The sequence below is a fragment of the Electrona antarctica genome, assembly GCF_951216825.1.
Source record: "Electrona antarctica genome assembly, chromosome: 17".
Classification (NCBI taxonomy): Eukaryota; Metazoa; Chordata; class Actinopteri; order Myctophiformes; family Myctophidae; genus Electrona; species Electrona antarctica.
This window is the reverse complement of record NC_136798.1, coordinates 43001144-43073232: the sequence shown is the minus strand read 5'-3', so window position 1 is coordinate 43073232 and position 72089 is coordinate 43001144. Positions and strand designations below refer to the sequence as shown.

The 72089-nt window shown below is 42.9% G+C and overlaps 3 protein-coding genes across 6 annotated transcripts in view; 1 reads left to right on the top strand and 2 right to left on the bottom strand.

The window, feature by feature from the left end:
- LOC306941506 (uncharacterized protein) overlaps nt 1-8020 on the bottom strand; it is a 14541-nt gene extending 6521 nt beyond the window's left edge. The window contains exon 1 of the mRNA XM_079527019.1: nt 7647-8020. Within this exon, the coding sequence (XP_079383145.1) occupies nt 7647-7932 (286 nt within the window). The 5' untranslated portion in view covers nt 7933-8020. The remainder of the gene's footprint in view (nt 1-7646) is intronic.
- A 10960-nt stretch (nt 8021-18980) lies between these two features.
- LOC306941504 (uncharacterized protein) lies at nt 18981-48854 on the bottom strand. Of its 4 annotated transcripts, none has more exons than XM_079527016.1 (6): nt 48563-48854; nt 42972-43049; nt 23020-23106; nt 22590-22730; nt 21074-21151; nt 18981-20797 (listed from the first exon to the last, which is right to left on the bottom strand). In XM_079527016.1, exons 1-6 carry the CDS (start codon nt 48597-48599, stop codon nt 19485-19487), a joined length of 1734 nt encoding a protein of 577 aa, XP_079383142.1. In that variant the 5' UTR covers nt 48600-48854; the 3' UTR covers nt 18981-19484. The 4 variants fall into 4 exon arrangements, with proteins under 4 accessions (XP_079383142.1, XP_079383140.1, XP_079383141.1 ...); XM_079527014.1 differs by lacking the exons at nt 42972-43049; nt 48563-48854 and adding exons at nt 23472-23549; nt 32604-32851; XM_079527015.1 differs by lacking the exons at nt 42972-43049; nt 48563-48854 and adding an exon at nt 32604-32851.
- Nucleotides 48855-68260: 19406 nt separating this feature from the next.
- LOC306941144 (dolichyl pyrophosphate Glc1Man9GlcNAc2 alpha-1,3-glucosyltransferase-like) lies at nt 68261-69838 on the top strand (the record flags this gene model as incomplete). Its single annotated transcript, XM_079526457.1, has 1 exon — nt 68261-69838. One exon carries the CDS (start codon nt 68261-68263, stop codon nt 69836-69838), a length of 1578 nt encoding a protein of 525 aa, XP_079382583.1.
- Nucleotides 69839-72089: the final 2251 nt, after the last annotated feature.

Here is a 72089-nt window from a genome sequence, read left to right as displayed (position 1 = left end):
GAAGGTGAAAGACGCCAATTGGCGTCTTCATCAGAATTCCGTAAATGATCAATGACGCCAATTGGCGTCTTCACAGTTTTTGATGAATCTAAACATATTAATATGCTCCGAAGCGCTGTTTAAATTCCTGAGCTTATATTCCAACTACATTACCCAGAAAACCCGTGTCACGTGACACACGTGTACGTGTTGCCATTGGAAGCTGGTCCCACCCCCTGTAAACAGTGGGGGCAGAGGGAGTCTTCATAGTTTTCATTGTTTTGCCTGTTTGCCGTCTCGCCCGAGCGATTTTCTAGCAGAAAAAGTTGAAAGCAGTACTATTTATTTGAGCGAGTTTTGTGGTAGTAGTATTGATCCATACGCGTCCCAGTCGCCTTCTCCAGGCGGAGTAGCCCTGGTCCAGTGCTTACAGCGAGACTCGCTGCTCCCTCCCTCCTTTTTTCATTGTCTCCCCATCGTCGTCCGATGAGCTATACCGGGAAACCATTGAAGAAGACGATCAACCCGGAATGTTTTGAGGTAATCTTATTGTAGAAAATGCCCTTCTATAGTGATCAGAAATCATAAGATGATCGCTACAAATAGATGCTTGGATAATTACTACTACTAGTCAGATCATGACGCCAGAATGACTCACCACGATGGCCCCCAGCCATTAGCCAGCACCGAAGGTGCTGGCTAATGGTGTTGGTCGGTGCATTGGTGCTGGCTAAGGGCTGGAGGGGGGGGTTGGTGTCGATCGGTTGGTTGGTGCAGTACAAATGTATCGTAGCAGGCATGCACGCATGGCAGTACAAGTATTTTATATTGTAGCGTGCCTTATAGGCGATCTGATCTTTAGAGTAATGTTCGCTCCTTTTATTTACTGTCTACAAAGACGGAGAACAAACATGCATCGTTTACTGAAGCAACGCGTGGTTATGATGACGTTGCTACAAGGATCGGAGGGGGGACGGGGAGTGAAGCTAACAGTAGCGTATTATATAAGATCTGTATGACGTTTCATTGACGTCTGAGCTTGCATGATAATTGCATTCATTGTATATTGTATACAATCATGATTGTACATTGTTTAGTGTGTCTCCGTGTGATGATGACGATGATGTCAGATAGCTTACGTCCCCCCCCCCCCCAACTGGCTATTGGCCGGGCTGACTACAGCTAAATGTTTATTTTTATATATTTAGAACTGGCATCGGAGGAGGAGGAGGATGATGATGATGATGATGATGATGATGATGAAGACGAAGAGTCAAGACTGCGATGGAGTTCTCCGACACTGAACCGGATGCATTCATTCATTTCAGTTGTTTTTTTTTTTAAATTTAGCCTACACACACACACACCGTCAAGAACAACTGGAATGCAGTGGTTTGGGGACACTGGGGAGTTTGGGGACAACTGTTTTGTATGTAGGCCTATTTATTTTCTGTAATATTTATTATAATTGTATTATGTTAGTAGTCATAAAAAATAAAAGACAAGCTTTTACAATGAGTTAGACCTGTCATGGCTATTTTGTTCACTAGTCTGAGGTTTATGGTTTGACTAAGCGAGTTTCAACTGTGATTTACTCTGTAACGGTAGATGGTAAGAACCCAATTTTTTTGTTATAATACAGTATACATTCAAGTCTATATTTTGATACATATCATGGGCACAAAGTCATATCAAAACAATGTCCTTGGATGAGTTTTTTATCAAAACTGTTTCTTCACAACAGGTTTTTGAGATACATGCATGAATAGACACGGTACTGGTAAGACTATGTAAACATGGTATATATCAAAATGTGCGTTAGAATGTCTAATTTTACCCCAAAAAAGAATTGAGTTTATATGATGTTCCATTTCAGAGCTAGGGGGACTTTTAGCTGGATAGGTCAGATTGATCATGACTGACCATGCTATTTATAGATGGCAAAATATCTACAGTGGTACATGTGATAAACTTTTTATTTTATTTTAATTGAACTAGACAACTCACCCTTTAAAATGAGATATTGCATGGCTATGTACGCCCAGCAGAAAAAAAGTTATTTAGAAAATAAAACTTCAACCGGTCATAACTTTTTTTGTTGTCCTAGAAACACTACCCAGTGTAAATGCAGGCTCTTTTAAATGGCTTCCAACACCACAACTAAACATTTTATCAACTCAGTTCATTTTTTTCCTGGAAGCAGACAAGCCAAGCTTTCTCTGAAGGTCTTTCGTTGTCACACATTCACAGCAGAGAATTTTCAATAAATCATTCAAAAACGCCATTCTGCCATAGAGAAGTCTAAAAACTATATAGAAATCCTTGAAACTCTCAAAGAGTTAATAAAGGCAAAAAACGCCAAAAAAGAAAGTATATACAGTTGGGGTACAGCATTTAGTAAACAGAGCTATGTCACATTGCATCGTAATGTGTTGTTTCAGTCTGTGGAACATTACCTACCTTACCTTGATTGTTTTACCTTGCTGGCCACTGTACAGCACTTTGTAACATTGTTTCGAAAGGTGCTCTATAAATAAAATGTACTTACTAACTTACTACCTGCAGTCTGTAGTTTGACTGTTTGTGTGTGTGTGTGTGTGTGTGTGTGTGTGTGTGTGTGTGTGTGTGTGTGTGTGTGTGTTGCATCCGGTCATTGAGATGGATAGAAGTGTTTCGTTTCGCTCTTGCGCTAAGTCACAGAATGTTTCTTTCTACTCTTGTGGATTATGGACTTCTACTCTAATTCACCCTGGTTCTATCATCACGTGGACATGAGGAAAATGGATTACGAGAACAACACCACCGTAACCAACGAACAACACAGCAAGTTTTATCTCCTCGATAACAACAATGGATCTACCGGTAAACACCGTGGTCACGGCGCGGGTGGAATCCACGCGCTGTTAACCTGCAATCCGGCCAGAAGAAACAAACCCCTTTTTGGCAAAATCGACAGACTTTGTTGTATAATCTTGTTAATGGCAGGAGACATTCAACCTAATCCTGGTCCTATATTCACTAGACTACAGGCGAAGAGACTGATTTGCAGCCAAGAGGACACGGACGCAAGGACAACGGAACGGCTCGGGTTGGGCGCATACATCCTTCCACTGAGCAGAAGGAACGACGCTATAATCTCTAGCCCTCCTCCAAGCCAGACAACCGTGGATACAAGCGACACCGACCACCAGAGGCCACCACAGACCCAGTCAACAGTGCGTCGCCAGTGCAGAACCACTCAGCTAGACCACGGCACGACGGGCCAGGCCTACCACCGCCAGAGCCTCCTGAACCGACCGACGATCGACCCATCCCCCCACACCCTCCCCCCACCCCCCCTCGGCAAGATCCGCCCACCCCTTTGTCTACCTCAGACTACTACAACACAGACGACATCACCTCCATTATTGGCGCCAATGGCCTGCACGTTTTTCATCTGAATGTGAACAGCCTTGGACCTAAACTTACCGAAATCAGGCAACTTTTTCAAAACGGTAAGGCCCACGTCCTGAGTTTCTCTGAAACGAAACTTGATGAATCTACCAAAGATCCAGAAGTTGAAATAGAGAACTATTCAATCATCAGAAACGACAGAAACAGACATGGTGGTGGTGTGTGCATGTATATTCACAAAGACACTGAATTCATTACTCGTACTGACTTGCAGCATGATGAAATAGAAACTGTGTGGGTTGAAATAATTTTCAAAAATGCTAAATCAGTATTAGTTGGTACCATCTACAGACCGCCTGACCAGCATGGGTCCTATGCTATACTGTGTGCTTAGCTGGGAAGGAACATGTAGAGAAACTCCTGATTGGCGATATGAATACAGATATGCAACATAAGGAAGCACCTGTGTTTAAGTCATTCAGTAGGTTCTGTGATCTGCATAGTGTCAGTCAGCTAATTACCCAACCCACAAGAGTGTGTGATTCTTCTCAAACTGTCATTGATCTCATTCTGTCCTCGGACAAATCCAGAATCTCCAAGAAAGGGGTTATTGTATGCGGGCTTAGCGATCATTTTATGATTTTTTTCCCCCCGCATTTCTGTACCCGCAAAAAACAAAAACTTATGTCTGGCTGTCACAAACAGTCATATCTAGAGACCTCAAAACCTACTCTAGAGAGGCCTTTAACCTGGAGAGTCTGGATTGGTCCGATGAGCTCACGAGCACACTAGTCGAAGAAGCATGGCTTGGCTTCAAAACCAAATTTACATCAGTATTAAACAACATGGCTCCTTTGCGAACCATCAGGGTCAAAACCTGCTCGGAGCCATGGATGAATTCGGACATACTGACTGCAATGAAAGCCAGAGACAAAGGCAACTAGGCATCCTAAAAACCCAACATAACAAGCTAAGAAACGGTGTAACTGCCATGACCGAATCAGCTAAAAGAAACGTTATCAATGATAAAGCCGAGGAAAACAAAAACAATCCTCGGGAGCTCTGGAAGCTACTAAACAACCAACTAGGCTGCGGTCAGAAACTAAAAACCAGGTTTACAAACATCAACATCAAATCGGACGACACCCTCATCACTGACAGGCTTGATGTAGCCAACTACTTAAACATCTTCTTTACAAACATTGCAACAACGCTGGCTAACAAACTGCCCTCCCACTCTGGGCGTTTTGGTGTAGAACACATCAATGCCTTCTACAAAAACCTAGCCATGACAATATTCCGTCCAAATTTCTCAGAGACTTAGCCATCTCTATAGCTCCAATCATCACCCACATAGTAAACCTCTCCATCAAACAGGGACAGGTCCCCCAAGATTTCAAACTGGCCAAAGTAACCCCTCTGCAACAGGAAAGGGAGTAAATTAGACCCCGGCAACTACCGCCCTATTTCTATTCTAAGCTCCATCTCGAAAGTGATGGAAAAAATAGTCTATGAACAGGTTGAAAAGTATCTTGCCACAAATAAATTAATGTACGAGTTCCAATCTGGTTTCAGAACATCCCACTCCACTGTGCCTTCTCTATTTGAGCGACCACATCAAACACGAGGTGGATGCTGGCAAATACTGCAGCATGGTCATGCTGGACCTCCAAAAGGCTGTTGACACCGTGAACCACTCCATACTGGTTAACAAGCTAAAAGCACATCAGTGAGCTGGATGCAATCCTACCTGGAGGGGAGAACAGATGGTGGAGGTGAACGGAACACTGTCCCCTCCCCTCCCAGTGAGCTGTGGCGTTCCAAAAGGAAGCATACTAGGGTCTTTACTGTTCCTAATATATGTAAACGACATGACATCAGCTTGTTCCTGTTCGCAGATGACTCAGCACTGCTGGTCTCGGACAGGAACAAACTGCAGGTTGAAAAGGCCCTCAGCTCTGAACTCGGTAGAATCTGCACCTGGCTCACTGATCCAAACTATCTTTACACCTGGGAAAAACTGAATCAATTCTCTTTGGATCTAGTAGTAATCTCAGCAAGGCAGATGGCTTCCTGGTTAGAGTGGGTGACAATATTATCACACGAAAATATGAAATTACCTACCTAGGTTCCATCCTGGAGGCTAATCTTTCCGGTGATAAAATGGCCACCAACGTAATCAAAAAAGTCAACCAAAGAACAAGATTCCTTTACAGGATCTCCTCACTGGTCAACAAAAACACCCTGAAGACCCTAACAGGAGCCCTCGTACAAGGTTTCTTCGACTATGCACCTCTTGGTACCACAGCACCTCAAAGGCCATTAAAACAAGGCTCCAGACTTCCCAAAACCAACTTGTCAGGCTCCTACTTGGCCTCACTCCCCGAACCCACCTCACCCCTGCCCACTTTGACAGGCTGGAATGGCTTAGGGTTGACGACAGAGTACAGCACCTTGCAATGGGTCTGGTCCACAAGATTCGCTGGCTACACCACCAAGATACCCATGTACCTGTCTAAATATTTCCTTAATGTCAACAAAGTCCACACCCACAACACCAGAGGGAGTTCAACAAACCATGTGCAACCCAGATTCGGCACAATCAAGGGATTAAATTAATTTCGCTCCTATGCCACCAAAATGTGGAACGCCCTACCAACAGTCATTAGGACATGTGAATCCCTTGACTCCTTCAAAACTGCTCTCAAAGGGCACCTACAGACGGCTGCAATTCGAAACTGGCCCCTATAAAATTTGAAAACCCCCACCCACCCGTTTCCCTAGCCGCAATTTGCAACTCTAGATTTTTTTATAATGGCATGAATCTAGAGTTGCAATACCCTCCATTGACTCCCCACTCATCATTTTGCGTTTGCGATCTGCTTGTCTTAAACGACGTTAAACTCACCAACATTGCAGCTGTAGTCCAAACTTGAATTATTCTCTTTCAATCTGCAAAGCTTGTTTTTCATAAAAATCCCCCGTAGACATGTTATGAGCTACTTTCTGTCAAGAAGAAGAAATGTTGGAGTTTGGAAGCGCTCGTTTTTATTAAGGGGTCGCGCTGCTGCCTCCTGCATTATGTGCAAATGCGAAACAGATGCATGCAGGGACGTTCAGTGACTTACGACGAGCGCTTCCAAACTCCAGCACTTAGAAAAAGAATCACTTGCACAGAATTTCTTGACAGAAAGTAGCTCATAACATGTCTACGGGGGATTTTTATGAAAAACAAGCTTTGCAGATTGAAAGAGAATAATTCAAGCTTGGACTAGAGCTGCAATGTTGGTGAGTTTAACGTTGTTTAAGACAAGCAGATCGCAAACGCAAAATGATGAGTGGGGAGTCAATGGAGGGTATTGCAACTCTAGATTCATGCCATTATAAAAAAATCTAGAGTTGCAAATTGCGGCTACCGTTTCCCCTCACTGTATGTTTCTTTTCCCTTTTTACCTCCTATGATGATTTCTTTTTGACTATATAGTTGTGTATATTCGTACGTCTCTAAATGTTTTGATGAATTGAAAATGGTGGGCCCTATTGTAAACAAGTGTAATGCTTTATGGTGTCGTCCACTCACTGCTAACAGTTTTTGTATTGAGTTGTACTTGAAATGTACTGTAATTCTGCAAACTGTTAATAAATCAATCAATCTATCTATCTTTATGATGAATTCCCCTTCTGCTCTTTGTTGTTTTGATGAATTGAACAAGGTGGACCCTCTTGTAAACAAGTAATGCTTTATTGGGTCGTCCACTCACAGTTTAACAGTCTTTGTATTGAGTTGTGCTTGAATTGTACTGTAATTCTGCAAACTGTTAATACATATTTCAATCAATCAATGTGTGTGTGTGTGTGTGTGTGTGTGTGTGACATGCGTGTGTGTGTGTGACATGCAAATCCCTTGACTCCTTCAAAACCGCTCTCAAAGGGCACCTACGGATGGCTGCAATTCGAAACTGGCCCCCGTAAAATCTGAATCCCCCCACCCCCCCTCTTTTCCCCTCACTGTATGTTTCTTTTCCCTTTTTACCTCCATTATGATGAATTCCTGTTCTGTTCTTTGTCTATATAGAAGTGTCTATTTGTACGTCTCTAAATGTTTTGATGAATTGAACATGGTGGACCCTGTTGTAAACAAGTGTAATGCTTAATTGGGTCGTCCACTCACAGTTAACAGCCTTTGTATTGAGTTTGTGCTTGAAATGTACTGTAATTCTGCAAACTGTTAATACAATTTTCAATCAATCAATCAAAATGTGTGACAACATTACCTGCAGTGTGTAGTTTGAAGTTATGTAGAGTCTCCATCTCTCTCTGGAAAAGGTTGTACATGAACCATGCAGCTGCAGTGAGGCGCTCCAACACAAACACTCTGACATCATGTTGCACATGACAAACATCAACACTTTGTTGTTTTTCTAAAACATATAAAATCTCCTCTCCCACCGACGTCATGTGTTCATTTATCTTCAGCCGTACAGACTCCATTTGACACGTTTTCTCCTCCTTTATGAGACGGTTTTCACCACGAACTGTGTTCACACCAGTGACCAGCATGTAACAAAACCTAACGTTTATTTGTTGTGGAAAAAACGACACGGTCTACTACTAGGTCTACTTCCGGACGTTTCGGCTTCCGGATCAACATGATTGACGCATGCGCAGTAATGTATCCAGGCACTGTTGCTTGAATACCTTTCGCCCCCTGGTGGAGGGGATGTGTAACTGTCACTGCATGATAGTCAGATGGATACTGTTTTTTGTCTCCACCAGGCCGAAGGCATGGGGAGAGAGTATGTTTTGCACTCCGTCCATGTGTGTGTGTGTCCTTCCTTCCGTCCGTCCGTCCGTCCTTCCGTCCGTCCGTTATCAGCTAATCTCCGGCACCGTTGGCCCGATTTATGCCAAATTGTGCACACACACTCCCTGGATGCCAACGACGAACCTCTGCCCCAAATATTCCTCAACGGCCTGTTATAGCGCCACCATGAGGCCGATTTAGGCAAAACACATTTCTGTAGATAACTCGTACACATTTTATCCATACATCACACAATTCGGTATACACTATCTCCATAGTCATGTGATCAAGACAGATCTGCACAATTTCCCATCTTCCATCCTGATTGGCTAAGATTGGCTTCCAAAGCTCACATGATTGGTCCGTTTCGAACAAAATGCCACAAATCACAAACACAGTGTCCAATTTCCATCAAATTATACACGCACATTTCCACTAGGCCGAGGATGACATGCCACTATTTCTTTCCCAAATCAGCCTCAGGGTGGCGCTATAACAGGCCAATTCCTGTTTTTACCTATAACTGCATCGACAACTTATGTATACGCACTCCCTAGAGGCCATGGAAAAACATTTTCCCTGCATCCCTCCACATCTGCCGGTTATAGCGCCACCATGAGGCCGATTTCTGCAAAACACATTGTTTATGTTAGTCGCACAGATTTCATCCAAATCTCACGCAAATCGGTACACATGATCTCTGTAGTCATGTGATCAAGACGAGCCTGTTGGATTTCTCAGATTCTACACTGATTAGCTAAGATTGCCTTCCAAAGTTTTCAGGAGTAGCCCGTTTTGTACAAAATGCTGCACATGTCCTGCTCATCCAGAATTCTATCCTCAGAGATGCTATGAGTGATCTGGCTCTGCATTTCCTCAACAAAATGAAGAAAATTGTTGCAAGAAACAAAAAAACATGTTTATATTACTCCTAAACATTTTGCCAAACATCACACACACTCCTATCCTCCTGGTGGAGACCTGTGCCCAGAAGGGCACTTTTTCTAGTATATCATCGTTCAATATCATCTAGTATGCATACATTAGCCTATACCTGCATGATGCATCCATCTATCAGTCTTCAGGACAGTTCTTGCCCTGATGAAGACCATATGAGAGGTCGAAACATGTTGGCTTTTATGGAATAAACTTTGTTTTAAATTTCATTTCCTCTTCTCCACATTTCTCGAGTGCTCGGATCTCTCTTTCTTTTGTTATAATTAATTCCTGTTGATCCTAGAAGCACCATGAACTTTCAACGCATTTTTAATCTCCTGTGAGCTCCCGGTTGTCTTCTGTGTTTTTCTCTGAAAACAAAACAGGTGCTGATAGAATAGCTTGTGCTATTTTGGCAAACTTGAATGGTGGGGTTGTATTCAGAGAATGAACCTTCAAAAAAACAGAAGACGACAATATTTTTTTAATTGTGACAAACACAGATCACAAACTTCTGTCAGATATGTCGTTCAATTAAAATGTAAATAATTTAAACAGGGGCTGGACAGTAGGCTATGGACAAAATAACATATTGCAATAATCAATAGTGTGATGAGAATTGCGACCAAGTTTACTATGAAAACCTTCATATCCTGTCAGTCAGTCGGTCGGTTGGTTGGCCGGTCACGCCTCCATATGGTCACACCTCGTGACATGGCACACCACCATATATGGCCGTCTCCATATACGAAGATCACGAAACTGACCTCATCAAACCCTGGATAGCCATACATGGAAAAGACTGGATCATCACCTAGATCTGCATATATGGTTCCGGCCATCAACTCTACATCTGACCTCAAACCTCAAACCCTTAGATCTCCATATATGGAGCTGACCTGTTCTGACATTCCATATGTTGGTCCTTCCCCACCCGTCCTTCCTCTTCAATGTCTCCCTTTTGACTGATATACCTGCCCATTAAAACTCTAGACGGGCCCGCCCTAAAGTTATTAGTGCAGTCGCGCCCGGCAGCCGGCGAAAACTAGAGTTCTCAACAGGCCCGGAAATTAAGGCCCGACCCTCCATGGCCCTCATCAAACCCTGTACACTCAAAAACACTGCCTCCGCTGCCACCCTTAGATCTCCATATATGGAGCTGACCTGTTCTGACATTCCATATGTTTATCTGACCTAATCAAACCCTGTACACTCAAGACACTGCTCCCGCTGCCACCCTTAGATCTCCATATATGGAGCTGACTGACCTGTTCTGACATTCCATATGTTGATCTGACCCCCCATTAAATCACCAGCGCTCGCCCAGCAGTCTGCCGTCGCTTCTCGCCCTCAGGGCGTCTTAATAGTATCACACTCTGGAGTAGTTTGTAGATCTAGCAGATCTACTAGCTCACATGTCATCGTGACACGTTAGCTTGTAGATCTGCTATATCACAATATTACGATACATTGCCCAGCTCGTAAAATATATTGATTTTGTTTCCAGCCCTAAAATAATTTTAAATTGCGGAGAACAAGGCTTAATAGGGTTTAATTTTGACACCACATCTACCATGTTTTCTATCGGTAGATACCGAGTATACCGATCAGATAACAGTGTGTAATTAAAAAAATCACACCCGTGTGAACTGAGTGGTGTAAGGTTTTATATAGCATGATCAGCTGTGGTCTGACGTAATGTCTGACGTAATGAAATCACACCCGGATGTGATTTCACAACTGGCTTTTTTTGTGCAGAAAAAATGAGCATGGTTGCTACGGTCATCCAGTTCACCCGGGTGTGATTTAATTACGTCAGAAATTATTTTGAACATAGCAACCATGCTCATTTTTTCTGCACACAAAAGCCAGTTGTAGGAGTGGTTTACACCACTCAAAAAGAAAGAAAGAAAATCTAGGACAGTGGTTCTCAAAGACAGACAAGTGGGGTACTGGGACCCTGAGGTTTCCTAGGGGGTTCCAAATGGACCCTGAAAGGTGTGTAGTAGACAATCTGCAAGCTCACAATGTGCCAATCTTGTAGTAGATATGCTTGTAGTTTCTGCTAAAAATAATGTTCGCTTCAGAATAGGGATGTTAGGGTTCAAGAGGTTAATGTAAATAAAATAAAAATATCCTATAACACAAATATTTGTGTGATACAGTAGGGTGGTCCTCACATATATGTGAAGGGCTGTCCCCAGATGACAGTGAAGTGACAATGTAAGGACCTTTACGACGTTTTAACACTAAATAAGAAATAAAGAAAAGAAGGACTCGGCTACTGCATAATAAGTAATCAATTACAATTTAGGCATTTAGCATCCAGAGCGTTTTAAAGTATGCCGGAATGGGGAATTTTGGGTGCCTATAAGCTCACCTATTCTCAATATTAAATCAAAAAGACAAAATAAGACTTTGCCTGCTATGTATGTTTATCATATACCTTTTAAATTTGCACTTAAAAACATGCTTGACAGTAACTGTAACCAAATAATGGCCTGTGCTGGCCGGTGCAAAAATAAATAACAGCCTACTGCAAATAACGGCCTGGTTCCTTATAAACGCCCGGGGTCCGAATCGAATTTGCATATTAACAGCTCGGGCTACTATTTGGTAATATACGGTATTTTGTTTTCAGCCCTTAAATAATTCTAATTGCGGAGAAAAAGGCGTAAAAGGCAATAAGGTTTAGGTAGATACAGAGTACCAATCAGATAACAGTGTGTAATTAAAAAAACAAAACAAAAACCTAGCTCACAGCATGTCTCTTTGTGGCGCACTGCGAGCTTGCACATCTGCTCTTATTGAACATTTTTGAAACATCTTGAAATTGTTTTAATAATTTCGATTTTTCAGGTGGAAGTCTCTGCAGCCAAATATAATTTATATCCATTTGGCTGTCCTCCTTTGCACCATAAACTTTGAGAACTAGTGACTTAGAAGGACCAACAGCCCAATTACTGCTGCAACAGTAATTGGGCGAGGAACCGAGCGATGGAAATAAGTATGTTAAATTAAGACAGAGCGCTGCCATGGCGTTTATGTTGAATCATGGTCGTGTAATGTCCTTTTGAGCATCAGTGCTGCCACTACGTTGGAATGGACAAGAAAAGTAGAAACACAATAGTAATGGAGTCGATCAGGTGATAAATAGACTTGTGTCTTCTCTTCCTGGCCTTCTTGGTACTTTATTTAAACAATAGATTTTTTGACCTTAGGGGGATCGAGATATCAGCTCATTTCTAATTGCAAATATGTAGAGGTTAAAATGAACTAAATCATTATTGCTGTGATGTGATATTTGGTTTTTCACTTTATTCACAGGGTCTGCAACAGGGACAGAAGCTCCTTTTAGGAAGTCACGCATGGACAAGTGGACAAGTTGTAACTTGTGTTCCATCCTGACAGCTTCAGTACCATTGCTAGCAGCATCTTGGCAGAACACTTTTTTTTCTGCATCAATCTCTGGGTGTAAAAATAAAGCCTGTAATTACACCTGCCTGGACATTTATTTGAATATGCTCATATGTTATATGTATCATGTTTTCAACCTAGCTTAATGTATTAACTGTGCTGTCAAGAGAGTGTGCTGTGGTTAGTTTACAGCTCTGCAATATCATTCTGCACCACACTGGTTATTATTCGTCTTGGGTTGTGTAATTGTATGTCACGGCAATCACGGCATCTGGCACTGGTACTCGACTATTCAGAACATCACAGACCACAGCTTATGCTAACGAGTTATGTACACATGGCTACTCGACCGACACATTAAGGTGAGCTTTTATTTCTGAGTTTTATTTCTGAGCTTTGTATTGGCCATTTTGGCTACATGAATGAGATTTAGAGCCCAAAAATAATAATAATGAAACACAAGTCAATGTGGTGAAGCAAAACAGTATGTTTTGGGAAGTTCAAATACGCCAGACTATGACACAGCATTCATTTAAATCCTTAAAGGACCACTTCACCACTTTTCAACCTATCTTCATATAATTGGTCCTCACTAATAATCATGATAAATAAAAATGGCACAGTTCTTTTCTACTCAGTCTGTGTCTCATAGGAGGGCTGTGGGCAGTTCAGAAACTAGTCCACCAGTGACATCATCGTTATGCAGATTTATTTTAAACAAGATTTATTTTTACAAAAATGTCTAGATTTGTATTATCGTGAGAGCAATGATTTCCATTTTCACATTGCAACTTTTCAGGACTAGAAAGCCTGCAGTTTCTATTAGCTTGGATTCCCCATCGATAATACACAGACTGAGTAGAACAAAATGGTGCCATTTTATCATGATTATTAGTGAGGACCTATTATATGAAGATGGGTTGAAAATGGTGAAGTGGTCCTTTAACCTTTTTGTAATATCGTAACATTGCAGTTTTTAATGAAAAAACATGTATGGATTGGATTCAGTTTATTCTTATGTAGTCCTTATGACGGTTCCCTAGCTGTGCAACAGGTTCCCCACGGTTGTATTTTACACGTAGCACCCACTCCATGTGGATCCCGCCCCCTTCTTCTCTTGAAAGGCTGTTCATTTGATACGCAATGCAGTGGACCACGCCTCTGCTGCACAAGAAAAACTGTCCTGATATGGAGCGTCTGCCATTGCATTGCGACGTCGCCTGAACCAATCAAATAACCAATAACATAGCAGAGTGCAGATCACAACCAATAAAATTGTTTGGGGCTGCGAAACCTCGCTCAAATAGAGACTCTGCGTCTGTGAGCGAATCAAATATTTGAGTTAAAACGTTCACTCTGAAAGAATATAGGCCTATATTCACAAAGATTTGTGCCACATTTTCACGATTTTCAAAAATAGCTGATCTACAATTGGCTTGTAGTGCGACACTGTGCCATATGAGCTTGTATATCTGCTATGTTTCAACAGCTGACGTTTAAAATAATGGTTAACAGTAGATGTGTTCCCGCCCTGAATGGGTTAAGTGAGCCAAATGTCTCGGCATGGACTCGGTCATAAACTTAGTTTATTGTGGTTTAATATGCCAGCATGCCAAATTGAAAAAAAAATTCTTTATCTTCTTTCTTTGCCAATTATTTACATGAAAATATGAAAGGAAAGAAAAGGCTATAGGCCAAATACATTTTTCGGATGAAGTCTGATTTCATTTTCTATTCTACAGTACTACAGCATGACCTTGCATAGAGAAAAAAGCCCATGCACAAGGTGTGCCTATAGATAGAGCAAAAATAGCAGATCTACAAGCTCATAATGCATGTGTGCTTGTATGTAGATCAGCTATTTTAGCTATGAATACAGTTTGACTTGAGATATTGACTGTGTCTTGGGCAGAAAAGTTTGAAAACCCACTACAGAAATGCGATGATGATTTTATATTGTATTTATTTTGTCACTTGCCACCTAAGTTCTCTGTCATTAGACTGGGAGTTGACTGGGCTATTGGGATAGAGCTGTGTTGTAGTGACAAAAAGTTAATCATTTTAAATGTGTACACACCATATGAATGCTATAATAATGAGGATGAGTATCTCAGTAGAATGGCATTTATTATGTCTTTTATTCAGGACAATCCCTCTACTTGTATCTACGTTATTGGTGACATGAACGCTGATGTGTCTGATGCTAACTCCTTATTTGGTAGGCATTTAATGCAATTTTGTGTAGACAGTGGGCTGATTTTATCCAGCAAGGTACTTTTGCCTGAGAATAGCTACACTTATATTAGCGAGGCTTGGCATAGTACCTCCTGGCTTGACCATTGCCTCTGTACAGTGGATGCCCATGACTCTATAGAGAACATGGAGATTGTCTATGAGCTAGCTACCACAGACCACATACCCGTTCGGGTAATGTTAAATACAGGCAATTTACCCATGCTGCTGCCTGTGGATAACAGCTCAAGTACAGGCAGAATTAATTGGTCTAAACTAACCAAGAAAGATCTAGATAAATATGTGAATCTTTCTGATGCTCTGCTGGGTAAGATTAAGCTACCTAAAGATACTTTATTGTGTCAGGACATGAACTGTAAGAATATGCAACACTGTGAGGAATTATCTTCCCTGTATGAAGCTATTGTGGAGTCTCTCTGTATTTCCAGTAGGCCTCTCTACAAACATGGATGTAAAGTTTATGCTACTAAGCCTGGGTGGAATGATCATGTTCAAGAGCTTCATGCTGAGGCTAGAAGGGCTTTCAGGAGTTGGGCTGAGTCTGGAAAAAATAGACAGGGCCCTCTGTTTGAGGAAAAAAAACGCACTAATGCTAATTTTAAATATGCCCTTCGGTTTATTAAAAGAAATGAAAATATAATGAGGTCAGACTCACTGGCAAAGAAACTGCAAAATAATAATGTGAATGATTTCTGGAAGGAAATAAAAATGATAAATAATTGCAAAACCTCTCTCCCATCGAATATAGATGGTGTGAGTGGTTCGGATGAGATTTCACAGCTATGGAAGAAGCAGTATTCAGAGCTATTCAACTGTGTACAAAGTGAACTGTTTGAAGTTGAAAATGTTGATTTTAATGATGAGATGATTGTTACACCTGCAGAAGTTCTTGAAGCAGTATTGAAGCTGGAGATAATAAGGCCTGCGGTCTGGACAATATAACAGCGGAACATCTCAAACTTGCCAGTAGAACACTGTGCCCTCTGGTGGCCATGTGTTTTAGAGGTTTTCTTACGCATGGGTTTTTACCTGTTTCCATGCTCTCTGTGGTACTTGTGCCTGTCATTAAAGATAAAGTGGGTAAGGTAAACAGTTCAGATAATTATAGGCCAATAGCCCTGGCCAGTGTTCTGTCCAAAGTACTTGAGACAATTCTACTGAGTAGATTAGAGAGGTCAATTTTGTCGGCTGATAATCAATTTGGCTTTAAAAGAAAACATGGCACTGATTTGTGTATTTTTGCTCTCAAAGAGATCTTAGATAAATATGGTAGGCAGAACTCTACAATGTTTGTTTCTTTCATTGATGCTTCCCGGGCATTTGATCGCATCAATCATGAAAAGCTTTTTTCTAAACTGATACAAAGAGGGGTCCCCAGGTTCTTAGTCAGAATCCTGGTGTTCTGGTATGCTCACCAGACCATGAGTGTAAAATGGGGGAAGTCAATGTCTGCTCCCTTTCATGTGATCAATGGTGTCCGTCAAGGGGGAATTTTATCTCCTTTTCTTTTTAATGTTTATATGAATGACTTATCATTGTCTTTAAATACATGTGGTACAGGGTGTAGGGTTGGTGACTCACTAATTAACCACCTGATGTATGCTGATGATTTGGTCATTTTCAGTCCGTATAGTGCTGGTCTCCAACAGCTTCTGGAAGTATGCTCACAGTATGGTCTTGATTTTAATATAAAATACAATGCTAAGAAAAGTAAAATAATGATAATCCGAAGTAGGGAAGACAGACATTCAGCCTTTCCTGACTTCCATCTGGCTGGCACTGCTCTTAGTGTGTGCAGCGAGTACACTTATTTGGGCCATATCATCTCTGATGATCTCTCAGATGACAAGGACATCTATAGACAGCGACGGAAGCTGTATGCCCAAGCAAACATGCTGTGTCGCAAATTTAGCATGTGCTCGGTTCCTGTGAAGATATCGCTCTTTAGATCCTTCTGTACACCGCTGTATACTGCACACCTATGGTGCCGCTATAGACAAAGCAGCATCAGAAGACTCACAGTGGCCTATAATGATTGTATGAGGCTGCTGTTGAGAGTGCCAAGAAGCTCCAGTGCTAGCCAGATGTTTGTTAGTGTCGGAGTACCTACCTGCTCTGCTGTACTACGTAACCTTATGTACAGATTCATGTGTAGGGCATCTGAGTCAATAAACGACATCATTTCTGTAATAACGGACCCTAAACGCAGTTCACTCAGGTTCTCATCGAGACTGTGGAACCACTGGCGCACATGTCTGTATGTCAGAAACTGAACAGTGTGGGATATGTGCATATATGTACCTTTTTTATTTATTTTTATTTTTTGTATTTACTGTTATATTGTATTGTTTGTGATATGGATCCTCCTGGGTCTGAAATAAAGATTGATTGATTGATTGTCGCTGGGGAAATCGTGTGCATTTACTAATGTGTGCTGATGATGAGGGGGGAGGCAGAGCCGCAGAGTGTAGAGTGGGACAGAGTTTCGAGATCAAAGGGTGCCTATGGGCTATAGTTCCAAACATTGCTCCTATGGCTGGAACTATCCCATTGCATAACCAAGGACTTTTGCCCGCATATTTCTGGAGGGTCTATTTTCTGTTTATTGAAGAGCTGGAGACCCCTTTACTGAACAAACGATTACTATCAGAATATAGTGGTTTAACAAAACATTTCGTTTTAACCAAAACATATCACTCACCCTACCACAAGGTATGTAGGCTGTCAAACTTATAATGCACCCTGTAGTAATAGTGTACTTACAAGGTATAATTACTTGCGCAAGCAGAGCGTGCAAGTAATGTTATCAGTCAGGTGCTACGATGCGCGTGTTCGGGGCCAGCACATGTTATGACGTCATATGCTGGCCCCAAGCTGACCGTGCAGGTATGTTTTCCGTCATCCTACATAGCATATGTTCCATGACGTGATGAAGATATGTACCAATGTCCCTTAGAATGCACGTGATGATGATGTCATACGGACATACGGAAGCTGACCGTGCAGGTATGCTTTCCGTGAACCGTGATGAAGATTATGTACCAACGCCAGGGTATAATTGGTTGACGATGGTGACGTAATGATATGTTTCAGTGTCAAGTACATACGCATCGAACCACCCAACTAATCACATTATACCACTATACCACTCAGAAACTACATATACATACATATAGACATATACACATATATGGAAATATGAGCATATGACGTGATGAATATATGTACCAATGCCAGGGTATAATTGGTTATCGATGGTGACATAACGATGACATGTTCCAGTGTCGGGTGGACTAAAGGTAATGCCCTTATGTATACATGTATGTAATCTGACACCACTGCCATAACAGGCATAAGTAATCATTACCATACTTCAAAATACTACTTTTTCTCCTCCAAAACCAAGGTACGTAGCAAATAGCTAAACCTAATAATTCAATATTGCAAACGTTCCTTCACAGAGAGGCTGAGATTTGAACGTTTGTAGCGGTCTACAGTACTTAACAGCACTTGCACTCGACAGAGTGCAGATCTAGTTAACCTTGTTGTAATAGCTTAATTACAAGGTATATAGGCTGGAGTAGGCCTAAGTACACTATTTACACAATTAGAGGTGAACCACACATCGTTTGGTAACATTTCTGTAGTAATATAACACACAAGAGACGTGTAGCAGTTAAACTTTTATTTACAAACAATACTTCTACTTAACTAAAAAAAAATAGAATTTAAACAAGTAAACAAAGTGATGCCAACAAGATAATGGACTTGAAGGGAAACAAACACACACACACACACACACACACACACACACACACACACACACACACACACACAATAATCAACAGAAAAGTTGTTTGTTTTATTCATTCATGTGATTCATATGATGTCGATTAAATTAAAGCAATAAACGACAAGAGGTCTCAGGTTACCGTGGATTTTACCATGGCTGAGAGGCATAGTGAGACCCGACGCATAGCGGAGGGTGTCTACCCTCTCAGCCATGGTAAAATCCACGGAAGGCTGGGACCTCGCGTGGCTTATTGCTTTTCTAAAACGGTTACAAACATATAGCAATATTAACCTCATAAAACTATGAAATTCACAAAAGTAGCTACGCTTTGCGCCACAAGAACGAGCCACACACTTCCTTGTTTTGCTCGGCAAGTAGACTATATGACGGGAGAATAGCGCTTGATGTCTTTACGGGGCTGCCTGGAGCCACACATTCACAGTCATATGAGTGCGGGCGGTGCTTACACGCCCGCACGGCCAGCGTGTGTAAGGCAATCAAGTGCTCCCCTTCCCCAGTACAGCTACAAGGCAGGAGGATCAGCTGGGAATGATACAAAGTGATTGAAGGTGTGGATTATCGGTGAAATTTACAACGGTCACGTGACGGTAACCAGCCAATCAGAATCAAGTATTGGGACTAACCGTTTTAGAATGAACGATAATGCATCTGTCTGTGTGGGATATAGTGTCAACTCAGAATGCTAATTTGAAACAGGCATATGCTTCTTGTTGCTCATTATCTTCACATGTGCATTTTCACCAAAGCATTTGCAACAAACTGCAGCTAAAAGGATTATCTGCTTGTACGAGTCCTCATGTGGTCTTTCAAAATATTATTTAGACAGAAGCTTTTTTTTTGGGGGGGGGGGGGGGGGGGGGGGTTTGTTTGGTCGTTGCAACTAAAGGGCTATTCCCCTGTATGGGTCCTCATGTGTGATTTCAGGTAACAACTTTGACTAAAGCCTTTACCGCAAACTTTGCAGTTAAAGGGCTTTTCCCCTGTATGAGTCCTCATGTGTGTTTTCAGATTCTGATTTAGACTAAAGCCTTTACCACAAATTTTGCAATGAAAGGGCTTTTCCCCTGTATGTGTCCTCATGTGTGATTTCAGGTAACAACTTTGACTAAAGCCTTTACCGCAAACTTTGCAGTTAAAGGGCTTTTCCCCTGTATGAGTCCTCATGTGTGTTTTCAGATTCTGATTTAGACTAAAGCCTTTACCACAAATTTTGCAATGAAAGGGCTTTTCCCCTGTATGTGTCCTCATGTGTGTTTTCAGGTCACCACTTCGACTAAAGCCTTTACCACAAACTTTGCAGTTAAAGGGCTTTTCCCCTGTATGTGTCACCATGTGTGTTTTCAGATTATAATTTAGACTAAAGCCTTTACCACAAATTTTGCAATGAAAGGGCTTTTCCCCTGTATGTGTCCTCATGTGTGTTTTCAGGTCACCACTTCGACTAAAGCCTTTACCACAAACTTTGCAGTTAAAGGGCTTTTCCCCTGTATGTGTCCTCATGTGTGTTTTCAGGTCACCACTTCGACTAAAGCATTTACCGCAAACTTTGCAAGCAAAGGACTTTTCCCCTGTATGAACAACTGTGTGCGTCTTCAGATGTCCCTTTTTATTAAACATTTTGCCACACTCTTTACAACTAAAACGTTTCTTCCCTGTGTGATTCTCAATGGAGTGAGTTTTTTTTGACGATGTCAGGTCCTGGGACAGCTTGTGGCTTGAAGACAATGTTTGTTCTTCCACATTTTGTGTCTTGCGTAAAGTCAGTGCGTTTACAACCGACTGACCTTCCCTGGTCTCTACCCAGTCATCACTGTCTTCAGTGACGTCAGATTCAGAACAGTGTGGAGAGAGGAACTGGTCATCTGTGGTTGGTTGTGGTGTTCCACAGCCGTCTAAATCAGTTTGTGTTTTCATGTGTTCACCACTAGATGGATGTGATGTTCCACAGTCCTCTACATCTGATTGTGTTTCAATGTGTTCAGTTGAGGTGCTGGCTACAGCCTCTGTCTCTCTGTTTTCATCCTCATCTTCACTTTTCACTGCTAGTAATGTCATCATTGACCCACCAGCCTCCTCTGGTCTTTGAAGTAGCTCATCTTGTTCCTCTTTAATGTGTGGAGGTTGTGGTTCCTCCTGGACCAGACTGTAGCTCCTCTCCTCGTTTTCAGGGGAAATCTCCTCTTTACACACATGCAGGAAGTCTAGAGGAAGAAAATATACAATGAGAGAAAACCATTAAATGTTTCAACTTTACATTATTTCATGCAGTGTTCTCTGGTAGTTGGATGAACTTCAGCTGTAAATATATTTTCCACTTGCAAACCATGTTTATTCTCATTCTTAAAAAAAATGTAATTTGTGTGTGTGTGTGTGTGTGTGTGTGTGTGTGTGTGTGTGTGTGTGTGTGTGTGTGTGTGTGTGTGTGTGTGTGTGTGTGTGTGTGTGTGTGTGAAAGAGAGAGAGTGCATGAAACGTACTGATGTCCAGGTGGTTTTCGGGTTCCTGTTTAACCCTCCAAAACCTCTTCACCTTCAGGCTGGACTCTACACACTGGTCTGCAATGAAGGAATAGAATAAAGACTTTCATAATAAGGAATTTGATGTGACATGAATAACAAAAATCTGTTGGCAATGCAAGGGACCATTTGGGAATTCAGAAGAGCTCAGCAAGAGCTGCAAGCTCCTCTTCATGAACTTGAGTTGAGTTGAAACGATCAGTAGGCAGCAAGTGCAACATACAACATGTGGTGGAAAGGTTAACACAGCTGCAGGAAAAACGGACAAAGGAAGAAATCAACACTCTGGGAGAACAAATGGACTACATTAAAGCTGGTATCACAGGTATCTTGACATGCCGTTTACATCATCACACAGACATGCTCAATGATATTCATTCTGCTGTTTCTCTCCCTGCCACGTCTTTGAACCGCCTCCAAACTTAATATTATTATTATCCGACCATCTATTTGACAGGCAGTCTATTAATCTAGCCCTATCAGATCATGGCGGGGAATCAGCTACTGACAACTCACTCAACGTTTCTCCAACAGGCTTTTCATTTACACCAGTTACACATACTACATTTTTCAATGCAGTTTCACAAATACGCACTAAGAAGTCAAAGGCTACAGATGATCTTAACCCATATTTACCACGTCTTAGAGTGCATGTATTATTGCTTCACCGCTTGCCTTTATTTTTCATTTATAGCATGGCTTGGCTACCGAACACAACACACGCACACAAGCCCTTACAAACATGTCATCACTTGTCAAAGTCGTACGATTAGTCACACATGTTACCGCAGTGAAATTTGTTCCCCGCATTTGACCCATCTCTTGGATAGGTGTGCCGCAGCGTGCGCCGCACTCGGGAATCATTAGTTGATTTGACCCCCAATCCAACGCATTGATGCTTAGTGCCAAGCAGGGAGGCATTGGGTCCCATTTATACAGTCTTTGGTATGACCCGGCCGGGGATCAAACCCCCGACCTCCCAGTTTCAGGGCGGACACTCTAACCACAAGGCCACTGTCTGGTGAAAGAACACGTACACAGCTTGTTGTGTGAAATGTCGACGGCTAGTTTCTCCACCGACATTTGGAGAAGTAGCGTGAGTCAAATGTCGCTCATCAGCCTAACTGCACAGTGGGTAGAGAGTGAGTTCAACCTCCAGAGTCAAGCTGTAAGCCAAATAATGTTGTGGGTTGCATTCAAGCTTTAATCGGGCCTAATAATTTGAGCCCGACCCGTTTGACTCGCCCCATTACTAATCGCATCCCCGTTCCCTAACCCTAAATGCAGCACACGTAAGTTGAGTAAGTTAACTTGCTTTCTTGCGTATTCATGCGTTTCACCACTAGTTTGGCTGTGATGTTCCACAGTCCTCTACATCAGCTTGTGTTTCAATGTGTTCAGTTGAGGTGCTGGCTACAGCCTCTGTTTTCATCCTCATCTTCACTTTTCACTGCTAGTAATGTCATCATTGACCCACCAGCCTCCTCTGGTCTTTGAAGTAGCTCATCTTGTTCCTCTTTAATGTGTGGAGGTTGTGGTTCCTCCTGGACCAGACTGGAGCTCCTCTCCTCGTGTTCTGGGGAAACCTCCTCTTTACACACAGGCAGGTGCAGGAAGTCTAGACGAGAAAACCATTAAATGTTTGAACTTTACATTATTTCATGCAGTGTTTAGCTCCGGTAGTTGGATGAACTTCAGCTGCAAAAATAAATTTTCCACTTCCAAACCATAAGTTTATTCTCATTCTTAAAAAAATGTAATTTACTGCAAACATTCTAATTTACCAACACATTTCAGTTTAGATATGCCCGTTAGCCTTACAAGACAAAAGAGAGAGAGAGAGAGAGAGAGAGAGAGAGAGAGAGAGAGAGAGAGAGAGAGAGAGAGAGAGAGAGCATGAAACGTACTGTTTTCATCCTGGACCAGACTGGAGCTCCTCTCCTCCTCGTGTTCAGGGGAAACCTCCTCTTTACACACAGGCAGGGGCAGGAAGTCTAAGGGGGAAAGATACAATGAGGGAAAACACATTAAAAGTTTGAAATTTGAACATAATTTCATGCAGAGTTTAGCTTTGGTAGTTGGGCGAACTTCATTTTCCATTTCCAAACCATAACTTCAATCTCTTTCATAAAATATGATATTTACTGCAACCATTATAATTCCATTCCAGTTTGGATATGCCTATTAGCCGTACAAACAAAGAAAAAGGAATGTGTGCACGCGAGACAGACAGACAGACAGACAGACAGACAGACAGACAGACAGACAGACAGACAGACAGACAGACAGACAGACAGACAGACAGACAGACAGACAGACAGACAGACAGAGAGAGAGAGAGAGAATGAATGAAACGTACTGATGTCCAGGTGGTTTTCAGGTTCCTGTTTAACACTCCAAAACCTCTTCACCTTCAGACTGAACTCTGCACACGGGTCTGCAGTGAAGGAATAGAATAACTAAATTAAACATCTACTGATGCATGAACTCGGAAACATCATCAGTGTTGTAAACCTGGGATCATTGGGCCTCATGCGCCAATAAGTTCCTAACTTTTCCTCTTACATTTCTTCCTAAGTGAATTCCTAAGAGAAGTCCAGTCAGAGTCATGAAACGTTCTTAAGTAGGCAGAATTGTTCGTAAGCATGTTCTTATGATGATGAATCCAAATCATCATAACTTGAAGGGGTGTGCCAGTTAATTCAAATTATCATAGGTAGATGCCCCATATATCCTAATTAGCATCCTAATTACCATAGGGAACCGCCCCACCAATCCCATATAAGGCATTGGGAATTCACTTTCCTACCTGTGTTCACCCAGGTGGGTGTGGTTTTGCATGACTCCATGGCCTTGCCTGCAGTCACACCTGTGTGTGACTGCAGCAGAAATCACAGGACCTCACAGAAATAAAGTTGAGTGAAGTCAAGAATACCTAAACTAAAGTCTAAATATGGTGGAACACCAGACTCCAAACATTAAAAATCAATAATACTGTGGAGGTACTGAAGTGAACAGAAATGTTCAATATTTCAATATTCATGAATGTATTTTATTATTTATCTCACAATAGTCAGGGGGGGATGATGGCGGGTGCATGGGGTGGGGGTTATGTGGTGGGTATGGTGCGTTTGTTTGGGTTGGGTTGTGAACTCTAAACCAGTGGTTCTCAAACATTTTCATGTCAAGGACCCCCAAATTGACATGCATTCTGCAGACCCCTATATGAAAATATTTTCTGCTAGGGAAATGTTTTGAAAATAGCCAATCTACAAGCTCAAAACGGGCAGTAATGGGACGCGTTTGTGAGCTTGGTTGATTGGCTATTTTCAAAGTATAAAATGGGATTAAAGTGGTAAAATGTTCCATATTTTGCTGTGGACTGCCTGGAACTTCCTCAAGGACCCCTTGAGGTCCTCAGACCAAACATCATGCAGATGGCGCTGTTTTTCCTTTATGTTTTCAGATTGCACTTAAGAACGAAAAAGGCACCCTAAGAGTGCTCTACAGTGTGCGTAGATTCTGTTCTTACCTACGAACAAATCACAGCTAAGAAAAGATTGAGGGATCCCAAAACCTTCTTAAAAATGTCCTAAGTGGGTCTAAGAACAAATTTCCTCTTAAGAACTTCTTAAGAACGGTTGGCGCATGAGGCCCACTGAGTGTTGCCATAGTCCTGTGAGAGTACTGGAACATGAGCTCAGTATTGTGTATGTTTTTTTTGCAGAACCACACACAGATGCATCCCGTGCCGTCACCCAGGTTTAAATAAACGTATTATTCAGTGGTGTCATGGTGATTTTTTTACTGGTACCAGGGAATGTTACGCACGCGCACACACGTGCATGCGCGTGCATCGCGGCATGCACACAGAACGGAGCCTGCATATAACCTAAGTCTATGGTTAAATAGTGTATGAGAGTTTTAGACACACAACACAAACACAAAAGTAGACTTAAAATAGTCAGACAAACATCTTTACTGCACACTAGCGAAAATAAAAAGTTTGCTTTGGACGAATCTGTTCTTTGATGGAGGAGGAGGCATTCTTCTTGTGTGCTGAACACCACACATGCAGCAGCAGTAGCCTATTGGAGCCATAGCCTACTGCTGTAAGTATGCATGCTTACCGTATAGGCTACGTGTGCTCAGGTAAACAGTTAAAGCTGTTGTTATGCAAAGTAGTAACCATTTGAATTCGGCACGGTACTTGACACGGCGTGAAAACTGGGGGTGGGGGGCTTTTTTATCAAAATATAATAAAAACACCCGGGCGGTTAGTTCAACTGTCTGGGCACTTGAGCTGCCAAGCCAGCCGGCCGGCGTGCCGCGGGTTCGACTCCCAAGCCTGACGGCCTTTGCCGCATGTCACTCCCCATCTCTCTCCCCATCTCCTGTCTAATTGTACTGTACCCTATTAACCCTTAGAAGGTGAAAGACGCCAATTGGCGTCTTCATCAGAATTCCGTAAATGATCAATGACGCCAATTGGCGTCTTCACAGTTTTTGATGAATCTAAACATATTAATATGCTCCGAAGCGCTGTTTAAATTCCTGAGCTTATATTCCAACTACATTACCCAGAAAACCCGTGTCACGTGACACACGTGTACGTGTTGCCATTGGAAGCTGGTCCCACCCCCTGTAAACAGTGGGGGCAGAGGGAGTCTTCATAGTTTTCATTGTTTTGCCTGTTTGCCGTCTCGCCCGAGCGATTTTCTAGCAGAAAAAGTTGAAAGCAGTACTATTTATTTGAGCGAGTTTTGTGGTAGTAGTATTGATCCATACGCGTCCCAGTCGCCTTCTCCAGGCGGAGTAGCCCTGGTCCAGTGCTTACAGCGAGACTCGCTGCTCCCTCCCTCCTTTTTTCATTGTCTCCCCATCGTCGTCCGATGAGCTATACCGGGAAACCATTGAAGAAGACGATCAACCCGGAATGTTTTGAGGTAATCTTATTGTAGAAAATGCCCTTCTATAGTGATCAGAAATCATAAGATGATCGCTACAAATAGATGCTTGGATAATTACTACTACTAGTCAGATCATGACGCCAGAATGACTCACCACGATGGCCCCCAGCCATTAGCCAGCACCGAAGGTGCTGGCTAATGGTGTTGGTCGGTGCATTGGTGCTGGCTAAGGGCTGGAGGGGGGGGTTGGTGTCGATCGGTTGGTTGGTGCAGTACAAATGTATCGTAGCAGGCATGCACGCATGGCAGTACAAGTATTTTATATTGTAGCGTGCCTTATAGGCGATCTGATCTTTAGAGTAATGTTCGCTCCTTTTATTTACTGTCTACAAAGACGGAGAACAAACATGCATCGTTTACTGAAGCAACGCGTGGTTATGATGACGTTGCTACAAGGATCGGAGGGGGGACGGGGAGTGAAGCTAACAGTAGCGTATTATATAAGATCTGTATGACGTTTCATTGACGTCTGAGCTTGCATGATAATTGCATTCATTGTATATTGTATACAATCATGATTGTACATTGTTTAGTGTGTCTCCGTGTGATGATGACGATGATGTCAGATAGCTTACGTCCCCCCCCCCCCCAACTGGCTATTGGCCGGGCTGACTACAGCTAAATGTTTATTTTTATATATTTAGAACTGGCATCGGAGGAGGAGGAGGATGATGATGATGATGATGATGATGATGAAGACGAAGAGTCAAGACTGCGATGGAGTTCTCCGACACTGAACCGGATGCATTCATTCATTTCAGTTTTTTTTTTTTTTAAATTTAGCCTACACACACACACACCGTCAAGAACAACTGGAATGCAGTGGTTTGGGGACACTGGGGAGTTTGGGGACAACTGTTTTGTATGTAGGCCTATTTATTTTCTGTAATATTTATTATAATTGTATTATGTTAGTAGTCATAAAAAATAAAAGACAAGCTTTTACAATGAGTTAGACCTGTCATGGCTATTTTGTTCACTAGTCTGAGGTTTATGGTTTGACTAAGCGAGTTTCAACTGTGATTTACTCTGTAACGGTAGATGGTAAGAACCCAATTTTTTTGTTATAATACAGTATACATTCAAGTCTATATTTTGATACATATCATGGGCACAAAGTCATATCAAAACAATGTCCTTGGATGAGTTTTTTATCAAAACTGTTTCTTCACAACAGGTTTTTGAGATACATGCATGAATAGACACGGTACTGGTAAGACTATGTAAACATGGTATATATCAAAATGTGCGTTAGAATGTCTAATTTTACCCCAAAAAAGAATTGAGTTTATATGATGTTCCATTTCAGAGCTAGGGGGACTTTTAGCTGGATAGGTCAGATTGATCATGACTGACCATGCTATTTATAGATGGCAAAATATCTACAGTGGTACATGTGATAAACTTTTTATTTTATTTTAATTGAACTAGACAACTCACCCTTTAAAATGAGATATTGCATGGCTATGTACGCCCAGCAGAAAAAAAGTTATTTAGAAAATAAAACTTCAACCGGTCATAACTTTTTTTGTTGTCCTAGAAACACTACCCAGTGTAAATGCAGGCTCTTTTAAATGGCTTCCAACACCACAACTAAACATTTTATCAACTCAGTTCATTTTTTTCCTGGAAGCAGACAAGCCAAGCTTTCTCTGAAGGTCTTTCGTTGTCACACATTCACAGCAGAGAATTTTCAATAAATCATTCAAAAACGCCATTCTGCCATAGAGAAGTCTAAAAACTATATAGAAATCCTTGAAACTCTCAAAGAGTTAATAAAGGCAAAAAACGCCAAAAAAGAAAGTATATACAGTTGGGGTACAGCATTTAGTAAACAGAGCTATGTCACATTGCATCGTAATGTGTTGTTTCAGTCTGTGGAACATTACCTACCTTACCTTGATTGTTTTACCTTGCTGGCCACTGTACAGCACTTTGTAACATTGTTTCGAAAGGTGCTCTATAAATAAAATGTACTTACTAACTTACTACCTGCAGTCTGTAGTTTGACTGTTTGTGTGTGTGTGTGTGTGTGTGTGTGTGTGTGTGTGTGTGTGTGTGTGTGTGTGTGTGTGTGTGTGTGTGTGTGTGTGTGTGTGTGTGTGTTGCATCCGGTCATTGAGATGGATAGAAGTGTTTCGTTTCGCTCTTGCGCTAAGTCACAGAATGTTTCTTTCTACTCTTGTGGATTATGGACTTCTACTCTAATTCACCCTGGTTCTATCATCACGTGGACATGAGGAAAATGGATTACGAGAACAACACCACCGTAACCAACGAACAACACAGCAAGTGTTATCTCCTCGATAACAACAATGGATCTACCGGTAAACACTGTGGTCACGGCGCGGGTGGAATCCACGCGCTGTTAACCTGCAATCCGGCCAGAAGAAACAAACCCCTTTTTGGCAAAATCGACAGACGAGCGCTTTGTTGTATAATCTTGTTAATGGCAGGAGACATTCAACCTAATCCTGGTCCTATATTCACTAGACTACAGGCGAAGAGACTGATTTGCAGCCAAGAGGACACGGACGCAAGGACAACGGAACGGCTCGGGTTGGGCGCATACATCCTTCCACTGAGCAGAAGGAACGACGCTATAATCTCTAGCCCTCCTCCAAGCCAGACAACCGTGGATACAAGCGACACCGACCACCAGAGGCCACCACAGACCCAGTCAACAGTGCGTCGCCAGTGCAGAACCACTCAGCTAGACCGCGGCACGACGGGCCAGGCCTACCACCGCCAGAGCCTCCTGAACCGACCGACGATGGACCCATCCCCCCACACCCACCCCCCACCCCCCCTCGGCAAGATCCGCCCACCCCTTTGTCTACCTCAGACTACTACAACACAGACGACATCACCTCCATTATTGGCGCCAATGGCCTGCACGTTTTTCATCTGAATGTGAACAGCCTTGGACCTAAACTTACCGAAATCAGGCAACTTTTTCAAAACGGTAAGGCCCACGTCCTGAGTTTCTCTGAAACGAAACTTGATGAATCTACCAAAGATCCAGAAGTTGAAATAGAGAACTATTCAATCATCAGAAACGACAGAAACAGACATGGTGGTGGTGTGTGCATGTATATTCACAAAGACACTGAATTCATTACTCGTACTGACTTGCAGCATGATGAAATAGAAACTGTGTGGGTTGAAATAATTTTCAAAAATGCTAAATCAGTATTAGTTGGTACCATCTACAGACCGCCTGACCAGCATGGGTCCTATGCTATACTGTGTGCTTAGCTGGGAAGGAACATGTAGAGAAACTCCTGATTGGCATGCAACATAAGGAAGCACCTGTGTTTAAGTCATTCAGTAGGTTCTGTGATCTGCATAGTGTCAGTCAGCTAATTACCCAACCCACAAGAGTGTGTGATTCTTCTCAAACTGTCATTGATCTCATTCTGTCCTCGGACAAATCCAGAATCTCCAAGAAAGGGGTTATTGTATGCGGGCTTAGCGATCATTTTATGATTTTTTTCCCCCCGCATTTCTGTACCCGCAAAAAACAAAAACTTATGTCTGGCTGTCACAAACAATCATATCTAGAGACCTCAAAACCTACTCTAGAGAGGCCTTTAACCTGGAGAGTCTGGATTGGTCCGATGAGCTCACGAGCACACTAGTCGAAGAAGCATGGCTTGGCTTCAAAACCAAATTTACATCAGTACTAAACAACATGGCTCCTTTGCGAACCATCAGGGTCAAAACCCGCTCGGAGCCATGGATGAATTCGGACATACTGACTGCAATGAAAGCCAGAGAGACAAAAAATGCTCTGAACTTCTTAAATGCAAGTCCAAGCTAGCCAAGCTAGCCAAGCTCTTCGACAGTGATCTCCAAACCCAACTAGGCATCCTAAAAACCCAACATAACAAGCTAAGAAACGGTGTAACTGCCATGACCGAATCAGCTAAAAGAAACGTTATCAATGATAAAGCCGAGGAAAACAAAAACAATCCTCGGGAGCTCTGGAAGCTACTAAACAACCAACTAGGCTGCGGTCAGAAACTAAAAACCAGGTTTACAAACATCAACATCAAATCGGACGACACCCTCATCACTGACAGGCTTGATGTACTTACACATCTTCTTTACAAACATTGCAACAACGCTGGCTAACAAACTGCCCTCCCACTCTGGGCGTTTTGGTGTAGAACACATCAATGCCTTCTACAAAAACCTAGCCATGACAATATTCCGTCCAAATTTCTCAGAGACTTAGCCATCTCTATAGCTCCAATCATCACCCACATAGTAAACCTCTCCATCAAACAGGGACAGGTCCCCCAATATTTCAAACTGGCCAAAGTAACCCCTCTGCAACAGGAAAGGGAGTAAATTAGACCCTGGCAACTACCGCCCTATTTCTATTCTAAGCTCCATCTCGAAAGTGATGGAAAAAATAGTCTATGAACAGGTTGAAAAGTATCTTGCCACAAATAAATTAATGTACGAGTTCCAATCTGGTTTCAGAACATCCCACTCCACTGTGCCTTCTCTATTTGAGCGACCACATCAAACACGAGGTGGATGCTGGCAAATACTGCAGCATGGTCATGCTGGACCTCCAAAAGGCTGTTGACACCGTGAACCACTCCATACTGGTTAACAAGCTAAAAGCACATCAGTGAGCTGGATGCAATCCTACCTGGAGGGGAGAACAGATGGTGGAGGTGAACGGAACACTGTCCCCTCCCCTCCCAGTGAGCTGTGGCGTTCCAAAAGGAAGCATACTAGGGTCTTTACTGTTCCTAATATATGTAAACGACATGACATCAGCTTGTTCCTGTTCGCAGATGACTCAGCACTGCTGGTCTCGGACAGGAACAAACTGCAGGTTGAAAAGGCCCTCAGCTCTGAACTCGGTAGAATCTGCACCTGGCTCACTGATCCAAACTATCTTTACACCTGGGGAAAACTGAATCAATTCTCTTTGGATCTAGTAGTAATCTCAGCAAGGCAGATGGCTTCCTGGTTAGAGTGGGTGACAATATTATCACACGAAAATATGAAATTACCTACCTAGGTTCCATCCTGGAGGCTAATCTTTCCGGTGATAAAATGGCCACCAACGTAATCAAAAAAGTCAACCAAAGAACAAGATTCCTTTACAGGATCTCCTCACTGGTCAACAAAAACACCCTGAAGACCCTAACAGGAGCCCTCGTACAAGGTTTCTTCGACTATGCACCTCTTGGTACCACAGCACCTCAAAGGCCATTAAAACAAGGCTCCAGACTTCCCAAAACCAACTTGTCAGGCTCCTACTTGGCCTCACTCCCCGAACCCACCTCACCCCTGCCCACTTTGACAGGCTGGAATGGCTTAGGGTTGACGACAGAGTACAGCACCTTGCAATGGGTCTGGTCCACAAGATTCCAAGATACCCATGTACCTGTCTAAATATTTCCTTAATGTCAACAAAGTCCACACCCACAACACCAGAGGGAGTTCAACAAACCATGTGCAACCCAGATTCGGCACAATCAAGGGATTAAATTAATTTCGCTCCTATGCCACCAAAATGTGGAACGCCCTACCAACAGTCATTAGGACATGTGAATCCCTTGACTCCTTCAAAACTGCTCTCAAAGGGCACCTACAGACGGCTGCAATTCGAAACTGGCCCCCATAAAATTTGAAAACCCCCACCCACCCGTTTCCCCTCACTGTATGTTTCTTTTCCCTTTTTACCTCCTATGATGATTTATTTTTTTACTATATAGTTGTGTATATTCGTACGTCTCTAAATGTTTTGATGAATTGAAAATGGTGGGCCCTATTGTAAACAAGTGTAATGCTTTATGGTGTCGTCCACTCACTGTTAACAGTTTTTGTATTGAGTTGTACTTGAAATGTACTGTAATTCTGCAAACTGTTAATAAATCAATCAATTTATCTTTATGATGAATTCCCCTTCTGCTCTTTGTTGTTTTGATGAATTGAACAAGGTGGACCCTCTTGTAAACAAGTAATGCTTTATTGGGTCGTCCACTCACAGTTAACAGTCTTTGTATTGAGTTGTGCTTGAATTGTACTGTAATTCTGCAAACTGTTAATACATATTTCAATCAATCAATGTGTGTGTGTGTGTGTGTGTGACATGCGTGTGTGTGTGACCTGCAAATCCCTTGACTCCTTCAAAACCGCTCTCAAAGGGCACCTACGGATGGCTGCAATTCGAAACTGGCCCCCGTAAAATCTGAATCCCCCCACCCCCCCTCTTTTCCCCTCACTGTATATGTTTGTTTTCCCTTTTTACCTCCATTATGATGAATTCCTGTTCTGTTCTTTGTCTATATAGAAGTGTCTATTTGTACGTCTCTAAATGTTTTGATGAATTGAACATGGTGGACCCTGTTGTAAACAAGTGTAATGCTTAATTGGATCGTCCACTCACAGTTAACAGCCTTTGTATTGAGTTTGTGCTTGAAATGTACTGTAATTCTGCAAACTGTTAATACAATTTTCAATCAATCAATCAAAATGTGTGACAACATTACCTGCAGTGTGTAGTTTGATGTTGTGTAGAGTCTCCATCTCTCTCTGGAAAAGGTTGTACATGAACCGTGCAGCTGCAGTGAGGCGCTCCAACACAAACACTCTGACATCATGTTGCACATGACAAACATCAACACTTTGTTGTTTTTCTAAAACATATAAAATCTCCTCTCCCACCGACGTCATGTGTTCATTTATCTTCAGCCGTACAGACTCCATTTGACACGTTTTCTCCTCCTTTATGACCAGAACTGTGTTCACACCAGTGACCAGCATGTAAAAAAACCTAACGTTTATTTGTTGTGGAAAAAACGACACGGTCTACTTCTAGGTCTACTTCCGGAAGTTTCGGCTTCCGGATCAACGTGATTGACGCATGCGCAGTAATGTATCCAGGCACTGTTGCTTGAATACCTTTCGCCCCCTGGTGGAGGGGATGTGTAACTGTCACTGCATGATAGTCAGATGGATACTGTTTTTATATCATCGTTCAATATCATCTAGTATGCATACATTAGCCTATACCTGCAGTCAGTCTTCAGGACAGTTCTTGCCCTGATGAAGACCATATGAGAGGTCGAAACATGTTGGCTTTTATGGAATAAACTTTGTTTTAAATTTCATTTCCTCTTCTCCACATTTCTCGAGTGCTCGGATCTCTCTTTCTTTTGTTATAATTAATTCCTGTTGATCCTAGAAGCACCATGTACTTTCAACGCATTTTTAATCTCCTGTGAGCTCCCGGTTGTCTTCTGTTTTTCTCTGAAAACAAAACAGGTGCTGATAGAATAGCTTGTGCTATTTTGGCAAACTTGAATGGTGGGGTTGTATTCAGAGAATGAACCTTCAAAAAAACAGAAGACGACAATTTTTTTTTAATTGTGACAAACACAGATCACAAACTTCTGTCAGATATGTCGTTCAATTAAAATGTAAATAATTTAAACAGGGGCTGGACGGTAGGCTATGGACAAAATAACATATTGCAATAATCAATAGTGTGATGACAATTGCGACCAAGTTTACTATGAAAACCTTCATATCCTGTCAGTCAGTCGGTCGGTTGGTTGGCCGGTCACGCCTCCATATGGTCACCCCTCGTGACATGGCACGCCACCATATATGGCCGTCTCCATATACGAAGATCACGACACTGACCTCATCAAACCCTGGATAGCCATACATGGAAAAGACTGGATCATCACCTAGATCTGCATATATGGTTCCGGCCATCAACTCTACATCTGACCTCAAACCTCAAACCCTTAGATCTCCATATATGGAGCTGACCTGTTCTGACATTCCATATGTTGGTCCTTCCCCACCCGTCCTTCCTCTTCAATGTCTCCCTTTTGACTGATATACCTGCCCATTAAAACTCTAGACGGGCCCGCCCTAAAGTTATTAGTGCAGTCGCGCCCGGCAGCCGGCGAAAACTAGAGTTCTCAACAGGCCCGAAAATTAAGGCCCGACCCTCCATGGCCCTCATCAAACCCTGTACACTCAAAAACACTGCCTCCGCTGCCACCCTTAGATCTCCATATATGGAGCTGACCTGTTCTGACATTCCATATGTTGATCTGACCCCCCATTACAGCACCAGCGCTCGCCCAGCAGTCTGCCGTCGCTTCTCGCCCTCAGGGCGTCTTAATAGTATCACACTCTGGAGTAGTTTGTAGATCTAGCAGATCTACTAGCTCACATGTCATCGTGACACGTTAGCTTGTAGATCTGCTATTTGAACCGTATAAAACCAGGACAAAACACATATCACAATATTACGATACATTGCCCAGCTCATAAAATATATTGATTTTGTTTCCAGCCCTAAAATAATTTTAAATTGCGGAGAACAAGGCTTAATAGGGTTTAATTTTGACACCATATCTACCATGTTTTCTATCGGTGGATACCGAGTATACCGATCAGATAACAGTGTGTAATTAAAAAAAGAAAGAAAGAAAATCTAGGACAGTGGTTCTCAAAGACAGACAAGTGGGGTACTGGGACCCTGAGGTTTCCTAGGGGGTTCCAAATGGACCCTGAAAGGTGTGTAGTAGACAATCTGCAAGCTCACAATGTGCCAATCTTGTAGTAGATATGCTTGTAGTTTCTGCTAAAAATAATGTTCGCTTCAGAATAGGGATGTTAGGGTTCAAGAGGTTAATGTAAATAAAATAAAAAATATCCTATAACACAAATATTTGTGTGATACAGTAGGGTGGTCCTCACATATATGTGAAGGGCTGTCCCCAGATGACAGTGAAGTGACAATGTAAGGACCTTTACGACGTTTTAACACTAAATAAGAAATAAAGAAAAGAAGGACTCGGCTACTGCATAATAAGTAATCAATTACAATTTAGGCATTTAGCATCCAGAGCGTTTTAAAGTATGCCGGAATGGGGAATTTTGGGTGCCTATAAGCTCACCTATTCTCAATATTAAATCAAAAAGACAAAATAAGACTTTGCCTGCTATGTATGTTTATCATATACCTTTTAAATTTGCACTTAAAAACATGCTTGACAGTAACTGTAACCAAATAATGGCCTGTGCTGGCCGGTGCAAAAATAAATAACAGCCTACTGCAAATAACGGCCTGGTTCCTTATAAACGCCCGGGGTCCGAATCGAATTTGCATATTAACAGCTCGGGCTACTATTTGGTAATATACGGTATTTTGTTTTCAGCCCTTAAATAATTCTAATTGCGGAGAAAAAGGCGTAAAAGGCAATAAGGTTTAGGTAGATACAGAGTACCAATCAGATAACAGTGTGTAATTAAAAAAACAAAACAAAAACCTAGCTCACAGCATGTCTCTTTGTGGCGCACTGCGAGCTTGCACATCTGCTCTTATTGAACATTTTTGAAACATCTTGAAATTGTTTTAATAATTTAGATTTTTCAGGTGGAAGTCTCTGCAGCCAAATATAATTTATATCCATTTGGCTGTCCTCCTTTGCACCATAAACTTTGAGAACTAGTGACTTAGAAGGACCAACAGCCCAATTACTGCTGCAACAGTAATTGGGCGAGGAACCGAGCGATGGAAATAAGTATGTTAAATTAAGACAGAGCGCTGCCATGGCGTTTATGTTGAATCATGGTCGTGTAATGTCCTTTTGAGCATCAGTGCTGCCACTACAAGAAAAGTAGAAACACAATAGTAATGGAGTCGATCAGGTGATAAATAGACTTGTGTCTTCTCTTCCTGGCCTTCTTGGTACTTTATTTAAACAATAGATGTTTTGACCTTAGGGGGATCGAGATATCAGCTCATTTCTAATTGCAAATATGTAGAGGTTAAAATGAACTAAATCATTATTGCTGTGATGTGATATTTGGTTTTTCACTTTATTCACAGGGTCTGCAACAGGGACAGAAGCTCCTTTTAGGAAGTCACGCATGGACAAGTGGACAAGTTGTAACTTGTGTTCCATCCTGACAGCTTCAGTACCATTGCTAGCAGCATCTTGGCAGAACACTTTTTTTTCTGCATCAATCTCTGGGTGTAAAAATAAAGCCTGTAATTACACCTGCCTGGACATTTATTTGAATATGCTCATATTGTTATATGTATCATGTTTTCAACCTAGCTTAATGTATTAACTGTGCTGTCAAGAGAGTGTGCTGTGGTTAGTTTACAGCTCTGCAATATCATTCTGCACCACACTGGTTATTATTCGTCTTGGATTGTGTAATTGTATGTCACGGCAATCACGGCATCTGGCACTGGTACTCGACTATTCAGAACATCACAGACCACAGCTTATTATGCTAACGAGTTATGTACACATGGCTACTCGACCGACACATTAAGGTGAGCTTTTATTTCTGAGTTTTATTTCTGAGCTTTGTATTGGCCATTTTGGCTACATGAATGAGATTTAGAGCCCAAAAATAATAATAATGAAACACAAGTCAATGTGGTGAAGCAAAACAGTATGTTTTGGGAAGTTCAAATACGCCAGACTATGACACAGCATTCATTTAAATCCTTAAAGGACCACTTCACCACTTTTCAACCTATCTTCATATAATTGGTCCTCACTAATAATCATGATAAATAAAAATGGCACAGTTCTTTTCTACTCAGTCTGTGTCTCATAGGAGGGCTGTGGGCAGTTCAGAAACTAGTCCACCAGTGACATCATCGTTATGCAGATTTATTTTAAACAAGATTTATTTTTACAAAAATGTTTAGATTTGTATTATCGTGAGAGCAATGGTTTCCATTTTCACATTGCAACTTTTCAGGACTAGAAAGCCTGCAGTTTCTATTAGCTTGGATTCCCCATCGATGATACACAGACTGAGTAGAACAAAATGGTGCCATTTTATCATGATTATTAGTGAGGACCTATTATATGAAGATGGGTTGAAAATGGTGAAGTGGTCCTTTAACCTTTTGTAATATCGTAACATTGCAATTTTTAATGAAAAAACATGTATGGATTGGATTCAGTTTATTCTTATGTAGTCCTTATGACGGTTCCCTAGCTGTGCAACAGGTTCCCCACGGTTGTATTTTACACGTAGCACCCACTCCATGTGGATCCCGCCCCCTTCTTCTCTTGAAAGGCTGTTCATTTGATACGCAATGCAGTGGACCACGCCTCTGCTGCACAAGAAAAACTGTCCTGATATGGAGCGTCGGCCATTGCATTGCGACGTCGCCTGAACCAATCAAATAACCAATAACATAGCAGAGTGCAGATCTCAACCAATAAAATAGTTTGGGGCTGCGAAACCTCGCTCAAATAGAGACTCTGCATCTGTGAGCGAATATAGGAGGGGTGGACGACGTCGCTGCACGAGTCACAGTACATCAGGACAGTCTCATTGAAAAACATGTATCGGTATTCTAATGAGATTTCAACATTTGCATTGGTGGTGGCAGTGTAGATGAGGTGTAAAATCAAAGCTGGTGAATGGATAATCTCTCTCCTGATTGGTTTACATTTTTGACCTGAAAATACAGTACATAAACAAACACATATCAATGATTACGCGCACGCACGCACGCACGCACACGCACGCACGCACGCACACACAAAGAAAGAAAAACAGAAAAGTAAAAAGTAAAAAGTGTGTGTGTGTGTGTGTGTGTGTGTGTGTGGACTGCCACAACAGCTTCCCGCGTCTTACTTGTTTAACTTAGTGCAAGGTATGTAGGCTGTATAATGTATAGGCTTACTCCAATAATGTACCCTGTAGTAATAGTTTACATGGTTTATAGGCTGTAAAATGAAGCAGTGATTGTGGTTGTATTGTTCACAGTAAGGTTTGGCGGTGGGACGAATATATCGCCAACTCTTCTCTCTTTTTTCTCTTTTATTTTGAAAAATAATACTCAACCTTATCAAAAAAATCAAACTCTTCAAATGTAGCCCAATTAACCTGTACAGCGAAATAAAGTGTGAGCATAAATGCGATTCGATTTGGGCCAGCAAAACTCATAGCAGCCGCCGGTGGAAACCCCTCCTCCCCTTCTAACGCTGCCCCAGCAGCAGGGCGGCATCGCGCCGCAGCATTGGGGCGGGGAAGTTACTGTAGTTGTTGTGTTCATTACTTCCGTCACTCCGGACTCAGTTTAATAATATACAGTCATACCAGAATGCACACTGATGTCTCCTGTCTCATCACACGCGACGTGCTTCAATGCACGACCCGTGAAGTCGGGGGAAGCTTTAAAAATAAATAAAAGAAAAAGAAAAAGACGAGGGGTGACAGCAGTTAGCAACAAGCTAAGCTAACACCACCACCTTTTATAGCCCGTTAGCCTGTCTGATTCAACTCCACTTCATCTCCGTCAGTTTACTCTGACGCGTCTGACACCGGCGCTGCAAAAACAGGCAGATCTACAAGCTCTCAACGTGTCACGTCCGAGGCGCGTTAATAGCTTGTAGATCTGCCTTTTTTCCCCGACCCATAACCTGCTGTGAGCTACTCTCACATTGCACGAATAATACTATTGATGATTTTGGGGCAGACGATGGGCGATATGCCAAAATGTTCCTATCGCCCAAACTTAGTTCACAGTAGTTATTATGGGATAGGCATCATACACAATTACCATAATTAGACGTGAACCACTCACTGTTTGATAACATTTCTGTAATTATATATAAAACAAATAAAAGACCTGTAGCAGATCATAAACCTTTATTAAAAGCTTTGCCTTTACAAACAACACTGTCAACCAAATATGATCTTGAAGGAAAGGAGTATTTCTAAGGGCCGATTCATACTCCTATTTTACCGCTGTAGTGCCGAAATGATTTCGGCTCGTCAGAAATTTTAGCACCGAAGAGCCGACTTAGGACGGTACCCGCCCCCCCCCCCCCCCCCCCCCCCCCCCCCCCGAACCTCAAATGACGTCACATTGTAGGCTCTACAGAGCCGGACCGACTTTTATTCGGCTCTAAAATAGGAGTATGAATCGTGCCTTAGGCTGTCACGATACTCGACAAGTAGCGAAAAGGTACCGAAATTGACGTTCGATACGGTACACCAAAAAACAAAAACCATATCGCGATTCTCCTTAATGTCACTCACACACATGTGCGTTGATGTTGTAGTGTGAAGCTCTGTAGTGTTTAGTTAGTTTCGTTGTTTCATCATCTTCACAGTAATAATACGGTTGACAAAAACGTATTTGTCAACACAAGGTTACAATAACATAGTTGGAGGTGATCAAAATGAATAGGCTGAAGCTGAAAGCTTACTAGCAAGGCGTTTGTGTTGGTGTGCCTCAGTGCGGCAGGAAACCTCATTAGGTTCAGCAAAGCATTTGCAACAAATTGCAACTAAATGGTTTGTCTGCCTGTATGAGTCTGTTTATTTTTTAAATATCATTTAGACAGGAACTTTTTTTTTTTTTTTTTTACAAACTGTACAAGAAAAGGGCTTTCCTCCAAATGAGGCCTTGTGTTTTATAATTCCCTAGTTTACCCAAGCCTTCAAGGTGCTTTCACCCTGTATAAGACCCCTGTATGTGTCATCATGTGTGATTTCAGAGGACCACTTTGACTAAAGCCTTTATCACAAACTTTGCAATTAAAGGGCTTTTCCGCTGAATGAGTCATCATGTGTGTTTTTAAAGCACTGCTGTGACTAAAGCCTTTACCACAAACTTTGCAAGTAAAGGCCTTTTCCCCTGTATGAGTCCTCATGTGGGATTTCAGATGACCCATTTGACTAAAGTTTTTACCACAATATGAACAGCTAAAGGGCTTTTCCCCTGTATGAGTCCTCATGTGTAATTTCAGAAGACTCATTACACTACAGCCTTTACCACAAACTTTGCAACTAAAGGGCTTTTCCCCTGTATGAGTCCTCATGTGTGTTTTCAGTTGATTCATTGTACGAACGGCTTTACCACAAACTGTGCAAGCAAAGGGCTTTTCCCCTGTATGAGTCCTTGTGTGTTTGTTTAGGTCTGCACGGTGAGTAAAGCCTTTACCGCAAACTTTGCAATTAAAAGGCTTCTCCCCTGTATGAATCATCATGTGTGTTTTCAGACTACACATTAGACTAAAGGCTTTACCACAATCTTTGCAATCAAAGGGCTTTTCCCCTGTATGAATCATCATGTGTGTTTTCAGACTACACATTAGACTAAAGGCTTTACCACAATCTTTGCAATCAAAGGGCTTTTCCCCTGTATGAGTCCTTGTGTGTTTGTTTAGGTCTGCACGGTGAGTAAAGCCTTTACCGCAAACTTTGCAATTAAAAGGCTTCTCCCCTGTATGAATCATCATGTGTGTTTTCAGACTACACATTAGACTAAAGGCTTTACCACAATCTTTGCAATCAAAGGGCTTTTCCCCTGTATGAGTCCTCATGTGCGTTTTCATTTGAGTCAATTGACTACAGCTTTTACCACAAACATTGCAACTAAAGGGCTTTTCCCCTGTATGAGTCCTCATGTGTATTTTCAGAGTACTCTTTAGACCAAAGCCTTTACCACAATATGAACAACTAAAGGGCCTTTCCCCTGTATGAGTCCTCATGTGCGTTTTCAGATGAGCCAATTGACTACAGCTTTTACCACAAACATTGCAACTAAAGGGCTTTTCCCCTGTATGAGTCCTCATGTGTATCTTTAGCTCATCACTGCGAACACAGCATTTACCACACACATTGCAACTAAAGGGCTTTTCCCCTGTATGTGTCATCATGTGTGTTTTTAAAGCACTGCTGTGACTAAAGCCTTTACCACAAACTTTGCAAGTAAAGGGCTTTTCCCCTGTATGAGTCCTCATGTGTATCTTTAGCTCATCACTGCGAACACAGCATTTACCACACACATTGCAACTAAAGGGCTTTTCCCCTGTATGTGTCATCATGTGTGATTTCAGAGGACCACTTTGACTAAAGCCTTTATCACAAACTTTGCAATTAAAGGGCTTTTCCGCTGAATGAGTCATCATGTGTGTTTTTAAAGCACTGCTGTGACTAAAGCCTTTACCACAAACTTTGCAAGTAAAGGCCTTTTCCCCTGTATGAGTCCTCATGTGGGATTTCAGATGACCCATTTGACTAAAGTTTTTACCACAATATGAACAGCTAAAGGGCTTTTCCCCTGTATGAGTCCTCATGTGTAATTTCAGAAGACTCATTACACTACAGCCTTTACCACAAACTTTGCAACTAAAGGGCTTTTCCCCTGTATGAGTCCTCATGTGTGTTTTCAGTTGATTCATTGTACGAACGGCTTTACCACAAACTGTGCAAGCAAAGGGCTTTTCCCCTGTATGAGTCCTTGTGTGTTTGTTTAGGTCTGCACGGTGAGTAAAGCCTTTACCGCAAACTTTGCAATTAAAAGGCTTCTCCCCTGTATGAATCATCATGTGTGTTTTCAGACTACACATTAGACTAAAGGCTTTACCACAATCTTTGCAATCAAAGGGCTTTTCCCCTGTATGAGTCCTTGTGTGTTTGTTTAGGTCTGCACGGAGAGTAAAGCCTTTACCGCAAACTTTGCAATTAAAAGGCTTCTCCCCTGTATGAATCATCATGTGTGTTTTCAGACTAGACATTAGACTAAAGGCTTTACCACAATCTTTGCAATCAAAGGGCTTTTCCCCTGTATGAGTCCTCATGTGCGTTTTCATTTGAGTCAATTGACTACAGCTTTTACCACAAACATTGCAACTAAAGGGCTTTTCCCCTGTATGAGTCCTCATGTGTATTTTCAGAGTACTCTTTAGACCAAAGCCTTTACCACAATATGAACAACTAAAGGGCCTTTCCCCTGTATGAGTCCTCATGTGCGTTTTCAGATGAGCCAATTGACTACAGCTTTTACCACAAACATTGCAACTAAAGGGCTTTTCCCCTGTATGAGTCCTCATGTGTATCTTTAGCTCATCACTGCGAACACAGCATTTACCACACACATTGCAACTAAAGGGCTTTTCCCCTGTATGAATCATCATGTGTGATTTCAGAGTACTCTTTACACCAAAGCCTTTACCACAAACTTTGCAAGCAAAGGACTTTTCCCCTGTATGAACTACTGTGTGCCTATTCAGATGTTCCTTATGATTAAACATTTTGCCACACTCTGTACAACTAAAACGTTTCTTCCCTGTGTGCTTCTTCATAGAGTGAGTTTGTTTTGTGAGCTTGTGGCTTAAAGACAATGTTTGTTCTTCCACATTTTGTGTCTTGCGTAAAGTCAGTGCGTTTAAAACCGACTGACCTTCCCTGGTCTCCTCCCAGTCATCACTGTCTTCAGTGACGTCAGATTCAGAACATTGTGAAGAGAGGAGCTGCCCAACTCTGGTTGGTTGTGATGTTCGACAGTCCTTTACATCAGCTTGTGTTTTCATGTGTTCAGTTGATGTGCTGGCTACTGGTTCTGGCTCTCCGTTTTCATCATCATCTTCACTTTTCACCGCTTGCAATGCCATCGGCTCCTCTGGTCTTTGAAGTAGTTCCTCTTTAATATGTGAAGGTTGTGGTTCCTCCTGGACCAGACTGGGGCTCCTCTCCTCATGTTCAGGGAAAACCTCCTCTTTACACACATGGGTGGTAAGGGAGTCTGGGGGGGATATAATACAATGAGAGAAAAACATTAAAGGTTTGAACTTAACATGCCGTGTTTCCTCTGCTTTATGGCTTTCCCAGTTGAAATAACTTCAGCTGTAAATACATTTTCCATTTCCAAACTGTAAGTCTATTCTCATTCATAAACAAAATGTAATTTGCTGCAAACATTCTAATTTATCAAAACTTGCTCGGAGCATATTCCAGTTCTACTTGTTGGTTGATAAGAGGATAGCCCTACAATAGCACAGAAAAAGAAAAAGAGACAAAGAGAGAGAGAGAGAGAGAGAGAGAGAGAGAGTGAAACGTACCGATGTCCAGGTTGTTTTCAGGTTCCTGTTTAACACTCCAAAACATCTTCACCTTCAGGCTGGACTCTGCACACTGGTCTGCAATGAAGGAATAGAATAAGGACGGAACATTAATGATATCATAACCGAGCACACTGCTCCACAGGCTGGGAGCGCCTGTGGGGCAACATTCGATGTAATTTCCGGTTGGGACGTTATCCAAAGTGGTCCCCCTCCATTTTAGTGGATGAGAGGAAAAATCTTCAAATGTGAGTAACTCTTGATCTAAATCAATCCGTCCATAAAAAGTTATGTTTTTGACGCGGTCCCGTCGCTTGTCGCGTTAGAAGTTGTCGATCGCCTCGGGGGTGTTTTGGTGTTGTACAATAGCCACACCACTCTAGAGTCGATCGACAACAACGGGAGGTAAGAATAAATCTATCGCGACTAGCGACTGGACCGCGGAGCGCCGTCTAACACAGGATCACACACTTTTTTCATAATTAGACGGGATGATTTAGATCGCGAGTTATGAACGTTTTAAGATTTTCGTTGTCGTCCGCTAAACAGGCAGGGAACATTTTCGATGACGTGTCACTGTTGTGCAACACCGAGGATTGGGCAACAAGCGCTCCTAGGCTGTGGAGCGATGCTACCGGTTTTGATATCATTAATCTCCGTCCTATTTATCAATCTCCGTCTCGGGCAACTTGACCGTGAACTTGACGGTGATCTCCGTCTGGGGCCCTTAAACTGTTAATCACGTCACTTCACGTGTCAATGAAATTGACACCGTTAAAATGAATTTGCGTGCGTTAACTTTGACAGCCTTATACAAATGTAAAACAAATCTTCAAGTAATAAAGCTGAAACATGAACTAGTGTTTTGAAGCAGAGCGCTACTGGCTATCTGGTTTGACTCGGTCGGATTTTGACTTTTCTTTTCTTCTTTTTTTTCACCAAATGCCAATAAAATAATCTGGGTAGCGCATATTTAATAGAGTCGGTCGGCAACCGGAGACCAATGTATTATATTGCGTGGCCTGAGTACTGCGTCCCGTGGATGCAGAGGTTGTTGGTGTATTGCATCCCATAACTATAAATTGCGTTTTGGGATGCAAAACGCACCCTATTTTAATCTCTGCTGATGTCATCACTATTGGCCAGCAACTCTACATCTGACCTTAAACCTCAGATCAGACCTTAGATCTCCATATATGGATATATTTCAGAACCTGTTCTGATATTCCACATGCTGATCCTTCCCCATCCATCCTCTTCGATGTCTCCCTTTTGACTATACTTATACCATTCAAATTTCAAACTCTAGACGGGCCTGCCCCAAAGTTATTAGTGCAGCCCATCAGCCGGCGAAAACTGGAGTTCTCAACAGGCCCGAGAATTAAGGCCCGGCCCTACCTGGGCCCTCATCAAACCCTGTACACTCAAGAGAATCTCCCCGCTACTAGAGATGCAACCGATCCGATATTATATCGGGATCGGCCTCCGATCCAGCTTAATTAATGTATCGGAGATCGGATTTGACGCCACCAATACACGCTCCGATACAGGAGGGGGAAACGTGTTTAATGTTTACTACAGTCCGTCCTGCACAGACAGTGCAGTGAGCGAATCCAACCTCCAGTATGTACAGACTGCAAACAGAGACTATAGAAAAAAGCCCCACTAAGGTGCAATATGCAAGAGAATGGAATCACTTACAGACTTAACAGTATTCGAAGTATAAAGTTTACCCGTCGTCGCACGGATCAGTCAAGTCACTGCATGCGCAGTTCAGTTGTGTGGTGGAGCGATCATCTCCACACTACAGCTGCGTTCTGACATTGTTGTTGATGAGATTGCTCTTGTAATCCATTCTTCTGCTATATATTAACTGCACACACGTGCTGTTTAGCGCTATGTGATTCAATCTTTGTAACTTTATTATTGCCATTGAAAAAAATGCTGCTGTGACGATGATGATGATGAAGAATAAGCGCACGTCGTCGTCTCGGTTAAATCCGTCTTTATATAATTGGCTCAGTTATCAAACCATGACATTGTTGTTTAGTTTAGTGCAATTCTTAAGACAAAGACAGAGTTTGCAAACTAAAGTATCATAGACTCAAGACTGAGCTTCTCTTCTTCCCAGCTAAGTCCTGCCCTATGCGGGAGCTAACTATTTCCGTAGACAACACCCTGGTAACGTCTGTCCCAACAGCCAGGAACCTTGGTGTTGTCCTGGACAGTCAGCTCTCGTTTAAAACTCACATCACAGCTGTCACTCGATCCTGTAGGTTCACACTATAACATACGACGAATTAGACCGTTCCTCACCCAGGAATCAGCCCAGCTCCTAATCCAGACAACAGTCTTGTCAAAACTTGACTATTGTAATTTGCTCCTTACTGGCCTACCGGCATGTGCACTTAAGTCTCTCCAAATGATCCAAAATGCCGCAGCTCGTCTGGTCTTCAACCAGCCAAAATTCTCACATGTCTCCCCCCTGCTCCGCTCCCTGCACTGGCTCCCAGTCACTGCCCGCACAGAATACAAAACTCTGATGCTGGCATTCAAAGCAACCAAAGGTATGGCTCCCCCATATCTTGCAAGCATGATTGAACCCTACAAACCCTCCCGCGCACTCAGATCAGCCAACGCAGGAAAGCTGGAAGTACCCTCACTAAAAACGCCGGGACAACGCTCCACACGTCCCAAACTCTTCTCCCTTCTGGCCCCAAAACTGTGGAATGCACTCCCCGTTGCAATAAGAACTGCAGCATCACTCCCAATCTTCCGCCGTAGTCTGAAGACCCACCTTTTCAGACTCCATCATGGCCCATAGCACTTATCCTACCCCCTTAGATAGCACTTTTTAGACTTAGATAGCATTTGAAACAGACTTATAGCATGTCATGTAGACAGCACAATAATTGCATTGTATATAGTCATAGCACATCATAGTACATATGTATAGCATAGTATAGTATATATGTATAGTTAATATGTATAGTGTCATTATATAGATATGTTCTAGTTACGTTCTTAGCTTACGCATGTTTCTTGATAAATGCATTTTATATATGTGATATATTCCCATACTTTTGTTCCTGCCTAATGTAAGTCGCTCTGGATTAAGAGCGTCTGCTAAATGCCTAAATTGTAAATTGTAAATTGTTATAAACACAACACCAGCACCATAACAAACGTCCTGAGACCTGAGGTATTTCTCCCCGAGTTCTGTCGGTAAGGCTCAAGGCTTTTGTCACATGATAGCGCAGCTGATTCCAGGCATCACATTAGGGGTAAAAGGTACCACTGTACATAGCAATAATAATAATTACTATTATTATTATTATTAATAAACCATAGTATTAATTAACAGGTTACATGCAGGCATCACTTTAGGGGTAAAAAGGTACCTTTGCACATAATAATAATAATAATAATAATAATAATAATAATAATAATAATAATAATAATAATAATAATAATAATAATAAACCATAGTATTAATTAACAGGTTGCCATTTCCTTAAGGTTTACAGGTTAAACACTTATTCTTATTTTTAAACACTTAACCATAAACATCCCCTCTTTGAATTTAAATGTAAGGCATTTGTACATTCTTTGCTATTTAGAGATATGATGTGGATTACAGCCTTGTGTAACATTACACAACAAACAATATTAATAGTATGACTGCTCTATTGTTTGAAGCCTATTCTACAATTGAAAAAAATCACACCCGTGTGAAGTGAGGGGCACTCTTATTAGCTCAGACACTATGATGTAAATTCTCCATTCATTGTAAACAGGAATTTAATGTTTGTGTAAGACAAAAATCTACACTTAGCTGAATATAGGAGGGGCTTGCGCCCCTCAAAAATAAGGGGACTTCCCTCAAGTCAGACCACTCGTTAGTCAGACCCATGCTGCGGGTTACAAATCATTGTGGCTTGGGTTAGGTTAGGGTTTAGGATAGTGTTAATAATGGTCTGACTAAATTGAGATCTCTAACCAATGCCACGCTACCAAAAATAATGTCAATGCGCATTTTGTATTTAAATTTTTTGCTATGTAAAATATCGGATATCGGGAGTGTATCAGGAAATTTCAAAAATGTATATATCTGATCGGATCGAAATTGAAAAATCAGTATCGTTGCATCTCTACCCGCTACCACCGATCTCCATATACTGTATGGAGCTGAACTGCTCTGACATTCCATATGTTGATCTGACCTCACCAAACCCTGTACACTAAGACATACTCCTTATATGGCCAGTACAGAATTCATTCAACGTTGATCTGACCCCCATGCCAAAGCGTCAGCGCTCGCCCAGCAGTTGGCGTGCACACGACCTTGCTTCTCGCCCTCAGGCGTCTTACTGGTAGTGTAATAGTGTAATTAGGGTAATGGTGTAATAGTGTAATTAGGGTAATAGTGTAATAGTGTAATAAGTGTAATAGTATAATAGTTAGTGTAATTAGGGTAATAGTATAATATTGTAATAAGTGTACTAGTGTAATAAGAGTAGGCTAATAGTGTAATTAGTGTAGCTGCGACCATAGGTCACAGATTACTATGAAAACCTGCAAAACCTGTCTGTCTGTACGTCCGTCGGTTGGTCGGTCAGGCACACCTCCATATGGTCACGTCTCGTGATTTTGGTTATTTTTTATCGTCACTTTGTATGAATAACTTACCTCTTATGCATTGTAGCAGCATGAAAATCATCTAGTCTTACTACAGCACTTAGTTTGGCGAAATATCACCACTAGGGGGCTCCCATTGATCATACTACAGCACTAAAAACATGTAATTTATATACATTTATTAGTGAATACATTATTCCCATTGATTTGAATAGGAAAATCTAAAACTCCATTGCGGGTACTTTTCTCTCTTTTCTTCCCTTTTTTTTGCAAATACATGCTGTAGTACAATCATAATTACACCATTGATGTGTGATGTAAATTTGGTGTCAATGCTCTGCATATAAATAAAGTTATTGAATATTTTCACTTTCGGCGTTGCACTTTGTAGACTAACCGCTAACTAACTAACCTAACCGCTCAGCTAAACGACATATAGCCTATCATCTATTAACCTCGAAGGTGGCTTTTTGGGATTCAAATCAAGTTGTAGTTTTTTTCTTTATCTAATCAGGATAAGAATGAGATTTAGTTTTGTGATTTAGGAATGTTTCATTCCTGAGCTATTGAGCCCGGAAGAGCGAATCTGTTGCGAATCTTTTTCCATCTTTCAAGTCTATCTTACGTAATGTTGCGATAGGAACTATAACATTTAGGGCAACAGGGTAAGCACCTTATATTTTGCATTTGTAGGCCTATAGGCTACTGTCCAGAGTTCCACGGGCTCAGCTGTTGGCTGATCTGCACTGCAGTGTCCACAGGGGAAAGAGCACCAAGACGCAAAATAAATCTGCAAGTCTTAATCTAAGGCTACCTTGTAGTTTGATGTTGTGTGTCATTTTTGAAACGATTATAGCCTATTTGCTGTCCGTGGCTATGGATTAGATAAGTGTATAATTCACCCTAGGGTGTAGACTTTGTAGTTTGATGTTGAGTGTAACACATAGGCCTACCTGCAGTGTGTAGTTTGATGTTGTGTAGAGTCTCCATCTCTCTCTGGAAGAGTGATGAACGTCGCGGCAGCAAATGAGGCGCTAACACAAACACTAGCTCTTGACATCAAGCGTCTACAACAAACACAATATATCCTCTCACACCGACGTCATGTGTTCATTTATCTTCACCCCTATACACACTCCATTTGACACGTTTTTAGTTGCCTCCTTTATGAGACGTTTTTCCACCGAAATACTAGAGTTATAATGTATAAATATACAGTTATAAATCGGTTCAGTTGTGAGTTGTGACCACGCTATAGCCTGATGAGGCACTGTTTTTCTAGCAAATCTAAGCTAGCAAATATAAGACTTCCGGGGGACGATCTCTTCAAAATAAGAGTATCTTCTAGAATATTGAAAAAAATATTAATTTGCACATTAAAACTATAAATTAAGCATTTAAACGATGCTATAGGACACACATTATGTTTCTGTGTAAAAATAAGTAATAAGTAATGTTTCTGTGTACAGATAAGTAATTAAAAAGTTATCTAAATGGATAAATGCTATTCACTGGAGTGCATGGACTTTATAAAGTGGACACTGGACAAAAATCCCTGCTATGTATCGACTAGTGTGACATATGCCCATGTCCGGGGAGACCTCCTCTACAACACCACACTGTCCGCTAAGCAGCAGAGGTGTAAAAATTAAATTGGCACACCATACAGCGAGGTGTTGTAGAGGAGGTCTCCCCGGACATGTGCGTATGTCACACTAGTCGATACATAGCAGGGATTTTTGCCCAGCGTCCACTTTAGTTCACTTTAGTCTGGAAATGGGATATTTTTTTATCTTTCACCTCGCTGTATGGTGTGCCAATTTAATTTTTACACCTCTGCTGCTTAGCGGACAGTGTGGTGTTGTAGAGGAGGTCTCCCCGGACATGTGCATATGTCACACTAGTCGATACATAGCAGGGATTTTTGTCCAGTGTCCACTTTAGTCTGGAAATGGGATATTTTTGTATCTTTCACCTCGCTGTATGGCGTGCCAATTTCTGTTTTACACCTCTGCTGCTTAGCGGACAGTGTGGTGTTGTAGAGGAGGTCTCCCCGGACATGTGCATATGTCACACTAGTCGATAGATAGCAGGGATTTTTGTCCAGCATCCACTTTATAAAGTCCATGCACTCCAGTGAATGGACTTGGGCACTCCAGTGCATGGACTTGGGCATTTATCCATTTAGAACTTTTTAACGTTATTTCATTACTTATTTTTACACAGAAACATAATGTGTGTCTTCACAATAACTGTAATGTAATAATAATACTAATAATGTAATGTAATAATTATTTAATTAACTACGCTTTTATTCTGAAAGCAACCGGATGTCTTAAATTTGCTAGCTCTCAAACAGGAAGTTCTAGATTTGCCAAAAAGACGGAGCCTTAACAACGCTCTAGGTCTAGGAACTGTTGCCTTAATAATGCCTTCCGCCACCTGGTGGAGGGAGTGTGTAATTGTCACTGAAAAAAAGAAAGACTTCTAATATCACTGTCTGGGGTTTCTTACCCAGGGTGACCAGATCCAAATTAATTGAATTGTACGCCTGTTTCATTGTTTCATTGTTTCATTTCAGTTGAGGGACAGAAGTATCGCTTGTATGGGACGGGACGGGGATAGCAACCTAATAGGCCTACTTAAAGGACAACTTTAGTAGATCCCGTGATCTTTTGTGGCCAGATGAAATTTCCTGGGGTTTATTAGGACTATAGTAAATAATTAAAAAATAAATCGCTATAAAATGTTGTAAAAAAATACATATTTAGCCCCATGCTCGAATGCCCCCGCCCCCTGTCAAAAACAGCTAAAATCCCTAAAACGAAAGAAAGCAGCAAATGCAAATAAATAACTCATCTTTTAGTTTCTCTAATAACATCCTAAAACATGAACCTTGGTTGAAAAAAAACTAAAGTTGTCCTTTAAGTTGCTATGAAATGCCGTAATTGCAGGTAAAGAGGCAATGGGAGCTTTACACATTGTGCCTGCCAGTCACAATGTGGGACATCATGGTCTCAATTTGTGGGACGTCCTGAAAAGTCTTGGAAATGAGGGTCTGTCCTACTCAAAGAGGGACAAGGGACATCATGGTCACCATAGGTGCACGGTCTAGAAACGTTACTTCACAATATTAACAAAGAATACCAGCACTCACAGAACTATCTTTAAGGCACGTTTATTGCTAAAGTTAGCTGCTGCAGACTACTACTACTACTACTACTACTACTACTACTACTAGTAGTCTACTACTACTACTACTACTACTACGCCTACTACTACTACTACTAATAATAATAATAATATTACACGAGAGGGTGTGCGTTACTGTCATGAATGCCTGCGTTGCTGCAAGAACGAGCCGAAGGTTATTTCTGTAAGCAGCGCTGAAGTGTAATATTGCGATTTGCGAACAGTTATCCTTAAAACTAAGGTTTTCGCTAAAAAAACATGATTGTTTAATGACGAGTCTGCTGTGCTCTGGGAGTACAACACGGCTGAATTATTTGTTTTAATTAGGTGTTCCATGATGCTGGTTTGAAGCATGGCTAGAAGGTTGTTTCAACCAATCAGATTGCTTCCTCGAAACGACCTGTTGTATAATACATTTATCAGCCTGGCCAAAGCCAGGCTAGCACACATCACCAACTAAAAGAAATCTGCAGTTCTCCACTAGGCGAGTTCTACAATTGACCACCCGGTGGCAGTATTGATCCACACACACACACACACACACACACACACACACACACACACACACACACACACACACACACACACACACACACACACACACACACACACACACACACACACACACACACAGAAATCGTCTCCTGGCTCCTGCTGATCACACACAGGCCATTGGGGAGCACACAAACCATAATATCCATCGGAAATCAATGCAAACTTAGTGTTTGTTGGGGGGGGGGGGGGGGGTGCTTGAGGGTAAACAGGGAGTGAAGTGTGTGTTCCACCTGTGTATTACATTCTGTCTGTCTGTGTTGATTGATTGATTGATTGATTGATTGATTGGTGTACTTATTAACAGGTTAGGAAATTACCGTAGGCTACATTTCAGGCACAACTCAATACAAAGCTGTTAACTGTGGACGACACCATAAAGCATTACACTTGTTTACAATAGGGTCCACCATTCATCATAAAATGTGTCTGTCTGTCTGTCTGTCTGTCTGTCTGTCTGTCTGCAGTCTGTCTGCAGTTATCCCAAGACCTGAGCTGAGGCTGATTCTTCAAATAACTCCTAAATCAGTACAGTTCTCACACAAGATGAACAAGCTTGCAGCACTGCACGAAGTGGCGCGCTGTGAGCTTTTATATCTGCTATTTTTGAACAGGCAACGCAAAAGTCTAAAAATGATGCCTTCAGTTGTAGTTAAGGGAAGGCACTTCCAATGCATTTGGGCCGTAACCCATTTAGTTAGAACTGTTACACCTTTAGAATCAGACGTCATCCCCCCTGTTTGGCCTTCTGCCCATCAAAAATGTAAATGCCCTAGCAGCCCCTGGCACCTGAGGCCACTGTGGCCGTGATGGCCTGCCCGGATGCAAAGAATTAAACAATTATAGTTTTTTTATCCGATGACCTTGCTGCCCTGGCATTTGGGGACCAAGCCCGAAAAAGGGTTTTTTAGTCCCTTATTGTATTTGTCTGTATTCTTCTCCTTCTTCTTTTTCCGCCAAAAATAGCAGTTCTTGGCTGAATGGTCTGGCTGAGTCGGTTTTCACGAAACATGGCAATATTTGGCTATGCTTAACGGTGAGGACGTGAAGCCCACAGCCATTGACCTCAATTGAAAATGTAAACTTTGAACAGACATAGCTCATGGACTGTTTGACCGTCAGCAATACAACTTTGATACGCATATGCGTCTGCTCATGCCAAAAAAAACGTTTGTGTTCTGACTGTTGACCTCTGACCTTTAGATCTCTCACCATTTTTAAATATATGTAAAACAGTTCAATTGAATCTACTCCTGGGATTTTTGCGCAATTTGACCGAAACTTTCTACACGTGAACTTTGGACCAATATCTAAAAACCCAGTATAAGAGAGGTTTGTAAGTGAAAGCCAATGAGCCAATGCAAATTGCAGTTTTATGAACATTTTTCTCCTGCCCAATACATACATGCAGAGTATGTATTTCTTTTTTGTTTTTCTGGGGGGGGAACATCTTGCCTGCCAAAAATGTGATTCCTGGAAACGCTACTGCCTAGCCTGCAAAACATGCTACTATAATATAACTGGAAATTGGTTTAACTTAAATAAAATAACCATAACAGAAGCCTCTCTTCTGTTAAGTGTGAAATTAAAGGTGTCATATACTATACTGTTGTTTAAGCGTCCATGAATTTGTCTTGGGTGAGGACTTCATCCACTCCTGACATCAGAAAATGCGCTTTTATCATATAATGAACAATAGGTTAGCTATGCCGCCCCGGTACCTTGGCTTACTCTCCTGGGTGGGTTACTCCTGCCATCATTTAGCAGTTCATCCTAAATTCATGTCACATCCTTTCTATTTGGTCAACATGTTTTGCATCTTGTCTTGTTTCTTCCCCTCCGTTTTGAGGTCCTCTGAGGTGATGTTTTTTTTGTTTTTTTTGTCCAGGACTGTCTGCAAATAATTGATTTCCTTTGAGCCGGGCTTGTGTTGGAAGCTGCACTTCAGCAATGTTTTCATTTCTAATCAATGGTGAGGCCAGGTTGACAGACCACTGAAGAACACACAACATAAAATAAAGAAAATATGTTCTTTTACAGCTAGATAAATAGCCTACACGTATCATAAACTGAATTACAGCGTAGAGTTTGAAGACAAATATTGTTTTCTTCACTTGTGTATTATTACATATTTATAATACCAAGGTGCAGTTAAAGGTATATTCAGTGATTTCACTTAATTCAAATATAACTTATTTTTCCTTATTTTTTGGATAATCCTCCCTACTATAAAGTGTGCTGACCATATAAGGAGTTCCTCCCTGTCCCCAGTGAGCCCCTGGGGTCAAAAATCCATAGTTTCGGTTTGGGCTTTGGGTGGCAAAGCCTTCATCCAATCAGGATGAGAGGGGCCTTCCTCCAATCATGATCGGGTGGGGCGGGCCTTGGTGCACGTGCTGTTGGTCTGTTGTACTTCCCCCACTGTAGATCGTGTGTATGTGCACATCTTGTTACCAGGGCGGACCGGGTTTTTTCCAAATCACCCAAATCACTGAATGCTCCTTTAAGGTGTGAATGTAGAGCACACAGAACTGAGCCTGGGGGTGCTAAGATATGCATTAATTGTACATTTTGACTTTTTACCCCTTGAATCCTCGCCACACACATTTCTGTGTTGTCACTGCTGTTCTATCCCAGGGGTTCTCAACGTTTTTGGCCGGGGACCCCCGAAAATGCTTTGGCAACGTCTCGGGACCCCCGCCCCGCCCCCTCCCGACCCCCAATATAAATTGACTGCTACAATAACCTTAAACCATTTTGGACGGGAACCCCTTTTGGTGTTTTAAGCATTGTTATAATTTAGCTATTTAAAAATAGCAGATCTACAAGCTCATAGCGCGCCACCGAGTGGCGCGCTACGAGCTTGTAGGTCTGCTATTTTTGAAAAATCGTGAAAAACAAATTTAAAAAAAAACCTTTTTTTTTCTTTTTTTCTTTTTTTAAATAATTTGGGGACCCCCTAAAATAATCTGGCGACCCCCCGAGGGGTCGCGACCCACGGGTTGAGAACCCCTGTTCTATCCTACTGACTCACCTGCCGGTGAGGACTCAGGAGTCCCCACCGGGAGGACGTAGAGAGCCTTCGTCCTACTCCTCCCTCCCAACACTCACTGCTGACCGGTGCTAGAGCGTTAATCGGGCCTAATCATTTGAGCCCGACCCGGCCCAGACTGATACAGGTTCAGCCAGAGCCCGACCCAAAGCCTGTGAAATGTTTGACAAACTGGGACCCCGGGCCTAGTTGTTCTGGGCTCTTAAAAACTGTAACAGCCCATGGGATTACATGCGATGACAATTGTCACCCTAGCTCCCCGCCTGACTTCCCTATCTCCCCTGGACAGCGGACATGGGACAATTGTGTTCGTGTAGACACTCAAAAACACGCCCACCATGTGGGCAGGCACTATAGGCAAAGTTTGTTCGGTTCGGCTGACTACAGACCTACAATCTGGCGTCATTCAGAGCTTCGGGTGACATAGGCGCTATCAGAACTGTACATCGTATTCAGTAGCATTCTAAGTTAGTTGAATTCATCTCAAACATTCAGTTTTTGAGGAGACATTATCGACAGCACTATACCGTTACAAGCGGCAATCTTGGCAACAAGGCATCGATGCATCACCATTAAAAAAAAAAGAAAGAAAATGTTGTCAGGCTGAATGGAAGGTGACCTTCGATGAACACGCTTGCTTCCATTCTTTCTGTTAATTAGAATTTTTAAAATAAATAATGAAATAATTCACTCTAAATTACAACTGAGACACCTCCTGCCTTAATGTGTCAATATCTGAAGTGATTACAGCAGCCGCGTAACGTCACAATTCAAAATCCTTTTGGATTCTAATGAATGAGGTTTTTTTTTTAATTAGAAATTAATGCTCTGTCAGGGTCATGGTCACAGTCAGAACAACTGAGATATATTGGAATGATGAAATGCATATCTCCGCCAGGACTGGTTGCCTAGGGCTGTACCAGTTGTGGGATGCAAGCTTTTTTGTTTATTTTTTTTTACATTGAACAACACAAGGCTTCTCTTAGGGGTTCCCTAGCTGCTAGGGCCTATAGCACACAATCTATCTATTCAGATGGGGGTCCCCATGGCCAAATTGGTAGTATTTGGGGGTCCTAACCTTGACATGGAAATGTTTGAGAACCACTGGCCCTAGAGGGCAGGATTGTGAATGAAGTGAGCGGTACCAGTCACAGGATTAATAGGCCTACTTTAGGACAACCATAAGACCACTGCGTCAATGCATTCAGCGATAAGAGCGGATAAGAAATGTCTTTCGATGAGTCGATGTCTAGACTTGCGAGTGTGAGTTTGTGTGTACGTGCGTGCTTGTCACGTATCACTATTCGGCGTGAAACAAACTATGTAGGGTTTAAGTTGTCAATGATTTGTCTTTCATCCTCCCCTCTCTCTCTTTCTTTATATCTGACTTATGTTATCTTATCTCTTTTTTCATCATTCTTCTACACCAATGTGGCAAATCGCATGGCTCGGACACATTAATCCTTCTCCCCACACCCACGTTGCGTTTATGAATAGCTAAGTAATCGATTGCCGAACTTGAGCAACGGCAATGAGTAGCCTGACCATTCAAATCGATTCAAATGAATAGGTTAGGGGAGCCGGCTGTGCCCTGCTATGAAGACAATTGAAACGTTTTTCATTCCTAAATTACAAATACAAGATGCCTACCCTGCACACGCTGAATGCTATAATAATAATAATAATAATAATAATAATAATAATAATAATAATAATAATAATAATAATAATAATAATAATAATAATAATAATAATAAAAGGGATGTTATTGGAGGAACTACCTACTATTTTGAGTGGTTGTCTTGCAACATAGTGTAACACTTGATTTAGCGCAGTGTTAAAATGAACCCGCTGAAAAACAAACCATGAAACAGTTTCAACCTTGCGTTGCTGTTTAGGACATTTAAAGAAAAAGTAATCTAAAATGTTCAGAAATATAAATGACATTATTATCATATCCTTTCATTCAATAAAAATCACACCCGTGTGAACTGAGTGGTGTAAGGTCTGTCTGACGTAATGAAATCATGTCTGACATAATGAAATCACACCCGGGTGTGATTTCATTACCTGGCTTTGTTTGTGCAGAAAAAATGAGCATGGTTGCTATGTTCACCCTGTTCACCCGGGTGTGATTTCATTACGTCATTACAACAGGGTGAACATAGCAACCATGCTAATTTTTTCTGCACAAAAAAGCCAGTTGTAGGAGTGGTTTACACCACTCAAAAAGAAGTAAAAGGAGCAGATCTATGAGGTCACTCTGTAGATAGTCTTTTTTATTTTATTTTTTTGCTATTCGTCATACAAAGCAGGCTACAGTATATAGGGCTTAGTGTCCGGGTAGCTCCTGCTGTAACTTCTTTGTCGAGCTTGGGCGGCCAATGGGGATCCTGGATTCTCTGTGCATTCTCAGACAATCAACAAACCACCCGATCCCCAAGAAATCCAGCAAACAGCCTGTCGGAGAGGACCAATAGTAGCTCAGTCAGTAGAGCACTCGCCTTTCGACCGCACGGTCATGGGTTCGACCCCGGCCACCACCAACTCAGCGTATGAGGAGCACGGCTGGAAGTCGTGCGGGAATGAGTACTGGGAGCTGATGGTAGGTGTTGCGCTCCCCCTCAGCCTTCCATCTCCCATGAGAGTTCTAGTGCAGGGGTTCTCAACCCGTGGGTCGCGACCCCTCGGGGGGTCGCCAAATTATTTTAGGGGGTCCCCAAATTATTAAAAAAAAAAAAGATTTATTTTTAAATTTATTTTCACGATTTTTCAAAAATAGCTAAATTATAACAATGCTTAAAACACCAAAAGGGGTTCCCGCCCAAAATGGTTTAAGTTTATTGTAGCAGTCAATTTATATTGGGGGTCGGGAGGGGGCGGGGCGGGGGTCCCGAGACGTTGCCAAAGCATTTTCGGGGGTCCCCGGCCAAAAAGGTTGAGAACCCCTGTTCTAGTGCATTGAAAGGTGGATAGACTCCCCCACGCTGGCTGATACTGAGACAATAAGCCTCTCTGACTTTACTTATTTATAAAGTGTGCTGTTTCCATTTGGCCAAGACACAGACCATCACCACTCAATGTAATCAGCCAGTGTGTCTTCGCCAGTCAACAATAAGAGAGATAAGACTAAGAAGTCCTTGCCTTGGTTTGAGTCCAACCAGAGCATTTCGCTCATTTAACTCGCCCAATTACCAAAATGAGTCAGACCTCAGACTCTGCAAGAAGCTAGCCATCTATGAGAGGGTCTGTGTGTGTGCTGTGTGTGTGTGTGCGCGTGTGTGCGTGCGTGCGTGCGTGCGTGCGTGCGTGCGTGCGTGGTGCACGCGCAGAGCTGTGCATGTGTGTGCGAGTCTCGCTGGAGATAATCTGGCAAACCACTGAACAAACCTATATCTTTGCACTTTCCAGTTTAGGCCAAAGAAGCACCAGCTCCACTACTATTTCTTTCACATGATGTTTCATACTTGTTTTCCTTTAAAATATTTAACTTTTATTTCATAATAAATGGAAGTCAAACAGTCTCTTGATTGGGGGTGAAACCGTGCCCAAGTCTGGAGAGGTTTGTCATGCATAAGTCATAGGCGACTGATCATACAGTACGTGACTGATGTCACTGCCACGGCTGGCCACATGGGAAGCCGTTGCCGCTTCGCTCCTATAATTCCCTAGTTTCAGAGTGATGAAATGCCACGGAGAACATGGGTAAGTCACATCATTACTGCATGGGGTGGTGTGCAGAGACAGGGGTGCCTCTGGGAGAGCTTCTGGGTGGGTCGGTGGGAGTTTAATTCTGCCTGCCATACATCCACTCCACACCGTTCCTCCTCACATACACTTGAATCTTACTTACTCTTCAGCGCAGACACTCATCATACATAGAGCGTCGCAGTCCCGCCTCCTACCCTGGACCAGGAAATGATTCTCCGTTCATTTTCCTCATAGACATTTCAGAAAGTATTTATTTAAAGACGTTTACGCCGCGGACAAAGCCAACTCGAGTCGTGACAAATCATGAAACAAACAAAACATTTTGGGCCGAACAAATAATTAGAAAGAAGAAAAAAACGGCCACCGAGTGGCGCGCTATGAGCTTGTAGGTATGCTATTTTTGAAAAATCGTGAAAATAAAATTTAAAAATAAATCTTTTTTTTTTTTTTTTAAATAATTTGGGGACCCCCTAAAATAATTTGGCGACCCCCCGAGGGGTCGCGACCCACGGGTTGAGAACCCCTGCTGTAGGTAAGTGTGAGTGAGAGAGAGGTGAGTGGAGTGTTTGCACACTGCCAAATAGCGGTCAGTTTCCACACAGGCAATTAAACCAACACCATGGGGCCTTGCACACCGTTTAACCATGTGCGCACATGTGTGTGGGTGCGTGCACAACTGCACATGTCATGTGTATACGTGCGTGCGAAAGAGTGAGCGAGACAGACTGAGAATAAGACACAGAATGTCCTGAGGGATGGAAAGAGAGAGAGAGAGAGAGAGAGAGACACACACAGAGTGTGTACGTACTGTGTCTGTGACTCAACATGTTATGTACGACGTGTGTGATTCAGGAACACAGCGTTATCCAGAACAGTATACACCATGAAGGATAAAGGTAGACTGATATGGCCCTCATTTATCAACCGTGCGTACGCCAAAATATGGGTGTACGCCGAAATTACCGCAATTTTCGGCATTTACGATTTGCGCCAAAGATTGAAAATGATCTTGTGCCCCGACAAAACTCACGTCTGGTCGGGAGCTGTCGTACGCTTTGTCCTCACCTGTTTTTCTGTCGTAGAACAGCGGAGCAGCATTGTTTGACCAGCTGAGAGGCTTTCACAGGCATCGAAACATATGTACTCACTCCTAAAATGTTTATATAAAACTGTATAGGTATGTATATGGGCTACATGTAAAAAAAAAAAAACGGGGGAAAAAAAGTAAAGGAATACATTAACGATGTGTCTTTGTGTCATATGAAATTAGTAGGAGATTTCCAACTTTACAAGCAAGCAATTAAAATCGCGCATTTAAAAACAATGTTGCAAGTTAGATGCGTAAGCCGCCATTTAAACAGTGTTTTGCATGATGAGCGCATACATGCGAGGATTTGGGCTGTCTGTGCTGAAATATTTCCATGACGGGACGTTGGAGAGTATAGTGCAGTACGTGCTGCAGCGCGGAGAGTCCCAACATGGGTAGCCTACTGTAGCCTAATCTACAGCAGGCCGATGTCTTTTTGGAGTTACAGTATATGCAATCTCCTCCTCGTTTAATAAACCCGACGCGTCGCTCGAATGCCAAATGTGCCGTGCCAGCGCAAGTGGGAACGCATCGGAGATAGTATAGGCTAAGCCAGCCTGCAGCCCACCACCACCACCACCACCACCACTGTCCAGTGACACATGTGGCTACGGTTTTGCCTGCAATATTCATATAATTGACAGTTGACAGCGAGGCAATTTAAATAGACTGTCGAACGGTCAATTGGTCACGGTGTCACGGACGGACCACAGTGATAGAGAGACAGACAGGACAGGAGATGCACCTTGCAAAACAGCAGCGTGTGTGCGCGCCTATTTGTTATATCATTCATGGTTCACAGGTTCAGGTTTCGTTCACTAATATATCTTGTTGTATATTAAATGAATAAAGACTTTAATAATTGAATATATAGGCCTACAACTAACAACACAGTGACAGTTGTTTGCAAATTGCGATATGTGCGTGCGTGCGTGCGGGGGGTGAGGCCAGCAGCAAGGGAAGCGAAGCGAGAGGAGAAACAGACAGGGTAGTCCTACAGCTTTATTTAATTCATGCAGGTTTATTTATTTAAGATACAACAAGTTGCGTGTGCGTGCATGCGTGCGTCTGTGTGTGTGTATGGGAGGGGGGCAGCGAGTAAAGTAAAACTTTTTTTCTTCCTGTAACCATGGTTTCCAGGTCGTATTGCAGTTGTTCATGTCGCAAAAACGAGGGCGAGGCTTGATTTCATAGGGCGTGCCAGATAGATTTCAGCCGTCACATTTATAAACGTCCGAACGAAATTAAGGAAGAAACAGCTGTCTGCGATCACTTTGTAAATGCCGACCCGACGTGGGTGTACTACGAATCCTACACTCGAATTTGGGGCAGAATTTCCACTCGATTGATAAATGAGGGCCATAATGTGTGTGGAGCAGAGGTATAGCCAACAGTGTCCACTCGCCCGCAGGGAGCCAGTGAGTCCACCGCAGCAGGGGCGCATTCTAAGATAAATGGCATAGAGCTCGGTCTAAAAAGAGTCGAAATCGGTGGGTCTCAATCTTTATTTTATTTGTATTTTGTTAAAGACCCCTATAACTGAGTGTATAAATGGAACCAAATGGAACACCCATTAAAAGGAGAATTCAATACTAGAAGGCTTTCTTACCTTTAATTGTAGTTGTTACGTCCCCAACAAAGAGGTCCAGGTGTTATTTTGTGCAAAAGTGCATCATTGGCCATTTTCCCTAATATAAGCCCTCAATGGGGGTTGGGTTTTTGTGCTAATTTGCTTATTTCCATCGAAATAAGTAGTAAAGTGTGCCGCTCGGGATACTATTTACATTATGAAGAGAGGATAGGCCCTATATACAAAAAATATTGATTTTTGAGCGATGGAAATAAGCGAATTAGCATAACACCCCATAGCCCCATTCAATGCAATTCAATGCAATTCATTGAGGGCTTATGGTAGGGGAAATTAACCTGACTCCGCCAGATGGGGCAGCAGAGAGTACACTGGGTTCCCCCCTCCTGCTCCCATCTGGGAACTCTCAGGCAGACTTGATGCCCGGCCACAAAACGGCCTGGCAGCTAGAGGCGGGATCAAGGCAGCACTGTGTATGCCTTGATCCCGCCTCTAGCTGCCGCCCAGTGCACTCTCTGCTGCCCCATCTGGCGGAGTCAGGTTAAGGGGAAATAGCCAATAATGCGTTTTGCACAAAATAACACCTGGACCTCTTTGGTGGGGATGTAACAACTACAAATAACACCTGGACCTCTTTGGTGGGGATGTAACAACTACAAATAACACCTGGAACTCTTTGGTGGGGATGTAACAACTAAAAAAAAAAGGTAAGAAAGCCTTCTAGCATGGAATTCTCCTTTAATGGCCCATTTGGTTCAATTTCTTATCCAGGCACTCAGTATTACAAACGTGTGTGTGTGTGTGTGTGTGTGTGTGTGTGTGTGTGCGTGCGTGCGTGCGTGCGTGTTTAATTATTCTATTAATTTCATGCATTTCAGGAATTACTGTACATAAATATAGCCTCTCAAGACAGATTCAGAGGCAAATTAAAAGGATTTATTTTTCTTCTAATTGTTTGCCGATGGGTTATTCCCAGATTGTACAGTACATGACTCCTTGATGCAACATTACAGAATACAAAATATTAACACAATCAAATAATTAATCGAAAGGCTAACGCCTACTCATTTATTAGAAGGAGCGACATGTGTTTACAATAAGTCTAACATGGAGTTTTTTTTTTGTATTATTTTTGAGTGGTGCAGCCACTCCAATGCACACCTCCGTCTGTCTGTCTGGAGTGCACACCCATAAGTTATTTTGAAGTGATATTTAACATGACGTTCCCAACAACATTTTGTGTTGAGTTTGAAAGAGCCTTCTAATTCTTTGACCTTGATTGAAGAACCTGCAGAGTGCCGTGGCAGAGTCCGGCCGTCCATTGTTCCAAAGTAACAGTTGGTCCGACGGCATGCATTATTTTTTTTATTTTTTATAATTTTTATCCCACGATTTTGTAACCCATTTTTCACCCCTGTGTCAATTATCTAATGTGATCCTGGGCTCTACACACCCTCCGCCAACCTGGGGAGAGCAACGGACTTGAACTCATGCTTCCTTCATGCCTGAGTGTCCAAGTTGCTCCTTTTCACCTGACAGGGGGGAGTTTCCCTGGTTGGACGTAGCGCGTGGAAGGAACACGTTATTCCAACCAGTTCCTTTTTCCTCTATCAGGCGCCCCGGCTGGCCAGGGGGAGGCAGTTTAGAGACCAGGATTACTGCATGTTTTTTGTGAGGGTACCTACCCTAGGAGACACGGGGAGAACATGCAAACTCCACACAGAAAGGCCCTTTCGCCAACCCCGCCTCGGGTATGGGCACTGATGACGCGGAGGAGGAAACCGCCAGCACCCACAGCGTCCCGAGCGGGAATTGAACCCAGGACCTTCTAGCTGTGAGGCGACAGCACTACCAACTGTGCCACCGTGCCCCCGGCACACCATATTCTACAAAAGTCTTCTAAATCATGACAGTTTTCTGAAAAACCTATGTTTCTATATCAGTGGTTTTCATACTATTTCATGTCTGTCAAGGATCCCAAAAAGTGATATGTAATTGGCCACCGACCCCCCATCTGTAAATATGTTGTTCCAGGATCAACCCAGAAGCAAAGATTTGAGGTAAAAAGCTTGCGTTGTGAAAGAATAATATATCCAAGATTTGCGCCACATTTTCAGGATTTTTCAAAAAAGGCAGATCTACAAGCTTGTATAGTGCGGCACTCTGTTATAGCATTATAAAAGCTATAATGTGACGCAGACGCGTCCTCAGGTCTAAATGGGTTAACTAACCATAACCTCACAAAAACTATGCCTATAACGGCCAAGCTACACCGGGCTTTTCTCGCGCGTTTACCCTAAACGCGCGGCCCGCGCGTGCGTTTTTGAGTGGTGTAAACCACTCCTACAACTGGCTTTTTTGTGCAGAAAAAATGAGCATGGTTGCTATGTTCAAAATAATTTCTGACGTAATTAAATCACACCCGGGTGAACTGGATGACCGTAGCAACCATGCTCATTTTTTCTGCACAAAAAAAGCCAGTTGTGAAATCACATCCGAAATGACATCTACGTCAGACATTACGTCAGACCACAGCTGATCATGCTATATAAAACCCTACACCACTCAGTTCACACGGGTGTGATTTTTTTAAATAGGACTGTACCTAAATTCAACGCACGCGTTTAGGGTAAACGCGCGCGTTTTGTGCGCGAAAAGCCTGGTGTAGCCCGGCCGTTAGCCTAACCTCACTCTAATATTATTTGTTGGACTACTGGGACATCGGCATAATGGACAGTCCGGTCACTCGTCAGTGACAGTCCCCAGCCCAAGTAAATCTGTCACGGTGCGTGTCAGGTGAGGACCCAAAAGCAGAACAAGCAGGCCAGCAGGTCAAGTCCAGTATTTATTAGCAACGAACAGGACATATACACAGGCAGGAACACAACGTAACAATAACTTATAATCTAGCAAGGAAACACTGAACACAGGGAGACTTAAATAGACACATACTAACTACACACAGGTGAAACATAACTACAAACACCACATGATTGGCTGAGAACTTAACATGACACAGGTGGACTCAAGTTAGCAATCAGGGTAGAGACAAGACAGGTAGTAACAAATAGAGTAGACAGGAAACACTAGGAACAACACTACACAGTAAAAGTGTGCAACAGACTGATATCGTGACAAAATCATCTAAATACCGTAAAATAAAAAGGGGTGCAGATGATTTAAAGTGAAGATATTGAATATTGGTAGTGAATATAATTATAGGCACAGCATGCATACTGTACAATTTGGCAAGACTTATATGAAGACAATCTCCCCGACTTCATTTGACAATGTAAGCTGGAGCCATCTGTGCCATTCATTTCAAATCCTTTCAGGCAAATTGGGCATGGCATGCGTTGCTGAGCAACAGAGTGAAGCATTCAACGTGAATGCTGATGATTCACCGTAACCACTTCAAGGAATATAGTTCACCCAAGAAATTACTTTATTTCAATCGATTACCTACCCGGTATTGTTTTTTTTTATTCCAGTTCACCCAAAGAATTCTTGTTTTCTATATAATTGCAATTGCATTCACTGAGCCCGTTTAATTTCAAGGACCCCCAGTTTGTGTAACTCTGAGCGTGTAAACATTTGGTTCAATCTGTACACTCTCAGAGTTACAGACCCATAAGGGTCCATTTGGTTCCAAACTATCAATTAGCCCTGGAGCTCCTTCAAGGACCCCTGGAGGTCCCCGGAGCCCACTTTGAGAACCATACACCGTTCTATAGTTAGAGGACGAGAAAATACACTTTCAGGCGAAACTGGCTCAAGCAAGAAAGACCGCATAGGTGCTCGCGTGCATGTTAACACTAGCGCGTCGGAGCGGTCAGGCTGACCGATTTTGAAATTTTGAAGTGGATTTTCTTTGCCCATGAAGTCCTGAGAAAGTTCCCCTTGCATGACTTTTTCTAAATGTTCGATTCAAACCATCTCTGTTTTTTTTTTTCATCTGAAACGTTTTGGAAATATGATTTTAGACATAATTCTACTAAAATGTCTGCTCTTTTTCGGTCCGTGGGACCGCTCTTAGAGCCCTCACCCTTTCTCCCCCACAAGCAGTGCTGTTCACACCTTCCTCCCGGCTGGAGACGGGCATTGTTCAAGCTAATGTGTCATTTGCATTCCAACTACTTCCACATGTAGGCAAACTTACATTACAAACTTACATAAACTAAATGTTGTTTTAGATGTTATATTTCTTATATGCGGTTTGCAGAAATAACGATGTCTGACTTTATTTCTCGAAACGGAAAAAGAAATATGGTGTGTGGTATTGTTTCCACCAAGCGCATAGCTCAATAGATATAAATACATGTTGACTATACACGCCATCTTTAGCATAATTATGTTGGAATAATAAAGTTTATAGCATTGTGACTATGTCGCGCATATTCATTTCATATATCAGCGCATCAAAAATATGGTGAAATATGGTGTGTTTGCCGATGCGATTTTTTTTTCCCAGGCCGTTTTCAATATACCCTGAGCTGTGGACCTCTTTCCTAGTCAAAGGCTGTTTTCAATGAAATGACTTGTGTATAATATGAATAAATGCTACATCCTACATTGTGCATAGTTTCTGTACCATACCACACCATATCACGTTCCTATGTCGCGCATATTCATTTCATATATCAGCGCATCAAAAATATGGTGAAATATGGTGTGTTGACATCAGCGCGATGCCAAATAAAAATGACAGTGTTTGAAATCAGTCCAACCCGATAGACGTCCCGAACTTCTAAATGTTTTGTCAGTCAGAAGAACAGTTCTGTCCGTCCTTCTTTGTAAACTTTTATGCACGCGACCAGTGGAACTGATTTCCACGCATCACGGCTCTCTTTTTTTCTCTCTCCCTCTCTCTCTCTCCCTCTCTCGTGGAGAGGGAGAAAATATCCAAGTAACTGCCGGTGAGGTATGCGGAAGTGCATTTTAGATAACGCTGTAGCACTATTTGTGGCGGTGATGCGTCACATGACTTGATCTATCCTATGGTGTATATATAAACCGTGCTGCTGCTACGGACCTTTCTGCTGGCACAATAAATCAAATATATATAAATGACATCGATCATAGGCGGCGGGTATGTAAGGCTAGGCCAGGCTTAGCCTTCCCAAAAATTATGCTGGGTATTTTTAAAATATATATAGGCTAATATGTGCGCAGCATTATATAGAAGGCTAGCCGCTCCCAAACTCCCAACTCCTTTGTCTGTAGCCTAAACTTTTCTGATTTGCACGCACGCACGCACGCACAGCTCTTTCCTTTTTTTGGCACAATCAATCAAATATATATTAATTACATCGATGTTTCCCCCTCTATATAAAATGATAATATATAACTAATGTCGTATTTCGTCTGAGCAATGTGCCTGGCTCTGGCAATAACGTGTGGTAGCCTATTGTATTGGCTCAATACAAAGTCGGACAGTGTTTGCTGCGCAAGGGTATTCAATATAGCGCTCACACCGTCACTATAATTATAGTTTGGTAAACTGAAATAAAAAATAACTTTGAGTTGTCCCGTCTAGTTGAAACTGCTGCCTTGAATTCGTTGGAATGTAACATTTAGAAGACAATGGCAAGCCGTCAACGGGTGCAGAGAGAGGTGTGAAGATCATTAGACAGTGGGGGAGACAATGGCCAATCAAATAGCACGAAAAACACCGGTCAGCCTGACCGTTAGCCGTCATATTAGTAGTGCATTTTTTTCAGACATCCTAGTGTTAATAAGCCCCTGATGAACCCCACGGGCACGCCCATGTGTGTTCTTCTTCGCTTGTGCATGAGCCGGATAAGCGTCCGGATGTTCTTTGGTTATCTTCGGTAGAACAGAATCTAAATCATACATGGGAAACTGGTGGCCCGGGGACTCCCCACCATCACTCAATGCGGCCCGCAGGTTAATTTCCAAATATTGAAATATTATTTATCTATAACTACTAGTATTAAAATGTTATTGTCTTTTTTTTTGTATGTCCAACGTTTAGTTCATAAAGTTAACATAACTAAATGCCTTTGAAATTAAATAAAAAATGTTACTTTTCAGGATTCCAATAAAAAAATAGGAACAAATTATTCCGGATTTCAATTCAAATATAGCAAAACGTATAGCTGATCTGCTTGTAGATGGGCTATTTTTGCTACGAATCTATGACAATAACATGCATATGTGGCCCACTGGAGTGAGTGTGGAAATAGAGTGGCCCTCTCCATCGTCAAAGTTGCTCACCCCTGATCTAAATGATAATACGAGCTGTGTTTTTGGACTTCATGGACGGATTCTTGACATCGTTTTGCTGTCGTCACGTGGAGTCTCTGATTAATTCCATTCAGTTTACGTTTGAGTCTGGATTTCACCGTTAAGGAATGTTTTACAAAGTCAAAGACAATACTGGATAACGTTGTGATCTTGCAGAACAGCCTTTTCTGATGTGAATGTAATTACTAAGAAGTGCCAGAAGGGGGCCCCGGTGGCACAGTCGGTAGTGCTGTCGCCTCACAGCTAGAAGGTCCATGGGTTCGATTCCCGGCTCTGGGGGCGTGTTGTCTCCTCCGTGTCTTCAGTGCCCATACCCGAGAAAAGAGCAGCTTGGACTCCTCATGCATAGAAGGAAGCATGAGGCCAGTCCGCTGCCCCCCTAGGCCTAGGTTGGCAGAGGAAGTGTAGCGCTCCGGAATTACATTAGATAATAAGGGTGGGAAAAAAAGTGCCAGAAGACATTATTACTGATACACATCTTGAAGACCCCACAGTGCACTTGCCAACAGCAATCAGGTCGTCTTTGTGTATGAAGGTTGCGATGCTGAGCAAAAGGTCCCATGGTACTCAATACTCAAGCAAACAAAGCACGTACAGCCACAGTTCAAAATGCCAGATGCTGGACAGAGGCAAACACTGGATCAATCTCCAAAGGTACTGTTTATTACCACCGTACCTGGCAATGATGACCTATGAAAGGTTGAAACGTTGTAATCGATCTAATGAGGTCATTGATAGCTCTCCCTCTTTAATTGCTTTGTTGAGGTGCACCCGACGTTTGGCTTTGTGTGTTCCGCCTGTGACGTTATGCGTGTGGTCTATGGACTTTTTGATTACTTTTTTGTTCCGTAAAACTTTCAGGCCATGGCAATGGCAAATGACGCCACGTGACCTCTCTGTGTGACGTCATGTGTGGTCAATATAAAATAGATCTTCACAACTTCGCAAAAGGCGCCCCCTCGCCCTTCACACAAGCGTGATTATTTTATTACTTACCACCCAGGTGATGTTGAAGTGGGCAACTCCATATTTGGACAAGGCTGATGTCCTATTGATGACATTGTGAGATGTAATGTCTTTACCGTTATTTTTTTTGCGGGAGAGCGCGAATACCTCAGTGAGAAAGCGCACGCCCAAAAGACTTTGCATCTCAACTACAAGTCCACGTTAGTACGAACGCGTCTGTCCGTGCTCGAGGTGTCATGGCGGCGACCGCGGGCGACGAGCGGCGGGGTTGGTTCGGCGCGTTGGCGCTCGGCGTCACCCTCCTGAAGTGTCTCTTCGTCAACGCGTATCACTCCACGGACTTCGAGGTCCACAGGAACTGGCTCGCCATCACGCACAGCCTCCCGCTGTCCCGGTGGTACCGCGAGAGCACGTCGGAGTGGACCCTGGACTACCCGCCGCTGTTCGCGTGGTTCGAGTGCGCGCTGTCCCAGCTGGCGCGCCTCGTCGACGCCGACATGCTGTCACTGGACCGACCGGGGTACCGCAGTCCCGCCGCCGTCCTGTTCCACAGGCTGTCCGTCGTCGGCGCCGACCTCCTCTTCGTCTACGCCGTCGGAGAGTGCTGCGGGATCGTGAGGGAGGGAGAGCGCCGCGGCGGCGAGGAGCTCCTCCTCCTGTCCAGACCGCCGTTCGTCCTGGCCGCGCTGCTGCTGTGGAACGCCGGGCTCCTGCTGCTCGACCACGTTCACTTCCAGTACAACGGCTTCCTGTCCGGGTTCCTGCTGCTGTCGCTGGCCCGACACGCGCAATCGCATCACCTGGAGGGTGCGCTGCTGTTCGCCGTGCTGCTGAACCTCAAGCACGTCTACCTGTACGTGAGCCCTGCCTACGGGGTCTACCTGCTGCGGCGTTACTGCTTCACCGACGACGACGCGGGCGGCGGCGTCCGGTGGAAGAGTTTCAGCCCTCGCCGTCTCGCGGCCCTGGCGGCGATCGTCCTGTCCGTCACCGCCGTGTCCTTCGGCCCCTTCGTGGCCATGGGCCAGATGCCCCAGGTGCTGTCCAGGCTGTTCCCCTTCGAGAGAGGCCTGTGCCACGCGTACTGGGCCCCAAACTTCTGGGCCCTCTACAACGCGCTGGATAAAGTCCTGGTCCGCGCGGGCGCTCGCCTGAAGCTCCTGGACGCGAGCGGCCTTCCCAAGGCGTCCATGACCGGAGGACTGGTGGGGCGGGAGTCCCGCCACGCCGTTCTCCCCTCCATCTCTCCCGCCGCCGCGCTCGTCCTCACGCTCCTGTCCGTCCTCCCGGCCCTGCTGAGGACCTGGCTGAAGCCGGGCGTCGGCGCGGCCGGTGGGAGGGACCTCGTGCGTTGCGTGGTCCTCTGCGCCCTGGGGTCCTTCATGTTCGCCTGGCACGTGCACGAGAAGGCCATCCTCATCGCCGTGCTGCCGCTGAGCGTCCTCGCGGTGGAGAGCCGAGAGGACGCCGGGATATTCCTGGTGTTGGCGACGGCGGGAAACTATTCGCTGTCGCCGCTCATTTTCACCCCGGCGGAGCTGCCGATCAAAGCGCTGCTGATGGCGATGTTCACCTTGTATTCCGTCGCCGCTCTGACGCGCCTGCACGCGGACCAGGGGCCGGTGCTCAGCCCCCTGGAACGGGTCTACCTGTCGGGTCTGTTTGCCGTGGAGATCCTGCGCGAGATCGTCTACCCGATGACGCCGTGGCAGCGGACGCTGCCGTTCGTCCCCCTCCTGGTGACATCCGTGTACTGCAGCCTGGGGATCGCGTACAGCTTTGTAAGACTTTACCTCCGGTACTTCCTACAGTGATCAAGACATGATCTGCCAGAGTACAAAACTCTGATTCTGGCCTTCAAGGCAACCAAAGGCCCATAGCAATTGGCCCATACCCCAAATATAACTTAATTCCAGTAAAATGGGAGGTGTTGAAGGCGCGGTTGAGGATCTCAGCCATGGAGTCTGAGAGTGAGAGTCGGAGTGAGACTGGTTTGAACATTTGTCTCACATTCTTTCCAATAATGACATGGCCAAAATGAGCATGCCACGTTGAAAGTGGTTAGTTAACTTTTTGGTCCAAAAAGGTCAAAGAACAGATCAGTTAAAGGCAAGATTAAAAAAAAGACATAACTCGGAGGGAACTGATTATGTCATGACACCTGTAAAGTGGTAGTGAAGGTACAGCATGCACTCTACTGAGCGCAATATTTCTGATATAGGCTACTGTACACTGCAGAATGTCTGGAAATTATCCAAGTTTCTCAACGCTCAACACACTGCTGTTGCATATTTCAGCGTTGTGCTACTCACAATGCTGGTGTGGTGAGTGAGAAACGCACCAAATACAGCAAGGCAGGTAAGTGGAGGTGGAAAACCCATGGATGTTGTAATACAGGTGAAATACTGTACAGTTGTGTCACAAACAAACAAACAACCCGACGAGGACTGACTGAGGAACAGGACCAATGCTTCTCTTCTGAGGTCAAGGTCAGCCAGAGTTTTAACTAGAACTAAGATGAGAGAACATATTACTCCAGTTTTGGCTTCATTGCACTGGCTTCCGATTGTTTTTAGGATTGATTTTAAAATAATTTTACTTGTTTATAAAGCTCTAAATGGTCTCGCACCTTCCTACCTACATGACTGCCTGCCTAAATATGTCCCAAACCGCCCCCTAAGGTCTTTCACTGCTGGCCTGCTCGCTTTGCCTAAAAAAATGGCAACTAAAAAATACGGGGAAGCAGCTTTTTGCTTCTACGGGCCGACGGCGTGGAACAAACTCCCACTGTACCTTCGACAGGCAGCCTCTGTAGACATGTTTAAAGCACAGCTCAAGACCCACTTCTACACCCTTGCTTTTAATTGATTTGTTTTTTTAATTTCTTTTGTTATTCATGTCCTCACTGTATTGCACTACTGCTCTTGTTTTTTAATGTTTATGCCTTGCTTTTATTTTCTTTTTTTCTCTCTTCATTGCTCTGTAAAGCACTTTGAGCTGCATTTCATGTCATGAAAGGTGCTATACAAATAACGTTTTATTATTATTATTAAGGTCAGATTCGTCTGAATATCAGAAACACAGCTGGTTTGCATCACAGGGCATCTTTTGGGGCATGCACAAACATGTGGGGGGCATGAGACAAACATAGTCCACAGACTTGGGGTGTATGAATAAGACAAATAAAGTCTGCCACATGGCAGAGTAATACGGATGAGTGACGGCTTTCGATGGTGACGTATATGTCGATCAGTGTCGGGTGGATTAAAGGAAATGCCTCTATGTAATTTGTACGTTGATTAGCGGTATACTGTGGTTAATTTGCATATGCCCCGTTTGATGCGTATGTATCGTAGCAGCATATGACGTCAGGGTATAACTGGTACAACTGGCTCTCAATGATGACGTAATAAAGATGTGGATTAAAGGACCCAATGCCAGGGTGTAATTGGTTTTCGATGGTGACGTAATGACGATATGTTTTATTGTCGGGAGGATTAAAGGTAATGCCCCTATGTATACATGTATGTAATCTGACACCACTGCCATATCAAGCACAAGTAGTCATTACGTCATACGCTGGCACGGCGCATAGCCTACACATCAAACGGCGACATACGCATCGAAGCACTGGACGAAAACTATTACTTGCGCGCTCTGCTTGCGCAAGTAACTAGTAAATGTGCCCCTATAGCTCTGAGTTAATAATGAATATGATCATAAATTGAACACATTGAAAGTAAGGGGGCACGGTGGCGCAGTCGGTAGTGCTGTCGCCTCACAGCTAGAAGGTCCTCGGTTCGATTCCTGCTGAGGACCGCGCTGGTGGGGGCGTGTTCTCTCCTCCGCGTCATCAGTGCCCATACCCGAGGCGGGGTTGGCGAAAGGGCCTTTCTGTGTGGAGTTTGCATGTTCTCCCTGTGTCCCTAAGGGCAGGTACCCTCACAAAAAACATGCAGTAATCCTGGTCTCTAAACTACCTCCCCCTGGCCAGCCGGGCGCCTGATGGAGGGGAAAGGAACTGGTTCCTTCCACGCGCTACATCCGGCCGGAGAAAACTCTCCC

Excerpts from the sequence above, each read along its gene's own strand:
- LOC306941504 (XM_079527013.1), bottom strand. The coding sequence starts at position 48,599 with ATGGAGACTCTACACAACATCAAACTACACACTGCAG. Across the intron at positions 43,050-48,562 it reads CATCAAACTACACACTGCAG|ACCAGTGTGCAGAGTCCAGC; the intron begins GTAGGCCTATGT and ends CCTTCATTGCAG. Across the intron at positions 42,656-42,971 it reads TGAAAACAACCTGGACATCG|ACTCCCTTACCACCCATGTG; the intron begins GTACGTTTCACT and ends TATCCCCCCCAG.